This window comes from Bubalus bubalis, chromosome 2 (genome assembly GCF_019923935.1).
Source record: "Bubalus bubalis isolate 160015118507 breed Murrah chromosome 2, NDDB_SH_1, whole genome shotgun sequence".
Taxonomy (NCBI): domain Eukaryota; kingdom Metazoa; phylum Chordata; class Mammalia; order Artiodactyla; family Bovidae; genus Bubalus; species Bubalus bubalis.
The window spans coordinates 144,258,877-144,330,965 of NC_059158.1; the positions used below are offsets into that span (position 1 = coordinate 144,258,877).

At 40.1% G+C, this 72,089-nt stretch overlaps 1 protein-coding gene across 3 annotated transcripts; it reads left to right on the plus strand.

Moving 5' to 3' along the window:
* Window positions 1-18,146: 18,146 nt before the first annotated feature.
* Window positions 18,147-60,333, plus strand: ICOS (inducible T cell costimulator). 3 transcript variants are annotated; one of them, XM_006055039.4, is made up of 7 exons: window positions 18,149-18,524; window positions 27,252-27,391; window positions 34,969-35,107; window positions 55,387-55,725; window positions 56,310-56,416; window positions 57,757-57,841; window positions 58,271-60,333. In XM_006055039.4, exons 3-7 carry the CDS (start codon window positions 35,050-35,052, stop codon window positions 58,309-58,311), a joined length of 630 nt encoding a protein of 209 aa, XP_006055101.1. In that variant the 5' UTR covers window positions 18,149-18,524; window positions 27,252-27,391; window positions 34,969-35,049; the 3' UTR covers window positions 58,312-60,333. The 3 variants fall into 3 exon arrangements, with proteins under 3 accessions (XP_044793423.1, XP_044793422.1, XP_006055101.1); XM_044937487.2 differs by lacking the exon at window positions 34,969-35,107 and having other exon boundaries at window positions 18,148-18,524; XM_044937488.2 differs by lacking the exons at window positions 27,252-27,391; window positions 34,969-35,107 and having other exon boundaries at window positions 18,147-18,524.
* The last annotated feature ends 11,756 nt before the right edge of the window (window positions 60,334-72,089 follow it).

Consider the following 72,089-nt stretch of genomic DNA (forward strand, 5'->3'; position numbering starts at 1 on the left):
TGTATGACTTAGGATACTAATTTGGCTTCTGTAACAAAGGCCAAAATAGCAGTGGGTCAAATAAGATGGAAATTCATTTCTCTCTTACTTAATAGTCTGAATGGAACAATTCAAGAATACCAAGGGATGGTGGGGATTCTCTGTTGTGCTCAACTCATGACTTCCATATTGTGATCTGTAAAGGATTCTCTAACTTCCACCATGACTTTTACATTCCAGTGAACAGGAATAAGGAAGGGGGAAGAAGACGTCCCTGTATTTTTAAGGATATGACCTATAAATTGCACATCACTTTCTCTCGTTTCCTATTGGTCAAAACCTGGTCACATGATACATCTAGGTGAAAAGGTTGTTGAAAGATGTCAGCTTTGGTGGTGGAGTTACGTATCCAGCTAAAATTTTCTATTATGAAAAAAGAAAAAAGGACAAGATGCTGGGGGACAATTAGCAATGTCTGCCACAAAGATTAATTGAAAACAACTAAACTGTGGTTAGGAGAAGGCAATGGCACCGCACTCCAGTACTCTTGCCTGGAAAATCCCATGGATGGAGGAGCCTGGTAGGCTGCAGTCCATGGGGTCTCTAGGAGTCGGACACAACTGAGCGACTTCTTTCACTTTTCACTTTCATGCACTAGAGAAGGAAATGGCAACTCACTCCAGTATTCTTGCCTGGAGAATCCCAGGGACTGGGGAGCCTGGTGGGCTGCCGTCTATGGGGTCGCACAGAATTGGACACAATTGAAGTGACTTAGCAGCAGCAGCAAACTGTGGTTATGGACTGAAACTTTATAAATGCTATTTTCCTGTACAGTTAGCTCAATCATAATTATGATCAGTGAATAAATTAATATTAAACTTAAGTTTTGCCCCTTAAGAATTAGCTATCAGGTCATGCTGGCCATTTTTGGTGCTACAATGTATCTTGTCTAGCTTGTATCTTGCATCTATCAATTGTGTAAGAATCTTATTTTCTGAAAATAAGCTTGTATCTGGCATCTACCACCATCATGTTGTATAATCATCATTTCTTTTTTTGTGGTAAGAGTGTTTAAGATCTGTTCTCTTAGCATCTTTCAAGTATTATAATACAGTATTATTAACTATAAACACCCTACTGTACATTAGAAACTCAGAATTTATTTATCTTATAACTAGAAGTTTGTCCTTTTTTGACTAGCATCTCTCTGTGTGAGTGTCTGATTTTTTGCAACGCTATGGACTGTAGCCTGTCAGGCTCCTCTGTCCATGGAATTCTCCAGGCAAGAATACTGGAGTAGGTTGCCATTCCTTCCTCCAGGGGTCTTCCTGACCCAGGGATTGAACTCACTTTCCTGTGTCTCCTGAAGGCAGATTCTTTACCTCTGAGCCACCAGGGAAGCCCAGCTAACATCATACTTACTAGTGAAAAACTGAAAGCTTTTCCTCTGAGAAGGGGAATAAGACAGGGCTGTCTCTTTTTACCACTTCTAATCAACACTGTAGTGGAGGTTTTAGCTAGAGTTTTTTTTTAGCACAAAAAAGAAATAGAACCCCCCAGGTTGAAAAACAAGAAATACAACTCTCTCATTTGTGTATGAAATGATCATATACATAGAACAACCTAAATAGTTCACCAAAAAACTTTCAGCACTAATACACAAAGTCAGCAAGGTTGCAGGATACAAGATCAACAGTTGTATCTTAAGCATGATGAAGGTTAGTGGTTTGCTTCTTTTGGATAATACAATCACTTTCTGATGGAGGTTCAAACTAAGAACTCTGTATAGTTTCACATGCCAGATGCTCCCTCGGCAGCACTGTGAAACCATCCCCTGCCTGCTGCATCTTGGGCTCTGCTTTTTAATTTCATTCTCATGATGGAGAAGTTGGGAGGTTTTCAGATGCCAGACCTAGTAGGAGGAGTATTTTTCTTTGATAAACTTTCACTTGTCTGTAGTAAAATGAGAAAAATGTGATTGATATAGTACACTTTTGATTTCGTTCAAAGAATTGTCATTATCTGAAGACTGTTTACTTCCCAGTTTTTTGGTTTCAGGTATGTCCTTTCAATGAATTTGTCATGTTAGTTTATACTAGGAACTTTATTGTTTTTCAGATTTTATTTACTAAATGCCATGACTTGGAAAGGTGAAAAGCAAACAAGGTCCTCCCCTTTTTATTTTGAAAATTTACTTTGTGAAATTTGAGAATCTGGGAAAATCAGGTGGAAGTACATTGGCAGTTTTATTTTTTGTACTAGGTTTTTAGGGTTCTGACTTCACACCAGGCTTCCCAGGTAGCTCAGTGGTAAAGAATCTGCCTGCCAATGCAAGAGTCACAGGGGACGCAGGTTTGATCCCTGGGTTGGGAAGATGCCCTGGAGGAGGAAATGGCAACCCACTCCAGTATTCTTCCTGGAGAATCCCATGGACAGAGGAGCCTGGCGGGCTACAGTCCATGGAGTTGCCAAGAGTTGGGCACGAATGAGCACGAGCACAAGCAAGCAAGCTGGCTTCGTGTTAACTACATGTCTGCTCTTTTCGAATCCCATCTCTTTCTCTCCCTATTTTTAATTGATCTAATAAGCTTATCCCCTCAACTTTCTTGTCTCTTATGAACTAGAAAAATGCTGAGGTGGGGAAGAACTAGAAAATGCTTGAAGGATTTGAGATTGCTTTGAGTCTTAACATCATCCTTCCTCAGAAACAGAGAAGTTGTGATGTGAAGGGCATGAGCCTTAAATATTTTTAGTAGTTAAAATGGGAAAGACTGAGTTAAATTAGCTGAGCATTTGGTTGAGCAGCAAGAAGGAATTCTTGAAATGGAGCTGTTATTAGCTTTGGAACAGCTACTAAGATCCAGCTTGGAGTTTTTGTCCAGCTCATTTCACATCTGCCCAAGTTTCAGAGGCATGCTGAGCCTAGTAACCTCCAGAGAAGCATGCAGACTATCTGACTGCAAAACATTTTGAAGACCTGCCCAAATTATTCGTACATGATTCTTACCGCACTGTGTGTACGCTTGAACTTTTGAAGTTCTTTAAGTAAGTTCTATAAATAGTCAATGACCCATGGGCTTTAAAAAATGTACTTTGACCAAAAAAGAAATGAAAAAGAACAGAACCATAGTCTGAATGACATCATTTTTAATGTTCTATTGATTTCAATTATTTTATGATTATCTTATTCATGATGATAAAAGCTGGTCAGTCTTCTGCAGGAAAGCCTACAAAAGTTTTGGAGAGTCTATGTTTTTTTTTCCTTGTCTTCAGTTTAGTAAAATAAGTTATCACTTTTTAAAAAGTTATGTATTTTTACAATATTGTGGTATTGGACTTTAAATCATAGCAATGGTTCTTTTGTTCTGAATGACACTCTCTTTTGTTCTTGTTGAACTAAAAACTGTTTCCAACTCTCTATTTATGTGATGATAGGAGTAAAGATCCACAAAAGTTAACCATCTTGCTCAAGGTAATGTAATTAGGACTAGAAGACAGATTTCCTGATTCCTGCCTGTTGTTCTTTGAATAACATCAGACTGTCTTCCTCAGGATCTCTGCTCTGAGAAACTAAACTGCGAGCAGAAATGTTCAAACATGGTGAGAGAAATATCGGAAAGACTTAAAAAGAAAATTGGCTGTGCTGGGCCTTCATTGAGTTTTACTTCCAGAAGTTCTACCAGGTCTCACAGTTAAACCTAGAGAAAAATCTTCTTGTGCTTCCAGAACAAGAGGAAAAGGAATCATTTTGAAATATACAAGAGCATCCTATTCTTCTGTTCTCAGAAGAAAGTATTTTACTAGAGAAATTTATCACAACATAACCTACCTGAGGGAAAAGAAATACCCAACCTCAGTCTGCTCTGGCCTTCCATGTAGTCCCAAACCTCCCCCTCTCCACCATCCTGTCCCACCTAAGGGGAGAAAATAATGAGAAGTACTGGAAAAATTCATATTGCAGAGGAACACATTAATACTTAAGTTAGTACCTCCAGAAATTAAATATGTAATACAGAACTAATAAAATATGTGTGAGATCTATATGAAGAAAACTAAAAAACTATATGATGAAAACACCAAAGAAGAACAAAATAAATGAAGAGGTATTTCATATTCATATATAGAAAGACTCAATATTATCAAGATATGAGTTCTTCAATATAGCCAATATTTTGTAACAGCTATGAATGGAGTATAATCTTTAAAAATTGTGAATCATTATGTTGTATACCTGTAACTTACATAATATAGTACAGCAACTATACTTCAATTTAAAAAAAGATACCAGTTCTTCCCAATTTGATATATAGATTCAATGCAATTCCAATCAGCATCTGAGAAAGTTATTTTGTGGATGAAACAAACTGATTTTAAAATCTATGTGGGGAGTCTAAAGACCTATAATAGCTAACTGAACATTGAAGAACAGAGTTGGAAGATCAAGATGACCTGATTTAAAGACATTATAAGGCTACTGTAATCAAAACACTGTGGTGTCAGTGAAATAATACACAAATAGATCAGCGGAACAGAATAGAAAGCCCAGAAATAGGCCCACATAAATATAGTTAACTGGTCTTTGACAAAGGAGCAAAGGCAACACAATGGAATTTTAGTGGTCATTCTCATTTAAGTATGAATTAGTTTGTGTGTGTGTGTGTGTGTGTGTGTGTGTAGGGAGGCTTTCTTCTACTAAGGAGGAGAGGAAGAAGTGGGTAATTTTAAGACTTAGAGAAACATAATGGCACCAAGATTTGGAGGAGTAGAAACTAGTAAGTGATAAGTAGTAAAGGAGATAAAATGTCACCAATGTTAATTTTTGTCACTTGAAAAGTGGCATCTAGGATTGGCCTTATGTTGTGTGAAGGCAGTATTGTGTTGATGTATATATATTGTTTTCTTTTATAACAGAATCATTTGCACATATCATTTTGTGTCTTCCATTATAATGCTTTCGTCTTCTTAATTATTTTTCTTATTGCATGAACTAGAACTTCTAAAACAATGTTGAATAATAGAGAATAATAATTGGATTTCTAGCCTTTTTCCTGACTCGATACATCCAGAATTTTAAACCTAAATATGTTTACTTGGACTTCTGTTAACATTTCCAGTGTTAGAAAGATACATCCTTAACAATAAAGTGTTCTAAGACCTTTAATTAAAAATGGATATTGAGTTTCATCAAATATGTGTTGTTATTTAACTTTATTTATATTTATTATAACTTTTATATAAATTGTATAATTATATGTACATAAACACACATGCACAATTTTCACATATAGGAAAAATGTATGATGTATATACTTTTTACATCCTTATCACACCTTCTCCTATAACCCAGATTAACAGCTTAAGATGCTTCCTCCTATATTTTCTCCATGTTGATATTAATAATTCTTTACATATGTACATTGTGCATACTTTTTTGGATTTGGCTTTTCTTATTCAACAATACTTCATGGAAATCCCTCGAAGTTACAATTTTAGTCTTGCCAACTGCTATTTATTGGAAGAAAAGCTATGACCAACCTAGACAGCATATTAAAAGCAGAGACATTACTTTGCCGACAAAGGTCCATCTAGTCAAAGCTATGGTTTTTCCAGTAGTCATGTATGGATGTGAGAGTTGGACTATAAAGAAAGATGAGCGCTGAAAAATTGACACTTTTGAACTGTGGTGTTGGAGAAGACTCTTGAAAGTCCCTTGGAGTGCAATAAGATCCAACCCACTCCAGTACTCTTGCCTGGAAAATCCTATGGATGGAGGAGCCTGGAAGGCTGCAGTCCATGCGGTCGCTGAGGGTCGGATGCGACTGAGCATCTTCACTTTCACTTTTCACTTGCATGCATTGGAGAAGGAAATGGCAGCCCACTCCGGTGTTCTTGCCTGGAGAATCCCAGGGACGGGGGAGCCTGGTGGGCTGCTGTCTGTGGGGTCGCACAGAGTCGGAAACGACTGAAGTGACTTAGCAGCAGTAGCAGTAGTAGTCCATCCTAAAGGAAATCAGTCCTGAATATTCATTGGAAGGACTGATGCTGAAGCTGAAACTCCAATACTTTGGCCACCTGATGTGAAAAGACCCTAATGCTGGGAAAGATTGAGGGCAGAAGGAGAACGGGACGACAGAGGAATGAGATGGTTGTATGGCATCACCGACTGGATCGACATGAACATGAACAAGCTCTGGGAGTTGATGATGGACAGGAAATCCTGGTGTGCTGCAGTCCATGGGGTTGCAAAGAGTTGGACACGAGTGAGCGACTGAACTGAACTGCTGATTATTAATTGCATGTCCTTGGGTAAGTTAAGAAACATTTCTTGCCCAAGTATTCCCATCTAAACATGAGAATAATTATCCTTTTCTCCCAGGACTACTATGAGAACCAAATGATATCATAAATATAAAGCACTGAACATGGAGCCTGGCAAATAATAAACTCTAAACAAGTGTTACCTTACCCAGTATGGGGAGAGAATCCAGTGTGGGGAGAGAACCCCCTTTCTTTCCCTTTTGGCAATCATGGCCTCTGGCCCATGGATTTGTAACTCAGCCAGTGCCTGAGTACTTCCTGAGGGTCCCTAGGTGGTGGTATATTTCACAGCAGGAGTTCTGGAGCCCCATGGCCTGGCTTGGAATCCAGGCCCTGTTACCTTGTAGCTACTTTACCTCTTCTTAGCCTCTCTGTACTTCAGTTGCCTCACCTTTAAAATGAAAATAACAGCAACAGTACCTGTTACACCCATTGTGGGTTTAAATGACATGATGTGTGACGCACTTGGAAGACAGCCTGGTACACGGAAAGCATGTGATAGGTACAGGGGTGTTAAGTGAAAGGGCACAGGCTTTGAAGTCAATTGGTTTATCTCTGACTTTACTGACTGTGGGATTTTGATGGGGGTTATTATAAACTGTCTAATCCCAATCATCTACAAAACAGTATCTTAATACCCACCTCAAAGTTACTTTGAGAGTAAAAGGAAGTAAGGTATGGTTGTTGGTGGTGGTATACAGTAAGAGCTCAGTGCAGGTAGCTTCTCTCTGCTCCTGATACAGCCTAGCCTAGGGACTGCATGTGCTCTGATTGGCAGCCTAAGGACTCTAACTCTCCATACTTTTCTCAGTTCCAAACATGGCCTGACAATGAACTTCCAGAATGTATGCTCTCAGGGAGTTGAGGCATGCCTGTGTTGTGATTGTCCATTCTCTTCAAGTGTGTGCTAAGTCGCTTCAGTCATGTCTGACTCTTTATGACTCTATGGACTGTAGCCTGCCAGGCTCCTCTGTCCATGGGATTCCTCAGGCAAGAATACTGGAGTGGGTTGCCATTTGCTCCTCCAGGGGATCTTCCTGACGTGTCCCCTGCATTGGCAGGCAGGTTCTTTAGGACAAGTTCTACCTGAGAAACCCTTTCTCTCCAAGTATATGTGTGTGTGTTAGTCACTCAGTCGTGTCCGACTCTTTGCGACCCCACGAATTGTAGCCCACCAGGCTCTCTGTCCGTGGAATTCTCCAGGCAAGAATACTGGAGTGGATTGCCATTCCCTTCTCCAGGGGATCTTCAGTGGTTAAAGGGAACAATCAAGAACAACCATTTATGGAGGGAGGGAAAGGCAGTATTGCTGTGTTAGCGTAGGTCAGAAGTAGGGTTCTCTAAAAACTCTGCAGCCATTTATTTATAGACATTCTAAACAGTTATATTTAAATTTTTTTAAACTGTTAATACACTAAAAATATAAACTGAACTGCTTAGGATACTAAAAACTGTTTATGACACAAGATATTTTAAAAAGCAAAACCGGAAATTCAATTCCCTTTGACTCCAGCGATCAATTGCTTGAGACCACGATGTCTGGGAAAGCGGTCAATCTTTCACAAGGAACTGGCTTCTGCTCAGCTTTCTCCTCTCCCTGAGGTACGTGAACAGGCGTTGTCACCTCCTCCACCTGACCTTTATCCAGTACTTCTCCTCGGGGGTGTCTTTAACCAGATGACATACCCCCGTGGGTGGTGGGGTCATGTTCTGTTCTCAGCCTTTGCCCTCTCCTTTTGTCTCTTCCCTGCATGTGAGAATATGAATTTTGTTTCAAGTTACCTTGCTTTGTGGGTTACACATCTAATGCTGCTCAGGCAAGTACTATGAAGTGCATTTACAGTTAGAGAGGGTGGAAACAGGACTAAGACGAGTCTGATGGGATGCATGGCAATTTCAGCTGGTTTTCTTGCCTTCACTGGGATGTCACATTCCTTCAAGAACAAATCTCAAATCTCTGTATGGAAGCACCCCCGCTATCTTCCTCTCTACCCCCTCTCCAAGGCAGATCATGACAAAAAATGCACAGGTTTTCAAGCAATCATCTCCTTGAATGAAAATAAAAAATTCTTTTAAGAAAACAATTCCAATGAAGGTATCACTGCATCAAGATAATCCATCATTTCCTGCTGGGATTTACCTGCATTGTGTTTGCTCTATGGGCTTGTACTGCAGACTGTTAAAAACAAAACAAAACAACCCTTGCCCTTACTCTGAATTGCACTGTATATCTATGGAAATTGTGCTTTTTCTTTTCTTTGATTGCAGCGGAAGAACGAAAGCATTTATGATGTGGGTTTTGTGTGTCAAGTATGATCCATCAGCACCTCCTAGTGGCTGTATTTTGGAATTGAAAACGCCTCTGAGATGGGACGTCAAATTAGAACACCCTTAGAAATATTTTCTTTTTAATATCTAATAATACCAGCCACCCCTACAACTTACCCAAGGATGTTTAATTATTCAGGAATTTAAAAATCACCTAACTAAACTTTTTAAAAGACAACCCAGTTGAACAAATAGAAAGAATTACGTCTCTCTGCTCTGGTCTCAGGAATCTGTGGACTATTCCATCTGGACCCATATTCTGCCTGTCTCCACTTAAGCAGCACAAGCCCAGGAAGTGGTGATCAGTTCTACTCTTTTATTAAAGAATATTCTGCCATTCAGCCCCTGGAGTGGGTATTGATGAACACAATGGATTCTGTATTAAACTATAGGCAGATTCATTGTGAACATTCGGGTCATTATCGATTATTGTAAAACCTGAGGATGGATAGAATCCTTATAGTAGAGGACCAATTTTTCAAAATTATTAAAACATTAAAAAAGGTGATAAAATGAAACCCCTATTCAGTTGAGCCAGTTGAAGCATACATGAATATAATGGGTAAATAGTAGTCAAACATGTGACTCCAGTCTCTGCCAGTTGCTATTTTCTTGCGCCTCAGTTTTCTTATTTGTAAAATAGAACTGCTCTGAGCATTTAATGAGATAATATGTGTTAAATTCGTAGCAAAATGTATGAAAGCTTAAATAAATGTCAATTCTCCCATTCTATGTTGTGCAGAAAAAAAGTTAAAACAGAGGGTTTACAATTGGTAAATCTTGAGTTGTGGAGTATGAATTAACTGATGTCATGGCTCCAGGTGGTGGTAGTGATAAAGAAACTGCCTGCCAATGCAGGAGATAAAGGAGACTTGAGTTTGGTCCCTGGATAGTATTCATGTGTGGAAAATCCCATGGACAGAGGAGCCTGGCAGGCTAGAGTCCATACGGTCACAAAGAGTCGGACATGACTGAAGCGACTTTAGCATGCACACACGTGGCTTTAATAAGTGTGGCCGTTTTAAGTCCAGGTGCTGGAATTCAATCCCTGTGTTCAAATTCTGGATCTGGACAAGAAGAACCAGGGAACTGTCCTAGACTGGAGGACCTAAGGGAACTAAACTTGATGCTGTATCTTGGGTTGGATTCTGGGACAACAACAAAAAAAAGGGTATCAGTGGAAAAAAGTGAAATTTGAACACAGTTTTCAGTTTAGTTTATGGTATTATGGCAACACTAATTTATTGCTTTTGATAATTGTAGTTACAGAAGATACTGAGTTGAAAGGAAGCTAGGTGAAGAATATTTGGGAACACTGTACAATTGTGCAACTTTTCTATAAGTCTGAAAGTGGTTCAAAATATAATAATATAAAAATTAAAAAGAAACAAGTCAGTTTAGTATTGTAACATATTTTATTTAACCTAATACATCCAAAAAGTTATTATTTCAACATGTATTCGTTTTAGAATTATTTTAATGAGATTTTAACTTTTTTGGTTACTGTCTTAAAATAATTTGGTGTGTATTTTACACTGATAGTGCATGTCTATTTGGACTAGCAATTTTCAAGTACTCAGTAACCACGTGGTCTGGAGGCTGCCATATTGGACAGTGCAAGAGTGGATGCAGGGATGGGATGTCATCCAGAGCCCAGTGGCTACTTCGCAGTGGTTCTCTGGGGTGGTACATCTCCCAGCTCTCATCCTGGATTTCCTCCTATCATATATTCTTAGAACTCCCAGAGGTGATTAACTCCTAGAAGAGGGGCTAAAGTTAACTAAAGTCTGGTGATACTGATGGCTCTTCGAGGAGAAAATGTATCAATTTATAAAGAGCAAGGTCCCTTCTAGAAAACAAAATACAGCATTTTGTAAGCTTTTCAAGGTGTGTGATGGATACCACTAGTTTTGGAGAGTATGAGAAAAAATTAGTTCAGATAGAACTTGAACAATGACATAAAATCACATTGACTCACAAAGTGAGAATATAATTTTTTCCCCATTTCAATTCTCTTTCATTCTTTTTGATTACATCAAAGGACAAGTCTCATTCAGTAGCCTTATATCTTCACCACTTCCCTAACATTCGCTAATCTCAAACTCTCTCACTCTCTAGTTAGAATTTAATGCATTGTGTTTCTATTTTATTTATCTCATCACCTTTTACTTACGGCAAATAATACTATCTTTCCATTTAATTACTGGTACGAAATTTCTTTAACTTTTAAACAAAAATATAAACAAAAGGGCAAATTTTGTAAAAATATAAATGTCAAGGTAATTACAGTCCAAGTGGCACTGGGAAATAATGAAAGCAGAAACAAAAACCCAAAGCAAAAACAAAACCAAAAAATAAAATGATGACTACAAGAAGGTTTGAAATTTGGGGATCAATGCTTCATTTCAGAGGTGCTACCGTATCCAAGCCTTTAAGAAGCCAGTTAAGCCTGCAGAGGTGGAATGGGTTGTTCTCAATAAATGTTTCCTTGTTAAAATCTTTCCCTAGAAACATCGCTTTCCATCTCACAGTTCTCTCTTCCTCTAACTGTTGTGTCTCCCTTCCCCTTCCTTTTTATTTCTTATCCCTCAAGTCCTTTCTCTGCTCCCTCTCATACTTTCCTGTCTTATCTCCCTTCAAACTTCTGGCTGTCCTTATCCTCCAGTCACTGCCCACCTCTGATCGGGCGTGTACGGCCAGCTGACCAATCAGGGTGCAACATCAGGCATCTTGTGCTTTCACCATCCTCTGATATCTCCAAAAGAGGACTTTCCCCGGTGGCTTCCTTCATGGCTCAGACGGTAAAGAATTCGCCCGCAATACGGGCGATCGGGTTGATCCCTGGGTTGGGAAGATCCCCTAGAGAAGGCAATGGCAACCTACTCTGGTATGCTTGCCTGGAGAATCCCCATGGACAGAGAAGCCTGGTGGACTACAGTCCATGGGGTCACACAGAGTTGGATAGGACTGAGCAACTAAAGCACATACATGCAAGAACTTCCCTGGATGTTTTCAATCCCTTTAAGGTTACTTTAACCATTTCTGGGTTCCAGTTCTGGCCAACTGGAAGGGACTATCCTTCATAGAGAGAAGCATTGCTCATGATGCTCTTAAACATTCTGGGGAAGACAGGTGGGTTTTCCAGGTTGTCGTGCACACTGCTTTATCTATTTTAGGCACAAATTGAACATCAAAATGAATCTGGCTTGGATAATTGATGTCCTTAAAGAATTGGTATTATTTCATTAAATTCTGGGGATATTTAGGGAAAACTCTGTCAACGTGAAGTTAAATATATCAAACTGAACAGCCAACTTGGAAACTATTTGGGGGAAAAGTGATTTTTGTTTCGTTCTCTTCTATCATTATGGATGAAGTTTGGGAGGGAAGCTTCAAGGGACTTTTTCCCACTAGATAATATAAGAAAACATAAGACTTTTTCCCACGAGATGATATAAGAAAACTTTCCACCTCGGACTTGAAAATAACATCAAATTCTGCACTTAGCTTTCTTCACACCCCTCCTCCTTTCTCACATTTCACCTTAGTTGTCTTCTTTCTGTATTCAGCTTGGAGCACACATAATATGGGAATTGCTTTAGTTTTGGCTGAATTTTACAGGTCAAGCAAGATAAAGTTTCAAGTGGTTCTTTTTAGAGGTAATTAGGCACCCCACTCCAGTACTCTTGCCTGGAAAATCCCATGGGCGGAGGAGCCTGGTAGGCTGCAGTCCATGGGGTCGCTAAGAGTCGGACACGACTGAGCGACTTCACTTTCACTTTTTACTTTCATGCATTGGAGAAGGAACTGGCAACCCACTCCAGTGTTCTTGCCTGGAGAATCCCAGGGACGGGGAAGCCTGGTGGGCTGCCGTCTATGGGGTCGCACAGAGTCGGACATGACTGAAGTTATTTAGCAGCAGCAAGCAACCTCTGCATCTTCAAAACAAAACCCACCAAGAAAGCTGGAGTCACAAAGCCTCACCACTGTGACCACAGACAGCTTGATGTGTTTACCAGCTAACCACGGGGTCACCGTGCAAGTCATACAGATACCCTTGGTCCTTCCATTGGCCATTTGACTGAAATAGGAGGCTGAGCAGAGCAGTGTGGCGAATAGGTGAGAAATCATGAGCTGTTTCTGTGACTTTAAACCCCAGCGGCAGCTAAAATTGAACAAATAAAACATTATAGGTGAAAATAGATTATTTGGGTTAATTTATTTAATTACAGAACAAACTAACGAGGCAGATATTATTATTATTTTCATTTTACAGATGAGAAAGTTGAACTCAGAAGTTTAGGCACTTGCCTGCTGAGCCTACAGCTATTAAGGTGGGAACATGTGTGTTAGTTACTCAGTTGTGTCCGACTCTTTGTGACCCCATGGACTGTAGCCCACCAGGATCCTCTGTCCCTGGGATTCATTCTCCAGGCAAGAATACGGGAGTGGGTTCAGTTCAGTTCAGCGCAGTCGCTCAGTCATGTCCGACTCTTTGCAACCCCATGAATCGCAGCACGACAGCCCTCCCTGACTATCACATACTCCCAGAGTTGACCCAAACTCATGTCTGTCAAGTTGGTGATGCCATATAGCCATCTCATCCTTTGTTGTCCCCTTCGCCTCCTGCCTCCAGTCCCTTCAGGATCAGAGTCTTTTCCAATGAGTCAACTCTTCACATGAGGTGGCCAAAATATTGGAGTTTCAGCTTTAGCATCATTCCTTCCAAAGAACACCCAGGACTGATCTCCTGTAGAATGGACTGGTTGGATCTCCGTGCAGTCCAAGGGACTCTCAAGAGTCTTCTCAACACCACAGTTCAAAAGCATCAATTCTTTGGCTCTCAGCTTTCTTCACAGTCCAACTCTCACATCCATACATGATCACTGGAAAAAACCATAGCCTTGACTAGACAGACCTTCGTTGGCAAAGTAATGTCTCTGCTTTTGAATATGCTATCTAGGTTGGTCATAACTTTCTTTCCAAGGAGTAAGTGCCTTTTAATTTCATGGCTTCAATCATCATCTGCATTGATTTTAGAGCCCCAAAAAATAAAGTCTGACACTGTTTCCCCTGTTTCCCCATCTATTTCCCATGAAGTGATGGGACCAGATGCCATGAATGTTAGTTTTCTGAATGTTGAGCTTTAAGCCAACTTTTTCACTCTCCTCTTTCACTTTCATCAAGAGGCTTTTTAGTTCCTCTTCACTTTCTGCCATGAGGGTGGTGTCATCTGCATAGCTGAGGTTATTGATATTTCTCCCAGCAATCTTGATTCCAGCTTGTGCTTCTTCCAGCCCAGCGTTTCTCATGATGTACTCTGCATATAAGTTAAATAAGCAGGGTGACAATATACAGCCTTGACGTACTCCTTTTCCTATTTGGAACCAGTCTGGTGTTCCATGTCCAGTTTTAACTGTTGCTTCCTGACCTGCATACAGGTTTCTCAAGAGGCAGGTCAGGTGGTCTGGTATGCCCATCTCTTTCAGAATTTTCCACGGTTTATTGTGATCCACACAGTCAAAGGCTTTGGCATAGTCAATAAAGCAGAAATAGATGTTTTTCTGGAACTCTCTTGCCTTTTCCATGATCCACCGGATGTTGGCAATTTGATCTCTGCCTTTTTTAAAACTAGCTTGAACATCTGGAAGTTCACAGTTCACGTATTGCTGAAGCCTGGCTTGGAGAATTTTGAGCATTACTTTACTAGCGTGTGAGATGAGTGCAATTGTGTGGTATTGTGAGCATTCTTTGGCAGTGCCTTTCTTTGGGATTAGAATGAAAACTGACCTTTTCCAGTCCTGTGGCCACTGCTGAGTTTTCCAAATTTGCTGGCATATTGAGTGCAGCACTTTCACAGCATCATCTTCCAGGATTTGAAACAGCTCAACTGGAATTCCATCACCTCCACTAGCTTTGTTCATAGTGATGCTTCCTAAGGCCCACTTGACTTCACATTCCAGGATGTCTGGCTCTAGGTGAGTGATCACACCATTGTGATTATCTGGGTCGTGAAGCTCTTTTTTGTACAGTTCTTCTGTGTATTCTTGCCACCTCTTCTTAATATCTTCTGCTTCTGTTAGGTCCATACCATTTCTGTCCTTTATCGAGCCCATCTTTGCATGAAATGTTCCCTTTGTATCTCTAATTTTCTTGAAGAGATCTCTAGTCTTTCCCATTCTGTTGTTTTCTTCTATTTCTTTGCACTGATCACTGAGGAAGCCTTTCTTATCTCTCCTTGCTAATCTTTGGAACCCTGCATTCAGATGCTTATATTGTTCCTTTTCTCCATTGCTTTTCGCTTCTCTTCTTTCACAGCTATTTATAAGGCCTCCTCAGACAACCATTTTGCTTTTTTGCATTTCTTTTCCATGGGGATGGTCTTGATCCCTGTCTCCTCTACAGTGTCACGAACCTCCATCCATAGTTTATCAGGCACTCTATCTATCAGATCTAGTCCCTTAAATCTATTTCTCACTTCCACTGTATAATCATAAGGAATTTGATTTAGGTCATACCTGACTGGTCTAGTGGTTTTCCCTACTTTCTTCAATGTAAGTCTGAATTTGGCAATAAGGAGTTCACGATCTGAGCCACAGTCAGCCCCTGGTCTTGTTTTTGCTGACTGTATAGAACTTCTCCATCTTTTACTGCAAAGAATCTAATCAATTTGATTTTGGTGTTGACCATTTGGTGATGTCCATGTGTAGAGTCTTCTCTTGTGTTGTTGGAAGAGGGTGTTTGCTATGACCAGTGTGTTCTCTTGGCAAAGCTCTATTAGCCTTTGCCCTGCTTCATTCCATATTCCAAGGCCAAATTTGCCTGTTACTCCAGGCGTTTCTTGACTTCCTACTTTTGCATTCCAGTCCCCTATAATGAAAAGGACATCTTTTTTTGGGTGTTAGTTCTAAAAGACCTTGTAGGTCTTCATAGAACCGTTCAACTTCAGCTTCTTCAGCGTTACTGGTTGGGGTGTAGACTTGGATTACTGTGATATTGAATGGTTTGCCTTGGAAATGAACAGAGATCATTCTGTCATTTTTGAGATTGCATCCAAGTACTGCATTTCGGACTCTTTTGTTGACCATGATGGCTATTCCATTTCTTCTGAGGGATTCCTTCTCTTTCAGAATCCACCCATTCCAGTCCATTTTAGTTCACTGATTCCTAGAATGTCGACGTTCACTTTTGCCATCTCTTGTTTGACCACTTCCAATTTGCCTTGATTCGTGGACCTGACATTCCAGGTTCCTATGCAATATTGCTCTTTAAAGCATCAGACCTTGCTTCTATCACCAGTCACATCCACAGCTGGGTATTGTTTTTGCTTTGGCTCCATCCCTTCATTCTTTCTGGAGTTATTTCTTCACTGATCTCTAGTAGCATATTGGGCACCTACTGACCTGGGGAGTTCCTCTTTCAATATCCTATCATTTTGCCTTTTCATACTGTTCCTGAGGTTTTCAAGGCAAGAATATTGAAGTGGTTTGCCATTCCCTTTCCCAGTGAAGCACATTCTGATTGTCCATTCAATGTGGTCCACTGGAGAAGGGAATGGAAAACCTGGAGTGGGTAGCCATTCTCTTTTCCAGGGATCTTCCTGACCCAGGGATCAAACTGAGGTCTCCTGTACTGCAAGAAGATTTTTTACCATCTGAGCCATCAGGGAAGCCCACCTAAGGTGGGAAGCTTGAGTTCAAAGGCAGAAGACCTGGCTTCAGAAGCTCAGCTCTTCATCCCTGTACCAGGCCCTAGGCACTCTGGATTAAACACTGTTTCTCTAGAGTTTGGAGCCAATAAGAATCTGTGAAGGAAATCCAGTTTTTCTGTTTTGAAATCAAGTTGTATTCCACTGGAAAAATTCCTGGGCACCAGGGTATATTAAACATCACATTTAAGAATTCAACAGAAATTCGAATGTTATATATTTGGAAGGAATAAAAAAACTCACTCATATAAACTATTGTTAAGAAGAGGAAGCCTTACTAAATTAAATAAAAATGAACAGCTCTGGAGCTTGAAACTAAATAGACGGTATAGGACAAATGACTCCATTATTAAGGCTTCCGTCACAAATGACATTCCATTTTTGACGCTGAGATCTCTAACATTTCAGCAATTTGGTTTTGATTTTCTTTGAGTTTGTTTTTCCTTGCCCCAAACCTACTTAATGTTTTTACATTCATTTCTAATGAGATGGGTTTCTGAGCACACATTTGAACAGAGAATTCTATTACTTCTTAATAATTGCAATAGAAGCAGGGGGCATCCTGGCAGTATTTATTCCTATGGAGAGAGAGAAAAAAAAAATGTGATTGCCTGGGGCTCTTTCTCAGCTTTGCTCTCCATTGCTGTTTAGACTTTTTGTTGTTTATGTAGGGCAGTGGCCCAAACCCAACTAAGTAAATAAGTGAAAGTCGCTCAGTCATGTCCAGCTCTTTGCGACCCCATGGACTATACAGTCCATGGAATTCTCCAGTCCAGAATACCGAAGTGGGTAGCCGTTCTCTTCTCCAGGATATCTTCCCAGCCCAGGGGTTGAACCCAGGTCTCCAGCATTGCAGGTAAATTCTTTAACAGCTGAGCCACCAGGGACACCCTGATAAATAGATTACTAATCCTTAGCAAGCATATCCTGTAAAGTAATGGGGTAGGGATAGGTCAAGATATGGCCTCAAGGAGACCCAGCAGTCTTAGAAAAAGCATTATAAATATACTTTGTTGGGGGAGCAACACCTAGTGGGTTGGGTAGGGAACTGATCTCTGCAATACAGTGCTCTTACCTTATTTTAATCTTTTATTTCTTACTCTTCATATCAATCGAATTTCCACACATCTTTATCCGAAATATTTTTGTCTAATATCATTGTGGGAGAAGAGATAACACATTAAGTCCTAGCATGCCAAGTCCTCGCTTAGAAGTGGAGGTTTATCCCAACATTTGGTAGGATGGGCGGTAGTCCAACCATCGTCTAATTCCCCAAAACATCTGACAAATAAATGCACTGACAATTCTGTTGCCCCAAATGATGGATCTGGTGGCATATATTAATGGTTAGATAGGCAAGAAAATGGCTAAGTCACCTGAGGATTTATATATATATAAATTTCAGCTTCATTATACTAACATAATGGATTGATTTGGTTTTCTTGGTCTGATGGAGGAGACTTTTTTCCCTAGAAATCTTTACTTTAGGAGTCTTGGAGGTGAGTGTGTTAGTTTGCTAGGGCTGCTATAACAAAGTGCCATAGATTGAGTGGCTTAAGCAATAGAAATTTCTCACAATCCTGGAGGCTAGAAGTATAAGATTAAGGTGTTGGCAGAATTGGATTGATCTGAAGGCTATGAAGGAGGAATCTGCTCCAGGTTTCTCTCCTTGGCTTATAGATGGCTGTTTTTTCCTCTGTGTCTTCACAGGTTCTTTACTCTGTGCTCTAATCTCCTCTTCTTATAAGGATGCTGGTTATACTGGATTAGGGCCCACCCATTTGACCTCAGTTTACCTTAACTACCTCTTTAAAAGCCCTGTCTCCAAATACAGTCTTGTTCTGAAGTGTTGGGAGGTAGTAGAGAAGAGACGCTTAGCTTTAGAGCTAGCTTTCTAAATTACAAGTTGGAAAAGTCTGTCTTTGGTATACCCACAGTCTTTTTATTCCTGAGTCCTTTCTCCACTATGTTGTCATCATCTTGTTTATACTAATCAGACTTTCTGCCTCACTGTTCTATCTCCCTTCATTTAATGCTATACTATCTCTGAAGAAAGAATCTGATATAATGAAGCAATTTTAACTCAGAGCAATTTGCATGGTATGTCATCTCCAGATAGTGTAATGAAAGGCTTTGTCTCCACTTAAAGAAAATTCACCCGTCAATGAGTACATCAACAGCTGTGTGTGTGGTGAGTGTGTGAGATTTTTTTTTCCTTGTCTCACCCCTGAAATAACAATAGGTAGTGAGGCACCTACTAAATTCATCTCTTTACAAGATTGGTTTTCAGATCAATGGGGGCATCACCCCACCCCCCCAAATCCCCCAACAGACACACAAGGGAAATAGGCAATGAACTCAAGCAAGAGTAATTGAGGAAAGTTTAATAAAGAGACTATTTGCAAAGGTGTAAGCAGGGTTAAAGAAAACCATTAGAGATGGAGAAATATCCCAGGGCAAGCAACAGCAGGAAGCCATTACCACCTCTAGATCTGAAGGTCAAGGGGAAGGAGTGCTCACCAGAACCCAGGAGAGCTAGGGTAGCCAGGAGTAGCTGTGGGAGGGCTCCCAGACAGAAGCTATGGGTTTGAAGGGAGGTAGTCTAGGGAATAAGTACTAAGCTTCACTTTCCTCCCACCCTCCTGTTTCCCCCAGCTGCAAGCAATTGCAAGCCAGAAGTTGAGGAAGTTGATGTGGTCTGTAGGGTCAGCCTCCCAAAGTTCAGAGCAGGGTGAAAAAGGTCATTCTCACTCCACATGTTTCCTTTCTTATTGCATATGAAGTAACTGGGACTTTCCTGGTGGTTCAGTGGTAAAGAATCCACCTGAAATTCAGGAGACATGGGTTCAATCCCTAGGTCGGGAAGATCCCCGGAGGAGGGCACGGCAACCCACTCCAGTGTTCTTGCCTGGGGAATCCCATGGACAAACAGCCTGATGGGCTATAGTCCATAGAGTTGCAAAGAGTCGGACACAACTGAAACGGTTGAGCACACACACACACGAGGCAAACTATTCAAGGCCTCGGAACAGTCAAAGGATGAGTGCTAATCCTACACCCCCATTTTTCTCCTTCTCTATTTTGACTGATGAAATGACTTAAGAAAAAGCTTCTCTTAATCACTGTCAATTATTTAGTCTAAAAGTTTTGTCATATATCCCACCACAGTGAGTTTTCATACTGTGTCTTGGGCATTTACTTTATTCCCAACATCAAGATGTAGGAAGAATGTTTCTGTTTGTGTCTGTGCAGACTTCAGCTGTTTTTGTCTGACCTACATTCCTTTTCCTCTTTCCTGCTAACAGTACCTTGATTTGCCTTTGAAAATGAAAGTGAAAGTCACTCAGTCGTGTCCAACTCTGCAACCCCATGGACTATACAGTCCATGGAATTCTCCAGGCCAGAATACTGGAGCGTGTAGCTTATCCCTTCTCCAGGGCATCTTCCCAATCCAGGGATCGAACCCAGGTCTCCCGCATTGCAGGCGGATTCTTTACCAGCTGAGCCACAAGGGAAGCCCTTGTGATGAGCCTTTAGGGGCTGCTGCTGCTGCTAAGTCGCTTCAGTCATGTCCGACTCTGTGCGACCCCATAGACAGAAGCCCACTAGGCTTCTCTGTCCCTGGGATTCTCCAGGCAAGAACACTGGAGTGGGTTGCCATTTCCTTCTCCAATGCATGGAAGTGAAGAGTGAAAGTGAAGTCGCTCAGTCGTGCCCGACTCTTAGCGACCCCATGGACTGCAGCCTACCAGGCTCCTCCGTCCATGAATTTTCCAGGCAAGAGTACTGGAGTGGGGTGCCATTGCCTTCTCCAGGGGCTATTTTTCCCTAACTCTCGGTTTAAGTGGTGGGGATGGGGCTGACCTTGTCCCTGGGCTCCAGGAATAGGCACATGACTAAGCTTAGCCAAACAGAGCTCTGCATCTCCTTTGCTAAAGGGATTATGTCAAAAACATTCTTGTGTTCCATAACAGCCTCATGCATAAGATGTAGGGCTTCTGCTAGTACAATACAGCCTTTATAAGCTGTCAGGTTTGCAAGGTTTACAAACACAGGTTTGTAAGCTCAGTGTTCCTTGGAATAACTCCCTCATAGTGAAGCCAACACAGGAAACAGCAGAAAGGGGATACAAATAAAGATAGATTTTTGGATCTAGCTGTACCTAAAGTTCCCTTGAACTTAGTTTTAGTTTCATTATGGCTTATAATTTTCATATAAGCCACAATTCCTTTTGTTAAGTCAGTTTGAGTTTCTGTCACTTATAATGGAAATTCCTGGCAAACATATTTGTTTACGTTGAGTTCTACACGTCTTGTTTATCATCAAGTGGCATGGATTCAATTCCACGTTGCACTGCAGGCGTGGGTAGATTAGCATCGTTGAAAATACGTTTGTTAGCAGAAAAATAAGATATTTTACAGGCTGTAAGCTGGCACTTTTTTCTTGAGAATAGATGTCACCTATCAGTTATAAAGAATATCACTTATTTGCTAAAATAATGCAAAATTCAGTTATGGGCCATCCAGAGAAATATGTAACAAATAATTTTTAGTTTTTTTTTTTTTTTTTTTTAATAGAATAGCAACAAGGCTACTGGAGTGATGAATGATACAGTGTGCTTAGAAATTGCTCTTGTTTCCTATAAATCTTTAAGCTACATTAACTGTATTCCAGAGCCTCATTCACTCAGTCTGGGAAGGATACACAGAATAGTTCCTGTTACATTTTCTATTTGTTTTGCTATTATCTTCTTTCAGGCCATAAATGTGTTTCCAAGGCTATTTCCAGAGCAGATTTTCAAAGATGAAGTAGGTATATATTGTGCCACATTATTGTTCAGGATTTTTCCACCCAACACTAAATAATTAAAGAATAAAATTCATCCAATCATTTGGCTGACTATATTGATACATGGCTATGAAGACATAATTTATAATGTAGATGCACATCTGTATATGGATCTGGAGTCCACTGTAGCTTCACTTGAGGGTCCTGACCTGTTGGGAAAGGTCTCATAAAATGGAAGAGGAGGCTTCCTGGAAAGATGCTGGTTGAGCCATGGGATTGTGCGATGCACTTTAAGACCTGATTTTTATGATCAAATTGCCCTTCAGAAGGTTGTGTCAATGCTCACTTCCACCAGCTGTGGAAAAAGTGCCCATTTTCTTACCAAAACTGAACATTAGATTTTATTTAATACCTTCAACATATTACTCATATCTTTTAAAAATTATTTAAATACTTTTTGAAAGTATTTTGTACTACTGGGTAGAACAAAAGAGTATGTCATGGTTTCATGTATCTTGTTTTTCTTTGCTTACTAGTAAAAGAACTGACAAGTTGGAAAAGACCCTGATGCTGGGAAAGATTGAAGGCAGGAGGAGAAGGGGATGACAGAGGATGAGATGGTTGGATGGCATCACCAACTGAGTGGACATGAGTTTGAGCAAACTCTGGGAGATAGCAAAGGACAGGGAAGCCTGGTGTGCTGTAGTCCATGGGGTCACAAAGAACTGGACACAACTTAGTGACTGAACAACAACAATAAATTAATTCGGAGGGAATTCCTATTTTTATCACATTGAGTCTTCCCAGTCAGAAGGATTGTGTGCTGTTCCATTTATTCAAATGTTTTGTTATGTTTTAGTAAGTTTCATAGCTTTCTTGATATAGACTGTATGTACTTATTGTTATTTTTCCCTTGAAGTTTTCAAACATTCGTTTTTTTCTCATAACATATAGAAAGCTATATGTTTTTCTTTGTTCATTTTGTTCTTGGCTGCCTTACTAAACTTTCTTATTAATCATAACACCTTTATAGTTTATTCTCTTGGATTTTCTTAGTAATCAATTATATTGAACATATATCTGATGATTGTTTCTCCTCTTTTAAAAAATATATAGCACTTGTTTCTTTCAAATGTCTTACTGAACATTGAAAACCCATGGGCATATTGCTTTCCTCCAAACTTTAGGAGATTCCTTCAGCTTTTTTGTAATTAAGATGATAATGTCTAGTGATATGAGGTAGAAACTTTTCATCTGGTTAAGAAGCATCCTTCTAGTTTTGCTTTAATAACAGATTTTTCTTTTTAAAAACATGACCATTGAAGTTCTTTTCAGCATCTATTGGGATGATTGTATATGTCCCCCCTTTTAGTTAATGAGATTTAGATTTCTTAATATTAAGAAATTCTTGCATTTAGGGAGTAAATCCCAATTGGTGAGTTATTCCTTTAATAAACCACTGGGTTAGATTTTTTTTAGTATTTAGCTTGGAGCATTTGTATCGATACTCATAAATGAGATTTGGTCTGTGGACCTTGTTTGAGTTGATTTTGTTACCAGCATTATCTCAGTTTCACAAAATAAACTGAAAATCTTCAGTCTGTATCTCTAGTGGTCCAGAGCTTGAGCGTTATCTACTTTTTTAAAGTCATTGAACAACTTGCTTGTACAACAGATGGGGTTCAGCCCTTTTGTACAGGCTAGTCCCCTGGTTTCATTTTCATTTTCTTCCAAGGTTAAAAATCTATTCAGTTTTCTATTTGTTCCAATTTCCTGAATCCCAGAAAATTGGCCATTTGAACCATATTTTAAAAAGGTACATGTCTTAGATGAATTTTCTTTAAAATTAAAAAAAAAAAATCTCATCTCTGCCTTTTCTTCTAACATTGTGTACATATGTTTTCTTTTCCTCATGCTAAGATAGTCTTGCTCAAGTTAATGTTTTTTAAAGAATAAAAATAGAACTTCTATGAATTATTTATAATTTGTTTGTCTCTTAATTCAGCACTTTTTCTGCTTTAAAATATGTATTAAATTTTTATATTCACAAGTGCCTAGTTCTGGATATGTACTCTTTTCCATTGAATTGTCTACCTTTGTACCTGTGCCAGTATAAAATGATCTAATTGTTATAACTTAATAGTATGTTTTAATATATGGCAGGTCTAGTCTAAAAACATTTCTTCTTTTGGATGAACTTGAGTATCACTCTGACAACTTCCTCATAGTCCTCACCCCTGCTTCCTGAAGATTTTGATTCAGTGTGCCATTTGAGGAAACTGCTCATCTTCTGGCTGAGGGAGGGTTCAGGCTAGGTTCACAGTGTCTGGGTAATAAACCTAGTGTAACTGTCATGACACAATTCTAATAATTTAAGTTGGGAGTTTTGATAATAAAATGTAACATTAATTTTTATGGCTTTATAACCACCCATCAAAACTTTGCTTTTATTTTTACATCAAATTGCTTATGAGAAGGTAACATCAAATACGTCTGGACATGCCAGTGAATCTATAATCTGGCAAATAACCAGTGGTTTTGTGGGGGTCTGGTGGCTCAGACAGTAAAGAATCTGCCTGCAATGCAGGAGACCTGGATTTGATCCCTGGGTCAGGAAGATCCTCTGAGAAGGGAATGACTCCCCACTCCAGTATTCTGGCCTGGAGAATTCCATGGACAGAGGAGTCTGGCAGGCTACAGCCCTGGGGTCACAAAGAGTTGGACACGACTGAGTGACTAACTCTTGTGAGATGAGGCTGAGACCAAGATTATTTATAACTGCATTCCTTAGGCATCAGAAAACATAAAGTCTGAGAGACTGAAATAGAATGAAGATTCCAGAATAATCTTCTGTAAGGCCTATACTTTTGTTTCTCTCTTTCTTTCTAAACACAAGAACACTAATCTAATTATATGATTAATTATATGACTTGGGTTTTGACTCTGGCTTAGAGAATTTGGACAAAGCATTTAACTTCTCTGAGACTCAGGTTTCCATTCCTACAACACGGGAATGATAACGACTATTCTCAGCAAGTCATTGGTTTTTAACATATAAAGCATGTGTAGGTATCAATATTGGGCTTCCCAGGTGGCACTAGTGGTAAAGAACTCGCCTGCCAATGCAGTAGACATAAGAGACACAGGTTCAATCCCTGGGTTGGTAAGATCCCCTGGATGAGGTCATGGCAACCCACTCTAGTATTCTTGCCTGGAGAATCTCATGGACAGAGGAGGCTGGCGGGCTGCAGTCCATAGGGTCGCAGAGAGTCAGATACAAGTGAAGTGACTTACCTTGCATGCAAACTGTACCATACAAATGTGAATTAACATATTTTCTGTCTCTTATCATCTCCTTTACCTACTTTAATCATCAAGGTATTCACTTTATCTTATCCATCAAACGTTTTTTGCCATCTCTGATTTTTCTTGATTTATCCTGAGTCCAAAACAGCTACTCATTTGCCTATCTTAGTTATTGTTGCTCTTTTAATTTTCTGTTGACCCAACTAGCCTTTGCAATATCTTTGCCCCTCTTCTCAAGTAGTTCAACTCTTAAGAATGGGGAAAACTCTTGTCACAAATTAATTTCTTATAGTCACCGAGGTCTACTCAAAACATGAAACAGTAAATTAAGAAATAAAGATGAATATTGATAAGAAATTTGGGATTAGTTTTATATCTGTCAAACTTTCTTTTGACTTTTAAAATAAAATGGTTTATGAAAGCTTTGAGTTGCTAGGCTATAGGATGCTCCCAAGCTCAGAATGAGGAACACGGAAGTCTGAATACCCAATCCTGTATGAAGTCAAAATTCCAAAGGAATTTGAGAGGTGGGAAGGTTAGACAGGGAGAACTTGTAAAAATTTGACAATGACCCTCAGCTTCACTTGGAAAATCACTTGGGATATTTTAAAAAAAGAAACAAATCAGAGGCCTTGCCTGGCCAACATTTACAGCTTTTTATTAAGCTTTTTAATCACTTTAATCCTTTTTGTCTTAGGCATTCTGTTTTCTCATACATGAAGTAATTTCATAAAACTTTTAGGAAAGAAACAATTATACACATACACACGCACACATATATACACACACACTGTGCTTGTTTATTCCTGTTATGTGAATGATATATGGTCATAGGAGAAATTTGCAAAAGTGCAGAAAAACACAAAGGAAAACTAATCATTTGTAATACAAGCAAATTAACATTCTAGTGCCTATCCTTTCAACTTTTAATGTATAGTTTTTATTTATTTCTTTGTAAATTTTTATATAAAAATGTAAACATTAACTTTGTACTCCTGTAATACATATATCTTGCTTTTTTCACTTACTCTAAAAACATTTTCTCATGATTCTATGGAATCCTTGACTTGTACTTCTGGTAATTACATTTTGAAAGTGTTGAACTCTAATGGATGTAGTTTTCTTTTCATTTCTTTTCTTCATTTTGGCTTATGGTGAACATTTATTTTAGTTCTTAAAAAGAAAAAGCAAATTTTCAGTTTATACCAGTAGGTGTCATCCATTCACACAAAGCCCAACCAAGGAAAACTAATGTAATTTGACTTCTTTGTAGTGTCCGTTAATATCAAGCTCCAATGTTGTATTCTGGCTTAGCTGAGCCCCTTGTGTGAAGGGTATTTAGGTTTTAAATAGAAACTGGAGAAGAGGTGACCTTTGCCCTTAAGTGAAAGTGAAAGTCACTCAGTTGAGTCGGACTCCTTGTGACCCCATGGATTATACAGTCCATGGAATTCTCCAGGCCAGAATACTGGAGTGATAACCTTTCCCTTCTCCAGGTTATTTTCCCAACCCAGGGATCGGAGCCAGGTCTCCTGCATTGCAGGTGGATTCTTTACCAGGTGAGCCTCCAGGGAAGACCTGGTGCTTACAAAGAAAGCTCTCAAGGTGCTTACAAGGAAAAAAAAAAAAGAACCGTTTTGAAATGGAATGAATTTTGTAAGCTTATACTTTAATATTCTAAAAATATATAAATTACTGGGAAGAGGTTATTAAAATCTTACTCTGAATTAGCCATTCAAAGAAGGTCAATCATGCTATTTATTTTTTTGAAAGAGGGTCAACAATCCAGATCCTATGTATAAGAATTCAAGAAGAGTCGAAATATGATATATTTTAAAAATATCAAACACTTAGGAAAAAGTTATGCAATTTAAAAATTATAATAACTAGATTTTTTGGTATCATGTAACAGTAGCAGCAGCAACAGTTCTTAAGAGCATTTATATCCATTATCTTTTTCTCACAAGAATCCTCTGAGGTTATAAATTAGTAAACTTGTGTTAAAAAAGATTAGGCCTGTTGCTCAGGGCCACACAGTTATTGAGTGACACATCCAGGTCTAGAACAAGTCTTCTGACTTGGTATGCCTGGGTTTGTAGTGTGAACTGAGTGTTATCCTTTAGAGGAGGAGTTAAACCAAACTGGATCTTCAGATACGTATTGTTTGTCCCCTCACCCTGCCCCCAGAGTGCTCACTGATAATGGATTTTAAATTTTTTGAATAAGTTGCAAAATTTTAAAATTGGGACGTTTCCTACAAAGACTGGAGTTTCATACATGTATTTGGAAAAAAGCAGAAGATATGGCTACTGGAGTTGTATTTCCTTGTAGCAATGGATCTGATTGGCTGCTTCTCCCATGTCCTCTCCTGTGTCCCCCAGTTTCCATCACTCCCCATTGCCTTCTACCAGGCCCACTTCATTCATTTCTTTTATCTGCTGGCCTCTTTGTATACACATGAGCTTGCAAATCTTTTGAATTTCAGTCTTTCAGGAAAGATGATGTACTCCTTTCAACAATGCTAGCCATGTGAGGACAAGGGGCAGAGACAGGGGTGATGGAACTGTGAGTCAAGAACACCAAGGATACATGCAACTGCCAGAAGCCAGGAAGAGGCAAAGAAAGGTTCTACTCAGAGCCTCAGAGGGAGCATGGCCTTGCTGACACCATGATTTTAGACTCTTAGCCTCTGTAACTGGAAGCCAATAAGTTTCTATTGTGTCAAGCCACTCAAAGAAAAAAAGTCACACAAGAAAAATGGTGCTGGTATGTTAGCCCATTTAATTTTTAAATTAACAGTGACATTATCTGCTTGGTCACTTAGGTGGAGTATTTAGAATGAAGACAGCAGAGGATGAAGCTCAAATTCTGGGGACTGTCAACATCAACATCAACATTGAGGAGGAAAGAGGAATTAGAAGGACTGGCACTGGAAAAAAGGGTCTGAGAGATGGAAGTTAAAAAGTAAGGAGCAATGATCTGACCAATCACTTTGAGGCAGACCACAGATAGGCTGTGATGACCTGTTTGAAATTAGGAAGGTAAAAGTTTCCTTCTGAGAGTTAGACCTGATTCAACACAGAATATATCAGAATATTTTTAGTTCTGATAATTCCATCAGGACCAGGTGGTACCATTTTCAACATAAAGTAAGTGTAACATCAACACAAAGTAAGCATAGCATCAAATGATTCAGAGAGGTCAAGGAAAGGAAGGAGGGAGAGTGCTGTTTGGAGCTGGCAATGTGGAGGTCATGGGTAGGCTTAGGGAGAGCAGTTCCAATGACATGATAGAGACAGAAACCAACAAACAGTGGATTGAGGAAAATCTAGGAATTAGTGAAGGACAGGGACTGAGTGAGTCTGAGTGAGGTCTTTTTACTAAGAAAGAAGAGAGAGAAGTCAATGGCTGGGGCTGTATGGTCAGAAGAAATATGCACATATATGTTAATGGTTGAAGCGATTCTAGCACACTTATAAACAGAAGGGAAGCAGCTATAGAAGGCCACCCAAGAGTGAAAGGTGGGACTGAGAGAAATATAAGCTGGAGATTCTGGAGGAAATGGGATCTAGAGAAGTGCTTTGTGATGTTTGGGACAATGGCACCATTATCAGAATGGAGGCCAAAGTGACTAAGTGGGGTTTTTTTTTTGTTGTCAAAAATATTAATTATTTCACATTATAGTCACATCTTGGGCTTGCCTTGTGGCTCAGCTGGTAAAGAATCCGCTTGCAATGGGGGAGACCTGGGTCAATCCCTGGGTTGGGAAAATACCCTGGAGAAGGGAAAGGCTACCCAATCCAGTATTCTGGCCTGGAGAATTCCATGGACTGTATAATCCATAGGGTGCAAAGAGTTGGACATGGCTGAGTGACTTTCACTTTCACTAGAGTTGGATATGGCTGAGTGACTTTCACTTTCATAGTCACATCTTACACTGATTTTTTTCACCACTAACTGAAATATACTTTTAGTTTTCAGGGCTTTAGGGATGAATTAGTAACTTTTAAATGAGAAACTATTATTTTGCTATTAAAATGGAATGTTTATTTGTTTAATGATTAGGGATGGACAAATGATCAGTTAAAAGAGATAAATCAAGATGATTATTATATGACTGAGTTAATTTCAATGTGAAATACAAACACATCTTGCTAACTTCCTGCTCTCAGATAATCATTCTAAGAGCAGTATTGCTGATGGTTCCTGAGGTAATATAGTTTCTTCAAAAGTCGAGGATTCTTCAAACTCTCACCCATTCAATAAATAGTTATGGAGCATCTAGTCAGCTCCAGGCACTGTGTGAGACCATGAGGATATGGCTGAAGACAGTGTATCTTCCGTCCTTGCTCTGATGCTGCTCACAGTCCAGCAGGGAAGCAAACAGGCCACCACACTTGTGTAATGAGTCTTGGGATGAGGGATACAGAGGGAATTTAGGCAGATGCAGAAAAGCCACCCAGTGGCCTCTAACTATGGAGTAAATGGGTCAGGAAAGGCTTCTTTGATAAATTGATGGACATGTAAGCAAAGACTTGAAGTTTGGTAGGATTTTGGCAGAAGAAGGGAGGCTGGGGTGGGAACGAAGGAAGTGAGGACAAGAAGAGGCTCCTGGTGGTTGGAGAAAGAGTTTGCTGGGGAACTTGGAGAATGATATGCCATTCAATGTGGCTGAAGCACTGAGTGCAGGAGGAAGAAAGAAGACATGTGGCAAGAGATGGCGCTGCACTGGAACCCTGTTGTAAAGGGTCTTGTAAGGAGTCTGGGCCTTATCTAAGGCTGGCAGGAGGCTGGGGGGAGTGAGAATCAGGGAAGCAGCTGTATCAGATTTACATTTTACAAAGATGGCTTACTCTGGGTATAGTGTGGAGACAGATTGAAACCAGGCAAGAGTGGGACAGAAAGATCCAGAGAGAGATGCTGGAGACAAGAGAGGAGGAAGAACAATGTGGAAGAGAGCAAGAAAGTAGAATAACAGGGCTCGTTGGTGAAATAGTGGAGCAGAGAGGGCTGACATGCAGGTTCCCAGCTGACTGTACGATGGCGTTGCCCAACAAATGGAGACACAGGAGGAGAAATAATTTCGATTAGGAAGAATGCTTCTGTTCCAGTGCTTTTCTGTTTCAGATGAGCAAGCCAAGCTCAAATGAAGCAGAGATAGTTTGGGGGTCCTTTTCAGCCCCACTGTTCGGATTCACTGGCCTTGGTGTGTGGGCTGTCTTACACCTGTGATTGTTGCTTTCAATAAGTTTCAAGCAAAGCAAAAGAAAGGTATTCACCTGCAGAACTTCAAACAAGCAAGCACATAGTCTCCCCAACCCCAGTGCTCGCAAGGCAAGTAATAATAAACACGGCACCTTTAATGTAACAGACTTTCCATTCCCACCCGCATGCTAGGCATCTGCACACACAAATCAAAACCCTCTTAAGTCATGGAATGAAAAAGTGAAAAAAGTAAAAGCAAACAAAGAGTGCTTCCTGTGGGGTGAATGGAAATTTCTGCCCAGTTTGTTTTCCAGGCACTTGAAAAGTAGTTCTGAATAATTAAAACCACAAGTAATTATTTTCTGAACTGAGATTTTTTGAGATGAGGAGGTGAGGGAAAGAGCCCTTGGAGGGGTCTTTGATATGAGTACCGTCTACATTGTTGATGCAGCGCCTGCTTTGCTTCAAGCTCAGTTTCAACCAAGAATCTTAAAACAGAGAAGTCTTTTGGTTGGGAAAAAGCAAACAGATTCCTATCAAATGAAAACATGTATATTCAGTTGAACTAAAGCAGAACCCAACCATAGTTTGGGTAACTTTTCTCCCCTTGAGATAGAAACATTGCATCTCAATTTTTATAGGAAATCTCTTTTGCATTCAGATATTTGGGAACTTCATCAAGGACCTAAGTGTCTTTCTTCCACCAAAATCTGAGGCCAAAAATTCATGTTACCAGTAATTTCTGGCCAGATAAATGAAGACCAGCATGTGAGCCTATTGTGGTAATTAAGAGTATAGAATTCAGAATTTTGTTGTCTGTGTTTGACCTGACTCTATTACTTATCAGCTGTGTGATCCTGGACTACTTATTTAATCTTTCTAAATCTCAGTTTCCTCATCTGGGAAATGGGAATAATAATGAGATATACTTTAGAGAATGGTTGTGAGATAATTCATGCGGCACACAGTGTCTGGTACATAGCATTGGATTGGCTAAAAGATTCATTTGGGGGTTTCCCATAAGATTTTACGCAAAAACCCAATGAACCTTTTGAACCCAATGAACTGAATACTTGCTATTTGTGCACATGTTCAATCATGTCCGACTCTTTGTGACCCCATGGACTGTAGCCTGCCAGCCTCCTCTGTCCAGGAGATTCTCCAGGCAAGAATACTGGAGTGGGTTGCCATTTGCTTCTCCAGGGGATCTTCCCAACCTAGGGATCGAACTCATGTCTCCTACATCTCCTGTATTGGCAGACAGATTCTTTACCACTGAGCCACCTGGGAATCCCCAGCTACTCAATAAATGTTCGTTATCAGATCCCCCACCCCCATTTTCCTCTGTGCAACTGCAGCTGAGCTCTCGAATTTGTAGCAGCTTTTATCAAATGAAGTAAAGTCTCTCCATTCTTAGTTCCAGAGCAAGGCCACAACTAGGTTGGAAAAGAAAGTGAAAGTGTTAGTTGCTCAGTCCTATCCAACTGTCGGAGAAGGCAATGGCACCCCACTCCAGTACTCTTGCCTGGAAAATCCCATGGACAGAGGAGCCTGGTGGGCTGCAGTCCATGGGGTCGCTAAGAGTCGGACACAACTGAGCGACTTCACTTTCACTTTCATGCATTGGAGAAGGAAATGGCAGCCCACTCCGGTGTTCTTGCCTGGAGAATCCCAGGGATGGCGGAGCCTGGTGGGCTGCCGTCTATGGGGTCGCACAGAGTCAGACACGACTGAAGCGACTTAGCAGCAGTAGCAGCAGCATCCAACTCTGTGCGACCCCATGGACTATATATAGCCCACCAAGCTTCTCCGTCCATGGAATCCTCCAGGGAAGATTACTGGAGTGGGTTGCCATTCCGTTTCCCAGGGGATCGTCCCAACCCAGGAATCAAACCTGTGTCTTTTGTGTTCTCTGCATTGACAGGAGGATTCTTTACCACTGTGCTACCTGCGAAGCCCCAGTAAACCGTATCTCCTTCCTTTCCTTTCTGTCTGTCCCTGACAGCATCAAGAGTCCCACTGACATTGTACTGGAGTCCTTGCCCTCAGAGACAGCAGGGAAGAATAACTGACTTTTTCTAACTTAGTTGTGGTCTTGCTCTGTGGCTCAGACAGTGAAGAATCTGCCCGCAATGCTGTCTGGGATAGAGAGAAGGGAAAGGAAGGAAACAGGGGTAGCAGATTCCCAAGATACCTGTGGCCCCGTTGGTGCTAATCAGCTTCAAATAGCATCTTTCATACCCACTATGGAGGCTCAGGGGCCCTGAAAAAGGTATCTGGGAAGCCTCAGCAGCTTGGAAATCACTATAGGAACAGCCTCCTACCTTACCTTTAGAACCCCTTGACTCTGGTCCAGTATCCTTAATTGCTTTCTTATAGTCTATCCTGGATTCTGCTTCAGAGCCTGGACATTTGGATTGACCCCTTTGTTGCCCTGCCCAGCGGATTCCAGCACCTCACTTGGGTGTCAACTCTGTAGACTGAGGGTTGATCCTGCCCTGTTACTCCCTAGAAACCCAGCCTGAATCCAGCATTCTGGAAGCTGGTTCAGACCTCTGACTGATAAGCTTGGTAGGCCTTGGCATGACTGGGTTCACCTGCTTGGTTAAGAGTGAGAATTCTGGAGCCACAAGCTCCAAATCCTAGCACTGCCACTTACTAACTAAATGACTTGGGCCAGGTATTTTACCACTCTGTGTCTCAGTTTTCTTCATCTGTACAATGGGAGGATTAGTGTGAATGTGAATGTGAATGTGAAGTTGTGTCCAACTGTTTGCGACCCCACAGACTGTAGCCTACCAGGGTCCTCTGTCCATGGGATTTTCCAGGCAATAGTACTGGAGTGGATTGCCATTTCCTTCTCCAAATAGTAGTCCCCATCTAATCGGATGGTTAAGAGGATTAAATGAATTAATACATGTGTAAAACATTATATAAATATATAGCAAATAATCCACATAAATAAATGTGAAAAAACATAATATTAGCTGTATTTACATATTTTATGCATATTAAATACATATCATTTTACATTTAATTTTATATGTTTTGCATTAACATGCATTGTTTCAGACAAAGGGGTTTCCTGGATGACTCGGCAGGTAAAGAGTCTACCTACAATGCAGGAGACTAGAGAGATGCAGGTTTGATCCCTGGGTCGGAGAGGCCCCTGGAGGAGGTAAAGGCAATCCATTACAGAATTCTTGCCTGGAAAATCCCATGGACAGAGGAGCCTGGCAGGCTACAGTCCTTGGGTCACAAAGAGCTGGACGTGACAGAGCACATGGCACATTTCATATAAATATTTATATACATATAAACATAATTCTTTATATTATTATTACTGTTGTCTACTCTATCTCCTTGCACAGAGAGACACTATGGGAAGGCTCTTCAGCTTTCTTGCCTTCATCTGAAGCCATAGATTCAGAATCCCTTTTCTCTACAGACTCTGCTGGGGCTTCCCAGGTGGCACTAGTGATAAAGAACCCACCTGCCAATGCAGGAGACATAAAAGATGCGAGTTTGATCCCTGGGTTGAGAAGATCCCCTGGAGAAGAGCATGGCAACCCACTCCAGTAATCTTGCCTGGAGAATCCCATGGACCGGGGATCCTGACAGGCTACGGTCCAAAGGAACACAAAGAGTCAGACACAACTGAAGTGGCTTAGCACAGACTCTGCTATATTCTGCAAAACAAGGTTTCAGTTCAGTTCAGTTCAGTCGCTCAGCCGTGTCCGACTCTTTGCGACCCCATGAATCGCGGCACGCCAGGCCTCCCTGTCCATCACCAGCTCCCGGAGTTCATCCAAACTCACGCCCATCGAGTCGGTGATGCCATCCAGCCATCTCATCCTCTGTCGTCCCCTTCTCCTCCTGCTCCCAATCCCTCCCAGCATCAGAGTCTTTTCCAATGAGTCAACTCTTCACATGAGGTGGCCAAAGTACTGGAGTTTCGGCTTTAGCATCAGTCCTTCCAGTGAACACCCAGGACTGAGCTCCTTTAGGATGGACTGGTTGGATCTCCTTGCAGTCCAAGGGACTCTCAAGAGTCTTCTCCAACACCACAGTTCAAAAGCATCAATTCTTTGGCGCTCAGCTTTCTTCACAGTCCAACTCTCACATCCATACATGACCACTGGAAAAACCATAGCCTTGACTAGATGGACTTTTGTTGGCAAAGTAATGTCTCTGCTTTTGAATATGCTATCTAGGTTGGTCATAACTTTCCTTCCAAGGAGTAAGCGTCTTTTAATTTCATGGCTGCAGTCACCATCTGCAGTGATTTTGGAGCCCCCAAAAATAAAGTCTGACACTGTTTCCACTGTTTCCCCATCTATTTCCCATGAAGTGATGGGACCAGATGCCATGATCTTCGTTTTCTGAATGTTGAGCTTTAAGCCAACTTTTTCACTCTCCTCTTTCACTTTCATCAAGAGGCAAGGTTTAAGTTAGATTAAAACTGACTCTATCACTTGGAAAATTACCATCTACAATGAATGCCATAAAAAATATTCTTTCTTAGACTTCTGTGTTGCTGCTCCTTCAGATATCATTATTTAAAGTTCTGTAGTGCATGCATGTGTGCTTAGTCGCTCAGTCATGTCTGACTCCTTGTGACCCTGTGGACTGTAGCCCACCAGGCTCCTCTGTCCATGGGATTCTCCAGGCAAGAATACTGGAATGGGTTGCCATGCCCTCCTCCAGGGAATCTTCTTGACCCAGAGACTGAACCCATGTCTCCTGCATTGCAGGAGGATTCTTTGCCATTGAGCAACCAAGGAAGCCCAAAGTTCTGTAGTAATTTTATGTATTTCTTGTCCTATTTCAAAGGCTTTCTATCTCTGGAGCAAATAGCATAAGATAGAAATGCATCAAAATACATGCTATTTATCATATGGTTAATTTTAGGTCATGCTATACCCAACAACTATTCATTCAGAGGGAATAGGTTGGTTCTAAAAAGAGCAGGTGTTGTCTCTTTCATTTGTTTTCTTGCAATTGAAATGAGGGCGAAGTTTTCCTTTGTCTTCCAAATCATCAGTAATCCATGGAGTAAGGGGCTTCTCAGGTGGTCCAGTGGCTAAGAAGCCATGCTGCTAATATAGGAGGTACCCAGGTTCAATCCCTGGTCAGGGAACTAGATCTTATATGCTGAAACTAAGATCCTGTGCAGCCAAATAAATAAATATAACAGATTATAATAATCCATGAATTAAACTTAACCTCCATGAGCAATAATGCCACTGACATTGACATCACTTCAGAGACACCTCCTTGCCTTGATGGTAAGTGTGACACGACATCAACCCCCACCAAACCCACTTCCTTTCCAGCAAATAGAAAACAGTTAAGGACGTGAATTCACTGTCAGGCTTAAACACTGAAGGAGAAAACTGCATTTGCTTCTGGCAAACATGAAGTCAGACCTCTGGTATTTCTTTCTCTTCTGCATCCAAGTTGAAATTCTAGCAGGTAAGTGACTTATTGAATATGCATTATTAAGTTATAATTCAAGTGAACATTAAGAAAAATCAAAGGTGGAAAAGTTAGGCACCAAATAGAAAGTTTTTGTTTGTTTTTTAGAAAGTAAGAACAATTACAGAAGAGCCCAAGGTCATGGCTAACAGCATTTATGTCACTGTTTTAAGATGAAAAATGTCTCATCAGATCATTAAAATTTTACATTACCTGCTTGAAGTTAACTTATAGTGGATAAAATAGAAGAGTGGCTTACTGTTCTCAGAGGAAGATGAAAGGCAAAATGACTTGTGTCAACAGAATGAAAATTAAGTAGGCCTGGCATTTGGCTGGGAGAAAATAAAATGGAAGGGCTTTGAAAAGAAGGAGTTTTATTTTAATCTTATCTGGGTGGTCTTTTGTCAGAAATGCCCTGGCTGCCACAGGGATTTTTTAGCACTAATGTCAAGGTCCTTGTGAAAGGCCAAGGATCAGTGGACAATGTAAAACAGTCCTTAGCCTCTGAAGACACTAAAAAAAAAAATCATTCTGAAGTCCTCAATTCTTTCTCTTATATGGTGTATATCAGACTCTATTTGAATATTTTAAATAATGCTACCAACGATGAAATTAATATGTGTTTCTTCTACTTCTTACTGGGTATGTTTTCAATTATTTTCGTTTTATCTTTAAGTCTGGGCCATGTTCCCAAGGTTGGGAAAAAACAAAGTGAAATTATATTACTTTGGGAAGTTTTACTAACACTAAAAGTGCAGGCAGAACTTTGGTTGGTATACTCTTATTTAGAAATAAGTTTTGCAGTGGTACCAAAAGCAGACTTTATTTTTATCTTCAAAGAAAAAAAAAAGTGTATTAATCAAATATTTGAGCTTGTGGTGGCTCAAGGTGGCTCCAAAGCTCTTAAGAGGAATGAGGAATTATTTATAGGTCCCAAGGGTAGTTTGGGGCCACTATACCTTTTCTACAGCCAGTGAAATCCTTTAGCTGCACAAGCAACAGGGAATAGCACGGGGATCGATATTCATTCATTCATTCACTCATGCATTCATTCATTCAGCACCAAGAACTTGCCATGTAGGCAGTCCTGTGCTGGCCTCTGTGTGTATAATGGTGAGCAAAACCAGGTTAGTCCCTGCTCTCATGAAACTAACTGAAAGGCTGGAGAGAGGCAAATCAGATAATTTTGTGAATGAAATGACAATTACAGACAGAACTCAGTTCTATCAGGGGATGTAACAAAAAAACTTGTGTAGACTGGGTGGATATGGAGGTGCAGGTAGTGGGTGGGGTTCATTCAAGTCTTTTAAGTGGTCCTTGAGCTGAGATTTGCAGGATAAATAAGAATAAATGGGGAGAATGGTGGGACATTCATATCATGGACATTTCATATCATGAGAAGAGTAAGTGCAAAGGTCCTGTGTCAGGAAGGAATGAAGTAAGTCAGAAAGCAGGAAGAAGATGGATGTGCCTGAGGACAGAGAGGGAAAGAGTTGGTGATGGTGCAAGATGAGGCTGGAAGGGAAAGCAGAAGCTAGACTATTCAGACCTTATGTGCCACATGAGGGATTGTGGATTTTCTCCCAAGAACTTTGGTTCAAGTCATTGAAGGGGTTGTTTGTACTGCTAGAAAGTGTCCCAGTACGCCAAACCCGACTGGGCACTTGTGGTGATATTATGCTCAGGAGATTCAAATTAACAGTGGTGTTACCACCGTGGAAGGATCGATCCAGCCTAGGTGGAATTATTTCCAGTTGTCAGACTAAGCTGATTAATACATTGTACTTCTGGAATGATATATATTTTAAATTTTGATGGAATCAAATCAACATTCCCTCTCATCACGCAGAAAACCACGCCACACGACAAGCTGTTTTCCTATTTGGTGGCAAAATTGGAGCATGAATGGCTAGATGGAGATAGTAAACTGCTTAACAATTTTTTTTTCTAGCTGTATTTTGCTCCTTTAATTTATATAATTGATTCAGCTGGTTCAGGGATTTATCATTGGTAAGGCATTCCTTATTAAATGAACTTGAGCATCTATGCTCCTAATTTAAGGCAATCTCTATGCTTTTCTTACAGTTAATTCTTGTTGGAGTATAGTGGCTTTACAATGTTGTGTTCATTTCGGCTGCACAGCAAAGTGAATCAGCTACATGTATGCATATATCCTCTCCCTCTGTTTTTGGATTTCCTTCCCATTTAGGTCATCATATTCAAAGTATCATCACAATCCATTTATTCAGCAACTACTGTTTTAAAGACTCTAAATGCAAAGTAAAGACCAAAACTGAAGTCAACTAAGTTCTTGCAGCTCCCTTCCTTTGGCATATTTTTAATCCTCCCAACTAGGTAGGCTTTCTCATCCCTCGAAGAGGTAGGCATTCTTAGATAATGTTTGAAGAATCTCAGGAAAGGCTAAGTGTTTGGTTACCTAGTATTTAGTGGCAGAACCAAGATTAGAATTCAAATACATCTGATTCCAATATCCACTACCTTTCTGTACCATGTTGAAGTAGTGGAGAAATAACATGAATCTCAAATAAGAGAAATTACCAGTTTTGTTATTTGGTGAATTAAGAGGGAAAGAAATCTTGGTGATTCTCAGTCTTCTATAGATCTCAATGTAAAATTTAACAAAATCATCTTTTAATGATTCTGGAACAATAGGAGGTTCTTTGTTGTAGAAGCATTTGGGAAAAGTGGGACCTTCTTTCTACATTTAGAAGACGTTCTTTCCAGAACTTATGGGCAATGGAGACCATGTGGGTGATCTGATGAATTCTGGTTTTGGAAAGACCACTTTGAAAGCAGTGAAGTGTGAATGGGCAAGATCAGGTTGTGTTTAATAAATGTGCATGTCTCATGGTGTGTTCTGGGTGGAAGCTGGAAGGGGAACCCTCAGGCTCATTTTGAGCCTTGATTTTGTCACCTAGGCATTGAAGCAGTGGTTCCTGAACTCCATCATCTGAGAGAAAAAACATCTCTTGGGTGTCTCCAGCATCTGCTCCTCCCCAGAGTTCAGGGGAGGAGTTGAGGCAACCTTTGAGCCTCCTCCTTCCAGTGTTTGTGCTACATTTAAAAAATCCAAAATGTCCATTTTTCTTTCAGTAGTTGAATTCAGGCCATTTTCTCACTCAGTACAATAACTGTATGTTGATTTAGTGTGTTTGTGCTCAGTTGTTCAGTCGTGTCCAACTCTCTCCGATCCCATGGACTGTAGCCAGCCAGGCTCCTTGGTCCATGGGATTTGCCAGGCAAGATACTGGAGTGGGTTACCATTTCCTTCTCCAGGGGATCATTCCAACCCAGGGATCAAACCTGAGTCTACTGTGTCTCCTGCATTGCAGGCAGATTCTTTACTGCTGAGCCACCAAGGAAGCCCTATATTGATTTTACTCCTTCAACATTATGTTTATTTTGATTTTCCTTGGTTGTGGTATTTTCTTTTATTTTTGTTGAAATGAGGAAGTTTCTTTTACAGACTACAGAGGAAGTCTTCCCTCTGTAATTTGAAAGATCTGCTACACTTCGTGGTTGACTAAGTCACTGTCATATTCAGAGCATCTTAATTGAATATCTATTTATTATTGTAAATAATAAATCATAATTTAATAATGAAATGATAAAACCATAATAAAATCAATAATGACAATAGGCTTGCTTGACATGTTTATCCCCCACCCCCTGCAGTGACATGGGAACTTTACGATGTTCTCTTTTCACTCTTATATTTTCTGTTTAGCGTACCCTTGCCCCTTACATGGGGCTTCCCAGGTGGCATTAGTGGTAAAGAATCCGCCTGAAAGTGTAGGAGACACAGGAGACTTGAGTTCAATCCCTGGACCAGGAAGGTTCCCCTGGAGGAGGACATGGCAACCCACTCCAATATTCTTGCCTGGAGAATCCCATGGACAGAGAAGCCTGGCAGGCTGCAGTCCATAGGCTCACAAAGAGTCAGACATAACTGAAGTGATTTAGCATGCACACCCCATATGTGGGTTTTGTCGAAATAAATGAAAGCTTGTAGTTGCAGATCATTGCTAAGTTTCCTCTAACAGTATTTCTCCTCTGATTGAAGGATTCTCTCCTTATACTCACATCACCTCTTTTCAATGGCAGCATCAGTCTTGCCATCTGCTCCTATCTTGTCATCCCTGTTCTTACCCAATGTTCAGAAGACTTCTATTATTTTCTTCAGATACCTTGAAGTCTCTGAATTCGAGCATGGGTAAAGATGTTTTCCTTTTACTCTGATGAATAACTAATATCTTTCCTGGAAATAAGATTCCTGATCTGTCCTCTTTTCTCTTAATTGTCTGCGGCTATTCATTCACTGTCTGCTGGCTTCTAGGGTTGTGGGTAAATAGTTCCATGCTAGTCTGACTCTCATTACTTTGCAAGTAGCTTAAAAAAATTTCTCTAGAGTCTTGTTGCTTCCCTGGTGGCTCAGACGGTAAAGTGTCTGCCTGCAATGCGGGAGACCCAGGTTCAATTCCTGGGTTGGGAAGGTCCCCTGGAGAAGGAAATGGCAATCCACTCCAGCACTCTTGCCTGGAAAATCCCATGGACAGAGGAGCCTGATAGGCTACAGTCCATGGGGTCGCAAAGAGTCAGACACGACTGAGCGACTTATTGGAATCAGGAATTCCACTAGGATATGCCTAAAATTCTGTGAGTGTTTTCATTAACATTGTTTGAGATTGAGTGAGTCTTTTCAAACTGAAGATTTCAGTTCTTTATTTTAAACTTTTGGGATATTTTTTTCTCCCCGTGGTTGTTTAGTCATATCTTTGTCTTTTTTTTCCTTCTTTCTAGAAATGCTTATTATTTTCATGAAGGTCTTGAGATCCTTGTTGTTTCATAATTAGTGAACAAAATGACTTTCATAACTTGCAATTGGTATTAACAACTTCCTCAGATGAAATGGAATATTTTGGTTTTTGAATTGCTAGCAGCATATTCCAATTTCTTAGTAGAAACAAAATGCGAGTGTGTAGGGAGGATTTCAGTTCTCATCTAAGCTTTGCTCACTGTAGTATCCATAGACTTGCTTGACAAAAAACATTGGCCTCAGTATTCACAGTTGTAAACTGAGCAAAACCTATAGCTTGTGCTGATTCCCTATCCTAACAGTGTGACTCTTATACATAAAAGATGCAAAAGATAAAATTTCAAAGCCCAGTATATATATAAACATATGTATACACATACATATACATATACACACATGTATATATACATACACTTACACATCATTTTGGAGAAGGCAATGGCACCCCACTCCAGTACTCTTGCCTGGAAAATCCCATGGACGGAGGAACCTGATAGGCTGCAGTCCATGGGGTCGCTAAAAGTCGGACACAACTGAGCAACTTCACTTTCACTTTTCATTTTCATGCATTGGAGAAGGAAATGGCAACCCACTCCAGTGTTCTTGCCTGGAGAATCCCAGCGACGGGGGACCCTGGTGGGCTGCCATCTATGGGGTCGCACAGATTTGGACACGACTGAAGCAACTTAGCAGCAGCAGCAGCACACATCATTTGCTGTTTTCAATGCCTGAATAAAAAGTCACATTTACTCCATAAATGGCATCTCTGTGCTACTTCTATTCTAATAAGTTGAGCTTATTAAATGACACATTTTGGTCATTCTAAGTAAAATAAGAATATGGCATTCAACACATTTTAAGGAAAATTCAAAATTACACTTTGGAGTTTGTAACTTAAGTATGCAAAAAATATGTAACACAAATGAGAGCTGTTAGTCAACAAGTGATTTTTTCCCATTAGTCCAGCCTGTATGGTTGATTAAAACAGGCAAGTTTAGAGAGAGGCAGAAATCGGGATATGAACCTCCTCTGACTCTGGCAGACATACTGGTGTCTGGATCTACTTTGCATGAAGAAAAGCCAAGAAGAATCAGATTGTCTTTAAGGAAAGTAATGGACTCAAGAATTTTGAGTCAGTCAACCACTAGTTCTGATAGTGTCTTTTGTTTGTCTGAGTGTATTGCCATAGATGTGGCATTTCCAACAAGCAACAGAGGATCACTTAGAAGGAACTTCTTCAAATGTAAGACATCAAAGTTTTTACAGCCAGCAATTATACTCTCCTATGGCTTAGAGACAAAAAAATTCATTCATAAAAAACAAGAAACAGAAATAAACCTCTGCTGCTGCTGCTGCTAAGTCGCTTCAGTTGTGTCCAAATCTGTGCGACCCCATAGATGGCAGCCCACCAGGCTCCCCTGTCCCTGGGATTCTCCAGGCAAGAACACTGGAGTGCGTTGCCATTTCCTTCTCCAACGCATGAAAGTGAAAATTGAAAGTGAAGTTGCTCAGTCGTGTCCGACTCTTCGACTCTTCGTGACCCCATGGATTGCAGCCTACCATTCTAAATTCAAGCTTTGTTCATTTTGTACTATTTAGGACTGAAGCAAAATCTTCTTGGAGTTCCTGTTTGCACTTATTTAACTATGAGAGTTCTTATAGATGTGAATATATCTGTTTACTTTTCTACAGGCAAGTAAGTTACAATACTTAACAAGAATTTAGACCTCATCAGAGCAAGGACCCAGACTTTGTTGCAGGTTCAAGTACACAAGGCTGCTCAACACGCAATGGTTTGAGGCTGTCTAGGGAAATGAGTGTATTAAACACAATGTAATTTCATATAAAATAAATAATTTTATGTATTTTTTGGTCTATAATAACCTTTTCAATCATATGAAACATATGTGGCACCAACATCAGTTCAGTTCAGTTCAGTCGCTCGGTCGTGTCCGACTCTTTGCGACCCCATGAATCACATCACGACAGGCCTCCCTGTCCATCACCAACTCCCAGAGTTCACCCAAACTCATGTGCATCGAGTCAGTGATGCCATCCAGCCATCTCATCCTCTGTCGTCCCCTTCTCCTCCCGCCCCCAATCCCTCCCAGCATCAGAGTCTTTTCCAATGAGTCAACTCTTCCCATGAGGTGGCTAAAGTATTGGAGTTTCAGCCTCAGCATCAGTCCATCCAATGAACACCCAGGACTGAGCTCCTTTAGGATGGACTGGTTGGATCTCCTTGCAGTCCAAGGGACTCTCAAGAGTATTCTCCAACACCACAGTTCAAAAGCATCAATTCTTCGGCACTCAGCCTTCTTCACAGTCCAACTCTCACATCCATACATGACCACTGGAAAAACCATAGCCTTGACTAGATGGACTTTTGTTGGCAAAGTAATGTGTCTGCTTTTGAATATGCTATCTAGGTTGGTCATAACTTTCCTTCCAAGGAGTAAGTGCCTTTTAATTTCATGGCTGCAGTCACCATCTGCAGTGATTTTGGAGCCCAAAAAAATAAAGTCTGACACTGTTTCCACTGTTTCCCCATATATTTCCCATGAAGTGATGGGACCAGATGCCATGAATGTTAGTTTTCTGAATGTTGAGCTTTAAGCCAACTTTTTCACTCTCCTCTTTCACTTTCATCAAGAGGCTTTTTAGTTCCTCTTCACTTTCTGCCATAAGGGTGGTGTCATCTGCATAGCTGAGGTTATTGATATTTCTCCCGGCAATCCTGATTCCAGCTTGTGCTTCTTCCAGCCCAGCGTTTCTCATGATGTACTCTGCATATAAGTTAAATAAGCACAGTGACAATATACAGCCTTGACGTACTCCTTTTTCTATTTGGAACCAGTCTGGTGTTCCATGTCCAGTTTTAACTGTTGCTTCCTGACCTGCATACAGGTTTCTCAAGAGGCAGGTCAGGTGGTCTGGTATGCCCATCTCTTTCAGAATTTTCCACAGTTTACTGTGATCCACACAGTCAAAGGCTTTGGCATAGTCAATAAAGCAGAAATAGATGTTTTTCTGGAACTCTCTTGCTTTTTCAAAGATCCAGCAGATGTTGGCAATTTGATCTTTGGTTCCTCTGCCTTTCCTAAAACCAGCTCGAACATCTGGAAGTTCATGGTTCACATATTGCTGAATCCTGGCTTGGAGAATTTTGAGCATTATTTCACTAGCGTGTGAGATGAGTGCAATTGTGTGGTATTGTGAGCATTCTTTGGCATTGCCTTTCTTTGGGATTGGAATGAAAACTGACCTTTTCCAGTCCTGTGACCACTGCTGAGTTTTCCAAATTTGCTGGCGTATTGAGTGCAGCACTTTCACAGCATCATCTTCCAGGATTTGAAATAGCTCAACTGGAATTTCATCACCTCCACTAGCTTTGTTCATAGTCATGCTTCCTAAGGCCCACTTGACTTCACATTCTAGGATGTGCGGCTCTAGATCAGTGATCACACCATCGTGATTATCTTGGTCATGAGGATCTTTTTTGTACAGTTCTTCTGTGTATTCTTGCTATCTCTTCTTAATATCTTCTGCTCCTGTTAGATCCATACCATTTCTGTCCTTTATCGAGCCCATCTTTGCATGAAATGTCCCCTTGGCGCCAACATAAACACCACTTTAAGTATTTGGGACAATTATATACCTGATACATCTTGAAGGAAAAGAAATAATTGAAAATAACTTCTAAATCTAGGTTAATGTTAAGAACTTCTTTTTCTCAGCAAGTCTCTTTAGCTTCTGTGCTTCAGTTTCTATAAAATTAGGGAGTTGGGCTAGATTATTGGACTAAGGGGCTCTTTAGGAAGGGTGACTCTGGTTTCAGATTGTCTAGGTTCAAATCATGGCTCTATCTCATTTTGGGCCCATTTTTCACACCTCAGTTTCCTTATCTGTAAAATAGGAATAAATATAGAAAATCTGATGTCAAATACTGTTATAAACATCAAATGATATATTGATGTCATGTATCTAAAACCTTAATACATGAGAAACATGCAATGCTTATAAGTTGCAATTATTATTATTATTATTATTTGGAAGCTTTGGAAGGCTTAGATATTTGTATAACTCCAGAACCACTGGGCTTCAGAGAATTGGTTGGGTGTCATTCAGTCTGAGCCTTTGCCTTTGGACTTGGAAATAAGTGTTCTCCATTATCTAGTAAATAGGATCTTTTGCTCTGTTTTCCTTGTTCACCTCCTCACCCCAATGAAGGACATTTACCAATCATGCTCATTTTTCATATTCATCTGCTCATTCATTCATTATTATTGAGTATCTAATATACTCCAGGTCCTGGGATTATTTAAGTGACCATGATACAATCTTTATACTTGTAAAGCTATTGGTTAAATGAGAAAGATAGACAAAAATAATTATGATCTAAGCTTATACATATTATAAACATATCAATGTAAACAAAGATTAATTGAGAGCATAGAGATGGGGATCTTTGTCTAGGGGTCTCTGAGACCAGTTTAAACTTGTTCTTAAAGGATGAACAAGGATTCCTAAGCAAATAAAGTGGTAATAGGCTATTCTAGTCTCTGGGGATAGAGGTAACCAAGTTAAAGGAATGGCCAAAATGTATAGTGCAGCTTGAAGCTATATGGTCCTTAATATCATGAAAGGGTTTTGTATTATGCCAAAAAAATTGTTTTTTTTAACCTCATAAGCAAAAAGGTAATGGATATTTTTAACCTGGGGAGTGGCATGCTTTTTAGGAACACAATTTTGGAAGCAGGCATAGAGGCTAGATTTGGAGGGAGTGATGGCTGTTGAGAATGCCAGTCAAGAAGATGCTTCTACAGATGAGGGAAGTTGTGAAATAGTCCTGGATTGGTGATAGGAATACAGAAGAGCAACTGAATTTGAGAGCAACTGGACTTGGTGACTAATAGAATCAGGACAGTCAGAGAGACAGATCAGAGAGAGGGAGACCTGAGGAAGACTGAGGTCCTAACTCCTTAAAGGACAGGATTTGTTTGGGTTTGGTAAGTGAATGCTGAGTTCAGTCTGGAAATGCTACTCTTGATGTGTCAGGCACGTCCTGAGAAAGATGTTGAAAGGAAGCCGGAAAGAAGGAACTAAGCCAAGGGAACGGTGGGCTGGAGATAAAGGTTACTGGAGTAGAGAGTAGAGTTAATTTTAATTACTTGTAAATATCACGACAAAGTTTATAACATCTCTGGGATTTTTCCATCAGTTTTTACTAGAAGAAAACCAATCTTTCATTTAAAAGCATTACACATTTGGGAACACCAAAGGTTGTTTTACCTCCTCTACAGAGTTCCTTGGAGAAAAAAGCAATTCACACAATCTATGCTTGTGTCAGTATGCACGTGCACACACACACACACACACTTTTGGCTTTTTAACTTTCTCCTTATTTTTTTTTCTTAATTTTTTTTTACTTCCTTGTCTGCAAATGTTAAGACTTTGGATTGGGCTTATTTTGCCTACCCTTGCTACTGATTTAAATCTCTACTTTAGATTATGGATGCCTTTGAATAATAAGGTAAATATCGGAGAAGGCAATGGCACCCCACTCCAGTACTCTTGCCTGGAGAATCCCATGGACGGAGGAGCCTGGAAGGCTGCAGTCCACGGGGTTGCTGAGGGTCGGACACGACTGAGCAACTTTACTTTCACTTTTCACTTTAATGCATTGGAGAAGCAAATGGCGACCCACTCCAGTGTTCTTGCCTGGAGAATCCCAGGGACGGGAGAGCCTCGTAGGCTGCTGTCTATGGGGTCACACAGAGTCGGACATGACTGAAGCGACATAGCAGCAGCAGCAGCAGCTGTTTTTCTGGAGAAGGCAATGGCAACCCACTCCAGTACTCTTGTCTGGAAAATCCCAGGGACGGAGGAGTCTATTGGGCTGCCTTCTATGGGGTGGCACAGAGTCGGACACAACTGAAGTGACTTAGCAGCAGCAGCAGCAGCAGAAATAATGTATATATAATGTAAAATATCATGTATGAAACGAGTTGCCAGTCCAGGTTCAATGCATGATACTGGATGCTTGGGGCTAGTGCACTGGGACGACCCAGAGGGATGGTATGGGGAGGGAGGAGGGAGGAGGGTTCAGGATGGGGAACACATGTATACCTGTGGCGGTTTCATTTTGATATTTGGCAAAACTAATACAATTTTGTAAAGTTTAAAAATAAAATAAAATTAAAAAAAAATCTGCTAATCAGAAATTCTAAAAGTTTTAGCTGGTAGGTGTATAAGAAATGACAGTGTTTTTAAGAGTGGTTTAAAAAAAGTGGTAGTTTAAAAAAAGTGGTAGAAAGCATATATTTTAAATGCCAGAATTTCTTAGTAAAAGCCCAAATGTAACAAAACCCTAACAAACATTGCCACTTTTAGCACTTTTCATCTTTTGTCACATTCGTGTGCTATGCTAAGCTAAAGATTATCATTATTGGATTACAGAAAATATTTTTAATAAGCCTATCAATAATTGCATACTCAGGAGTTCTTATCTTTCTATCACTCAGACCTTTGTGGAGGTTTGTGGTTAAAAGTCTGAGTTAAGGAGAGTTAAGTCAAATTGCTGATCTGTCTCGCACCCTCTGCACTGTGTGGGTTTTTAAAGTGTTTTTGCCAAAAGACTTTCAAACAAGCATAATATGACTGCTTATAAAGAGTCCTGGCAGAACGGGTTCTAACAAGACAATCTGACACTGAAGAAATGAAATAGTTCAGATATTAAAAGAATCAGTTTGCAAATAAACTTCTGAACCATAGTGCAATTCTCAGGTGAACTTTTTTTCAGAGCTTTTTCTTAATAGCTGCCCCTAAAAGAAGATGCAAATGCTTTTATCTTTTGAAATGTTTGAAGATCTAAAGAAATCATCTAATATAAAGATTTTGATTTTACTCTTAAAATCTTAGTCTACTAATATTAATGATAATGTTATAAAAATCATAGTTAGCAGCAGTGAACAGGTTTGAACCTCTGTTGGAAAGACTGAACCCTTTAGACATGGTGGTCAATGTGATTAAGTATAATATCTGTATTTTAGGGTACTGATAATCTAGGAGTAGCAACAAGAAATGAACAGATACGGTAGCAAAACAAAAACGAAGTCTTATTATCCAGATTTTAAAACTCATCACCAGAGTTCAAGAGAGCATTATCCTATTTGTGTTTTTAACAATGCATTAAGTGCTAAATGTGATAGCATTGTGTTTCTATTACAAATATCTTCCCTGGTTGTTCAAATGGTAAAGCATCTGCCTATGATACGGGAGACCCAGGTTCGATCCCTGGGTTGGGAAGATCCTCTGGAGAAGGAAATGGAAACCCACTCTAGTACTCTCACCTGGAAAATCTCACGGACAGAGGAGCGTGGTAGGCTACAATCCATGGGGTAGCAAAGAGTCAGACAGGACTAAGTGACTTCACTTTCTATTACAAATCACTAACAGGCTCTGGTTATGAAACATCTGGGTGTATTAGAACAGTTATTGGTTCAGAAGCACCTATTATAGACATCCATTGGGCAAATTTAATGATTCTGCCCTCTGGAGGATACAAAAATAACCAGGTTTAAATCTGTCTTCCTCTCTGTAGATACAAAAGAACCAAGAGAATAGTCAACCATCTAAACAAATCTTTGGGCTTCCCAAGTGGCGCTAGTGGTAAAGAATCCACCTGCCAATGCAGGAGTCTTAAGAGACTTGGGTTTGATCACTGGGTTGGGAAGATCTGCTAGAGGAGAGCATTGCAACCCATTCCAGAATTCTTGCCTGGAGAATCCAATGGACAGAGAAGCCTTGCAGGCTCAGTCCATAGGGTTGCACTGAGTTGGACATGACTGAAGCAACTTAGCATGCACACCTACAAACAAGTCTTTATGAACCTGGTAGATATTTATAGTAGTTAAAGAACATGCTTCTTTAATACTCAGGTAATATTCATTAGAATCTGACATCCCATTTGAGGAGGTATCTTCTGTACTTGATTGTGTATTTGCATGTACTTGTCTGCAGAGGAAAGGCAACCCTAGGATCATGTCCTACCTATGAGGTGTGTAATCCTGGGTAATATACTCACTTATCTGACCCCAGTTTGGCTTGATAAATTTAAATTTAAAATGAAAGGGTTAACTGGATCATTTCTAAGAGCCTTTTTGGTTCTTATATTTTATATTCTATGCTTTATCTCCCTAGATTTATTATATCACTGAGCTCTACATATTCATCCATCCATCCATCCATCCAATAAATATTTATTGTGACTTACTACATACCAGGTACTATTGTAGATACTTGAGATGGATCACTGGATAAAATCAACAAGGTCTCTGATGTTAAAGCTTACCTTATTGGGTAATAAACAAGTAAACAAACAAATCATATAATGATACTTTATCTCAGGTAATATGCTAGAACATGACTTGGAATGGGGCTTCCCTGGTAGCTCAGATGGCAAAGAATTTGCCTGCAATGTGGGAGACCTGGGTTCAGTCCCTGGGTTGAGAAGATCCCCTGGAGAAGGGAATGACCATCTACTTCAGTATTCTTGCCTGGAAAATTCCATGGACAGTGGAACCTGTAGGGCTACAGTTCATGGGGTCAAAAAGAGTCAGATATGATTGAGCAACTAACACTTTCACTTTCACTTGGATTGAGTGGTCAGTGGTTGCTGGAGAAGTAAGAAGCAGCCATATGAAAATAAGAGATAACATTCCAGACAAAGAAACAAGAAATTCAAAGCCCTGGAGTCCAACTTCTCATGTTTGAGGAATAGAAAGAAGATCAGTGTGATTGCTGTGTAGTGAGTGACTGGTATTAAATGGTGTTAGCAAGACAGGGTAGATCATGCAAGTCATGGAAACCAGTGTAAGGAGTTAGATTTTCTTCTAACTGAGATGGGAGGCCCTGAATGCTTTGTAAGCAGGGCAAGTGCTCTATCAGATTATGTACGTAAGAAGATTATTCTGGTTTCCCTGAGGAGCATGGATGGTGAATGTGCACGAGTGAGAACAGAAAGTTTGGAAGCTCTTGTCACGCCAGAGAGAGATGTTGCTAATTTGGACCAATAGCAGTTTAGATGGAGAAATGGGTAAATTCTACTGGATTTAAAACAGAAGTGCAGGAAATTAGACTTTCTTCCTGTAGACAGATTTCATCAGTGATCCTCTAAAACTCAATCTGAAGTGATCACTGTAAAGCTCCTTGTGGTTGCCTGCTTCCATTATACTTTCTCTGGTTGTTGCTAGTGGCACTTCAACCTCAGATTGTACCCCAAGTCTTTCATGTGCCCAAGAGGTTGTGTGACCTTAGACAGACAATCTAATCTGTCTGGGTCATCAGTTGACTGTAAACGGAAAAATTGGACTTGCTGTATGATTTGTATGTTTGCTAGGTTTGACTGTGTCTGATACTGGGCAGACGTTGAATCATGTTACAGGAAACACAAGTGTGAAGGTGGAGCTGTTTACAGGATGCCTGAAACATGTGCAGACAGTGAATATGAGAACTTACGCATACTGGGGAATGGAGATGGTGATTTAACGAGAGTGAGGAACATGTCAAAGATAGTGTAAGAGACTATTTTAGAGGATGATTTTATATTAAAATGTGGTATATGAGAAGAAAGACATTGATGAGGAAGACAGTCACAATTTTCCACCACTGGCATGGCAGGAGAACTGACCAAAGAGATGTAATGCCCAATCAAAGCAGACACTGACTATAAAAGTTGGTGCTATTGTGCCAGTGCTCTTGGTTGAATATCAGACTTGAAGATAACATCTGGGAAAGGTGGAGAAAAGATTCTAGCTGCTTCTATAGTTATAAGGAACTAAAATATTCAGATTTTCCTTAAACTGTCTGTATATCCATTAAATGCTTTAGTCATGATTATAGGGATGACCTCCTTTTGATATTGTTTTTCAAATGCCATCAAAGAATGAGGAGATTTTGTGATGAGAGATTTGAGGTTCTACAGGATCCAGAGTAATTGTGAAGCAATTGATTACATGCCCTATCTGATTCCTGTAGTTGAAAAAGTTCAAATAGCAGATTAAGAGTTACTAAATGGTTTTCCAGATGGAAAGTTTAAGCGTTGGGTGTGTCGGCACACTTAGTCACTCAATCATGTCCGACTCTTTGAGATCCCATGGACTGTAGCCCACCACGCTCCCCCATTTATGGAATTTCCCAGGCAAGAATACTGGAGTAGGTTGCAATTTCCTCCTCCAAGCATTGGGTATGTGGACACTTAAGTCAGGCTTCTTACCACCACATTTAATAATAAAAAGGTGACAGGCAATTTATATATTAAAATTGATAAAATGAATAATTAAGAGTGTCTAGAAGAAGATTCCCTTGTCTTTACGCTGTATCCATTTATTGTCTGTAGATTTTTTTGGTGATGGTATTTTCCCCTCTGTGATAACCTAGATGGGTGAGATGGTGGGTGCCGAGTGGGGCGGGTGAGTGGGCAAGAGGTTCAAGAAGGAAGGGATATATAGATACATATACATATATACATACATATAGCTGATTCACTTTGTTGCACAGCAGAAACTAACACAACATTGTAAAGCAATTATACTCCAATAAAAAAAAGTGTCTCTAGATATGAGAATTTGGGATCTCCAGTTACTCCTTGCAGAGAAGGCAATGGCACCCCACTCCAGTACTCTTGCCTGGAAAATTCCATGGAGGAGCCTGGTAGGCTGCAGTCCATGGGGATGCTAGGAGTCGGACATGACTGAGTGACTTCACTTTCACTTTTCACTTGAATGCATTGGAGAAGGAAATGGCAACCCACTCCAGTGTTCTTGCCTGGAGAATCCCAGGTACAGGGGAGCCGGGTGGGCTGCCATCTCTGGGGTCGCACAGAGTTGGACACGACTGAAGCAACTTAGCAGCAGCAGCAGCAGCAGCAGTTACTCCCTGAGCTCACACCCTCAGCACTGTCACTCAAGAAAAACTTGAGTAGTCTTCCTCAGTTCAGTTCAGTTCAGTTCAGTCGCTCAGTCGTGTCCAACTCTTTGCGACCCCATGAATCGCAGCACGCCAGGCCTCCCTATCAGCAACTCCCTGAGTTCACTCAAACTCACGTCCATCGAGTCGGTGATGCCATCCAGCCATCTCATCTTCTGTCGTCCCCTTCTCCTCCTGCCCCCAATCCCTCCTAGCATTAGAGTCTTTTCCAATAAGTCAACTCTTCACATGAGGTGGCCAAAGTACTGGAGTTTCAGCTTTAGCATCATTCCTTCCAAAGGAAACCCAGGACTGATCTCCTTTAGAATGGACTGGTTGGATCTCCTTGCAGTCCAAGGGACTCTCAAGAGTCTTCCTAGCCATACCTAAATGCTTTTATAGGTCAGGAAGATAGTCTCATTAATTTTCATTTCTCCTGACTTCCTGGAATAGCCCAGTAAGATGCTGGGACAGACAGAGGATTATGGAAACATGGTTTCTCCTCTGAAGAATCCAATAGCAAAGTAATCTCTCTTGGTTGTTCATGGTCTCATCTGGTTATGTTCTCATCCTGAATCCACAGACAGTAAGTATTGGAAAGGACTTTAAGATGTCTTGGTCCCACTTCCTTATTTCACAGATGAAGAAACTACAGTCTAGAGAGGGATCCTTGTTACAGAGACTTGCTAATGGCAAAGCCAGAATTTTCCTCTGGTTTCCTTGGGAACCACTGCATTGTACTTCTCTCACTCTGCACCACCAACCATTATATTTCATGTCGTGTTGGGTTATAGGTCATAGTGTGGGTATAAAAGGAGGAAAAGATGCGGACAGAATCATCTTCAGAAATAAAAGTACATCTGTGTCTGGATGAGCACAAGGGTGGCTGCAGACACTTTTGTTCCAAGATTTTTTTGTGGTTTACACACTGCCATTCTAAAGTCCTTGGGAAATTTGCTGTGAACATTTCTAAAGAAACTGTGAACCAGCTCACTGATTTTATCTTCTGCATCAAAGCAAGAGTAGTGCAACATAATTTACTTTCAGACAAATAATTCCCCATGCAAATCATCTTTTATTTTAATCTAATGTAGATTGCACCTATTCTCATGTGATCAATTTTCCCCCTTTGCCTTTTGCTTATATTTACCCTCAATTTTTTAAATGAAACAAGCATTAGTTTTCTTTTTTGTACTTTAAAACCATTTTTTTCCCATAGAACAAAGCATCTATTCAGAAAAGTGAAAAAATAAAATGTGCAATTTAATGAATAACTACTAAGCATACTACCTTACTCCCACAATTACCACAGGTCCAGAAGTTAAACATTGTCAGCACACAGACACCTTTCCGCTCTGTATTTCTTTCCTGATTCCAACTCTTCTTCCCCTTTATACAGAAGCATCAGACTAAATTTTCTGACATTCATTTGGGTTTTATAGTCTGTTTCTATTCTTTTGGTCATTATCAAGAAATCACAACATGTGTACTTCATTTATCAAAGTCTCAAGTTACATATACCTTTTCTGTCTGCCTAGACAATCTATTTTAGGTTGACAGTTTCATTCAGTACTCTAAAGATATAAGATGTAATTCCACTGTATCATAACTTTTATTGTTGATCTTGAGATACCACCTGTCAGTCTAACAGTTGCTTTTTAGAAAAAAAGTCAGTCTCTTTCCCCTGGTTGTTTTCAAGATTTTTATTATAATATGTCAACTAAAGAGCCTCTTGATGAAAGTGAAAGAGGAGAGTGAAAAAGTTGGCTTAAAGCTCAACATTCAGAAAATGAAGATCATGGCATCTGGTCCCATCACCTCATGGCAAATAGATGGGGAAACAGTGGAAACAGTGGCTGACTTTATTTTTTTGGGCTTCAAAATCACTGCAGTTGATGACTGCAGCCATGAAATTAAAAGATGCTTTCTCCTTGGAAGAGAAGTTATGACCAACCTAGACAGCATATTTAAAAAAGAGACATTACTTTGCCAACAAAGGTCCATCTAGTTAAAGCTATGGTTTTTCCAGTAGTCATGTACAGATGTGAGAGTTGGCCTATAAAGAAAGCTGAGCACTGAAGAATTGATGCTTTGAACTGTGGGGTTGGAAAAGACTCTTGAGAGTCCCTTGGACTGCAAGGAGATCCAACCAGTCCATCCTAAAGGAGATCAGTCCTGGGTGTTCATTGGAGGGACTGCTGAAACTCCAATACTTTGGCCACCTGATGCGAAGAGCTGACTCATTTGAAAAGACGGTGATGCTGGGAAAGATGGAGGGCAGGAGAGGGGGATGACAGAGGATGAGATGGTCGGATGGCATCACCAACTCGATGGACATGGGTTTAGGTGGACTCCAGGAGTTGGTGATGGATAGGGAGGCCTGGCATGCTGCGGTTCATGGGGTTGCAAAGAGTTGGACACGCCTGAGCGACTGAACTGAACTGAACTGAATAGTAATCCCAATCACCTTAAACAAAGTTCAGTTATTGAGGTTTTTCTGGACCATTGGAGTGATTTGAAGGTGGTGCATAATCTGGGTGAAAGCTGGTTTACTTCTGCTTTACCTGTATTCCAAGAACGCAAACCTTGGGGATTTCACCTTATTAAGGAGAAATCTGATAAAATGTCTTTTACCAGATATCTCACTTTCAGACTCTGGAAGTTGAGACATGAAAACAAAAATATAAATCTGAGAGAACAGCATACACTCTCAAAGTAAAAGCAAGTTCTAACCTTTGCTTTTCTCCTTGGATTCTGGTTCTTTAAGTTTAATCTAGTAATTTCTTCTTTATTTTCACCATTTAATCTTTTAAACTAATAATTTTAGGCATTTCATTAAGCATTTTTGGTTATTTCAGTGTGGGAGTTAGTTTGAAAAATCTGGACTGCCATAACTGAAAAATAGAACACTTGTGTATATTTTCACAATCAAATCCTCAAGTTGAAAATCTATCCCCTGACAATATGAGAGATAGAAAGCCTAGAGATATTTTAAAAAATAAGTAACTATTGTAAATCTTAAATAAAATTGACACACTAGTGTAAGCAGAGTTGTAGCAAGTGAATTCTCCTGCATAATGCTAGTCCTGTTAAAAAGTGGAACAGTTCCCAAAAGCAACATGGCCATGCAAAGTGTCGTTAGAGTCTTTAAAGATTTTTACCACATGTTGAAATATTTACATGAAATCAAGATGCTGGAAATAACCCCAACCAGTCAACATGAGTGGAATGCTTTAACAAGTTATTCTAGATTGACATTCAGCCTTTTGTATAGGCATTAAAAAGGATAACTATTATGACTATGTAAAAAATAGAACATTTATAATATAATATTAAATGCCAATAGAAGAACATTAAGTAATATGTTTGCTATATAAAATAAGTATATGTCTGGAAGGTAAAGAGCAAAAAATGCACAAATAATATCTATTTCACTGGAATAGGAGCAAAAGGTAATTTTTTTCCTTAAAAATTCTCTGTACTTGTTACATAGTTTTCTCAAGAGTAAAACCAGGGATTTCAAAATTTAAACTAGCAATTGTCATGCTAATAATTTTTTCCAAACAATTTCAGTTTGAAATTTCATCATATTAAAAAGAAAGAAGAAAAAAGGAAAAAGGAAGGCAGAGAGCTGTTTGAACTTATAACTCAGAATCTGCAACCGGCCCAAAACCATTTCAGCTTCTTTCTTCTGTGATCTCCTATGTAGCTCACAAAAACAACTTTAGCTTCCTATAAGCTTCAAATTTGTTTTTAAAAATGAGAAAGTAAATAGAAAATCTGGATCTTTATCTTTATCATCAGACTTTGATTCAGTTCTCAATGGATGAGGTTCAGAGAAGACATGTTTCTATCATTTGAAAGTAATTTTCATTTGTTCTTTCACTCTCTTAGAGCATATAGTGTAAATATATAGTTATACATAATCATTTATTTTAAGTTTAAGCTGTTTTGTGCTTTAAAAAGTTTTTTTTCCTAAACTATGTTTTTCCCCCGATTTCTTATTGTTTGACTAAAGTGCTAATCCTCCTTCAATTTTAATTGTCAAAGTCACTTTCTCCAAGTGGCATTATCTGAATTCTTCAATCAAAATTAGGACCCATGTACCTATATTTGAATAGTACTCCATTTCTAGCATAAGTTATGGTGCATGACTACATATTTATTTGTCATCTGTCTCCAATATCAAATCTGCCAAAAGGCAGGAACCACTTCTGCTTGATTTATACTATGTAAATGTATTATTTAATATATTAAATATTATGTACTCATGTATGATGAACAAGTCTCTGGTCAGGTTTTTTCCTAATTCACAGTTCTACCTTCATATTCTATATTTTGGTTGTGAAGTTCTTTCATTTTGTTGCAATGATGGTGACTTTATGAAGAGAAGAGATGACTTTTGTGTTCAAATACAATGATTAGCGGAACAAAATCATAAAATTTTGCTTTCTTTTTTTTTTTTGCCCAGGAGAATTCAATGATTCTGCTGCATCTGAGATGTTCATATTTCACAATGGAGGTGTACAAATTTTATGCAAATACCCTGATACTGTTCGACAATTTAAAATGCAGTTGCTGAAAGGGGATAATGTACTCTGTGATCTCACTAAGACTAAGGGAAATGAAGACACGGTATCCATCAGGAATCTGAATGTCTGTAAATTTCAGTTATCCAATAATAGTGTCTCTTTTTTTCTATATAATTTGGACAGTTCTTATGCCAGCTATTACATCTGCAAATTGTCAATTTTTGATCCTCCTCCTTTTCAAGTAGATATTCTAAGCAGAGAATATTTGAATATTTATGGTAAGATATTGTTTTCATCTTCTAGACTTAAGAGTATATATGCATTTTAACATTTTTCTCACTAATGAAAACAGTTAAACAAACAAGTATCATATAAACTGCTGAGTTAGAAATAGGTCATATTGTCTTTAAAACAGACATGCTGTTGAAAATCAGGAAAAAAATTAGAACAAATATCAAAACCCATGGCTTAAGAGCTATTACCTCTATCCACCTAAAGTTCAAGTTTGGGTTTTTTGTTGGGGTGTGTGGAATTAAGTGAGATGATTGAAAACAATAGTTTTCTACATTACTTTTCTTATTGTTTTGCAAGAACATAGACAGCAAATTCTTTTCCATTAACCACATTTGTAGATATATATGTACATAGGTCTTTTTGGTTTTATTTTTGGATCCTTGCTATCATACTGAGATGATGTTATTTATTTACTATTTACTGCATTTCATGGTTGTACTAAATAAAAACTTTATTCGATTAAATAGCTCTTTTAAATTTAGTAGATGAACTTATAATTCAGCAGTGAAAGGGGAGATTTGATTCTGAGACTTTTTCCTTATCTAACTAATCTTTTTTTTCAACCCAGAATCGGAGCTTTGCTGCCAGCTGAAGTTCTGGTTACCCATAGGATGTGCAGCTTTTGTTATAGTTTGCGTTTTTGGATGTGTCCTTATGTATTGGCTTACAAAAAAGGTGAGCAATATCGATCTTTTCTTGCACTAGCTTTACTGGGGGCTATCAGTAGTTCTTTACTCATCAGAGTATGTTTTGCTTTTGCCAGAATAATTTGATTAACAGACAGATAATGTCTTTTCTTTAAGATGTGCCTATTAATTAAACTACTAACTTGGAACAGAAGCTTATTTACTTTATAGCCACTTCCTTCCAAGAAGAGTTCAGTGGCTTCCAGAGAGATATGTCATTATTATTATTCCAAAATGCTAAGGGAAAGGGGCCATGGAAAGACCAAAAGGGAAAAGGAAGTTTAAAAGATTTTTAAAAAAGATGCTTCCGACTTTAAAAAATATTATTCCATGTGGACTGCAAATTTGATTCTAAGTTTCCAAAGTCAGGGCAGATGAAACACTTATAAGCTTTCCTCAACTTGTCAATTAAGAAACAATCAGTGAGAAAGTCTTGGAAGATGCCATCAGTAGTTGAGAAAGAAAGAAACTGCCAGTTTTTTTTACATGGTAAGTTATTAGGACTCTTTGCTTTTAAAGAAAATCACTGAAAAGCTATGCAGAAAGATAAAAGAACAATAACAACGAAAATCTCTCTGTGCTGGAGAATATTCTTTTTAATCTATCACAAAATGGGTTCTCAAAGAAATTATACCATTCTGAGTATTATGCAAGGATGTTAGCACCTTCAAGTACATCCACAGTGTGATCATTGGCCATACAGTATGTGTATTTGTTTCCAGAAGGGAATTTGAAAAGAGAGACAAACAAGGAAGAGAGTAAGATAAGTCCTGTGGTCTTAAGTCTACGGCGGAAGGAAAAGTAAAGGCATAAATGAGAAAAGATACCGAGCAGAAAGCCTTTTATTTAAAGTCCTTTACACATATGGTTCCCCTTGGAAGTAAAAGTCTCTCAGTTGTGTCCAACTCTTTGCGACCCCATGGACTACACAGTCCATGGAATTCTCCAGGCCAGAATACTGGAGTGGGTAGCCTTTCCCTTCTCCAGGGGATCTTCCCAACCCAGGGATTGAATCCAGGTCTTCCAAATTGCAGGCGGATTCTTTACCAGCTAAGCTACAAAGGAAGCCCAGGAATATTGGAGTGGGTAGCCTATCCCTTCTCCAGTGAATCTTCCTGACTCAGAAATCAAACTGGGGTCTCCTGGATTGCAGGCAGATTTTTTACCAACTGAGCTATCAGGGAATCCCAAAGTCAAGAGCCTAAGTCACATTTAATACTTTGTCACATACTGCTTCAACAAAGAATAGAAATCAGTAACACACACACACACACACAAGAATGGAGATGGGGAAGAGAAGACAAACCATGTTTCTGACTTTTCTTGCAGAAGTATCCCACCAGCGTGCATGACCCTAACAGTGAATATATGTTCATGGCAGCGGTGAACACTGCTAAAAAGCCTGCACCCACAGGTACAGTGACACACGGGGATTTGGGAAAGGAAGAGTGTTCTTTACATGAAGCCTATAATTTCAATTTTTTATTTTAAAAGAAGGGAAGATGTCTCTAAGACAGAATTTTAGTATTTTCTGTAAAATGCCAAAGTTTCATTTTCACTGAATTGATGCTTTGTCTCATTCACTGAAAATAAACAATATGGTAGAGCTCAAAGTTTGCAATAGGAGCCAAGTTTACAATACAGGTTGGGTCAAACTCCATGGAAAATGTAGAATTGGTGCTCAATCTTGAAACATAAAGAAGAGTTTGGAAGGGGTATGTGTTTCCCTGTGTGCGTGTATATGTGTGTGTGTTTATAAGAGGCAGAGGAAAGGAGAAGTTTTGTTGAATGGGCTTGGGACATAAAGAACTTTTAAAGAATTTATGCTATATTTCTGTTACAGATGTGACCCGTAATTTGGAACTCCCTGGCACCCAGGCATGAACCACCTTGGCCAGTTCTCTACAACTTGAAGGGCAAGATTCTCTGTTTCCTGGACCACAGAGAGTCTGACTTGATTTGACTACATACATCTTCTGCTAGAGTTTTATTCAGTCTGGACCACTGACGACGTCAGTCAATAGGGATTTTAACAGACTGCCTTAGTACTGTTGAGTTCTCTTAAAACAAATACCCTCTTGCAACTAGCTTTATAGAAAGCCCAGCTCATGTGTGTTCAACAAACAGACCTCACTGGGATGGAATCCCTGTTTTCACATCTGCTTCTAGCAAAGCACCAGCCAGGAGAACAAACACATCTACAAAAATGTTTTAAAGATGTCAGGGGTACCAAATCTGCAAAGCAAATGGGCAGCTGAGAGCCAGAGTCTATCTGCATTTCACTACAGACTACCGCTTCTTTCTGTAGGGATGACCATTCCTTTCATAATCAGGCAGTAGAGGAAGATGCTTGAAAACTGTAGTTATTTTATTTCTGAGGTGTGGATGTGTAACAATAACATACTTATACGTTTGTACACAGCACTCTTTTCCAACTTTTTAACCCCAGTTGACCACTGCCCCGACAATTTAGATGCTTTCTTCTGCCCTCAATTTTCCTTTTAAAAATGCTTCTACCTAACTACTTGACAGGCATACCGAGTTGGGAGCTACTGTCTACATTTTTTTCCTTCTGCTGCTCAGTTACATATATGTAGTTGCAGTCTAGTGAATATAACTTGCCTGTATTCTCCCTAAATAAGCATAATTTTTGCTCCAGAGAGATATCTTATTTTCCCAAATTTCCCCAAATTTTCCAGATGTCCTTATAATGTATTCTATGAAAAAGATTTACTTTGCCTTCAGTTTACTTTCCAAATGGTTTACTTTGCTGACATGTTGACATCAGTGGTAGGAAGCACTGCTCATAATCAAAAGTGACTTCATTTTTTGACACTTTTTTTCTACTATTTTTATGTTTTCACGGTGCTATTAATTACAAACCAGCCTATTTTTGGAGATCATGCTAAAATTTTGAACAAACTAAGAAAACCATCTTTCTTTGTCAAGCATTGTCCTGGAAGGTAAAGCCCATGATCCATTCAGCAGAAGGCTGCAGTTCTTAGAGGTCGCTGCCAAGCTTCAGCCATGATGCCGCTGTTCTTTACAGGTTGAAGTGGCCTCTACCAGCCTGGAGCAGCTATCCAGACCTGGATGGAATTCCCAGAATTGGGAGACTCTACTGACCAGGACAACCAGGTGGTCTTGCCCCTGGGGCTGAAGCCACCCTGGGAACCAGAGTGGGTCTGCTTGACTTTTCCTCCAGGATCTGTGATGAAACACAGATGTGTCAGGAAAACATCTGTATGATCCCCCCGACCCCTCCTAGTAACCATTCAGCCTGGAAACTGGCCCTGGCTCTTCAAGACAGTCTTCCTTTGCATTCAGTTTGGCTGTAGAGATTCTTAAGTACATGTAACATGTGATTATTCTTAGCTGAAATATTTTCTTCACTTCCTGTCTGCATGCCCAAGGCTTCTGAAGCAGCCAATGTGTATGTGATATTTTCAATTTAGGTAAAAAGGGATTATTTAGTAGTTTTAGAATGTGTAGTTGCCTGCTTATCATTACTTTAAAAATGAGACCTGATATGTCATTATGCATACTTATATTATTTTAAGCATGTGTGATGCTGGATATGTACAGTACAGTACTGAATGTGTAATTTGAATCAAGTACGATATTCTACTGAGTTGGACAACCTGGCTGGCTTTGCAGAGGTGTTCCCAGAATTGTTTGTGGCTTTCTGCGTGGGGTGTCAAGTGGGGAGGACAGCCCTCAGGTGGTCCACTTCTCCTGGTTGTCTGAGTTGTACTCTGAAACACCTGCATCCTTAGCCCTGTATGTTTCAAAGGGAATTATTAAAGGATACAATTTCTGTGAAATAAAAGCTGGTTTTAAGAGGAGCTAATTATGAAATAGATTTTAGTAGTATTAGGAAGCTGAAGAATAAACAATTGATACTCAGCAACTGAAAATATCTGTTTTCTTGGAGGAGGGAAATGATTACTGTAGCCAGCATGTGCAAATCTGACCTCGTTCTTAAAGATTGTCATACAGCTTGGAACAGTTGTTCTTTTGGTTCTCATTTTTTTTTTTTAATTGAGGCCATCACAAACATATAGTTGGAAGGCCACTAAAATGCCCTAATAGGGCATTAGTTCTAAGTTTTTGACCTAATAGCCTATCACCTCCAACTGGTATGTATTTCCTGTAACAAACAAGCCCCTTTTCTCCATAAACACAATACTATCGTCAACATCAGAAAATTTGCATGGTTACATTGCTGCCCCTAATTCTCAGACTACATTCAAGTTTTTCCAGATATCCTTGTAATAGGATAAGGATAGAATTATGCATTTAGTCGTCACACCTTTGTTGCGAACTTTGCTCTGGACAGTTCCTCAGCCTTGATTTCTATGGCCTTGGCTCTTTCGAAGATTATAAGCAGTTATTCTGTAGAAGGTCCTTTGATTTGGCTCAGTCTGCTGTTTTTTCATAATTAAAATCAGCTTTTATTGACCTTTAGCCAAAAGAACATGGAAGCGATGCTGCTGCTGCTGCTGCTAAGTCGCTTCAGTCGTGGCTGACTTTGTGCGACCCCATAGATGGCAGCCCACCAGGCTCCCCTGTCACTGGGATTCTCCAGGCAAGAACACTGGAATGAGTTGCCATTGCCTTCTCTGGGAAGCGATGCTACTTTCTTTTAATTGCATCTTGTCAGGTGGTTCGAAATCTCAACTTGTTATGTTACTGACAACAGGCATTTTGATCCCTTGACTAAGCTGCTATCTGTAAAGCTTCTCCTCTGTAAAGTTAGCTCTTTTCCTGTTTATAGTGACAGTTTATAGGGAGGTACTTTCAAGTTTTGTGAATCATCTGTTCCTCATTGAAGTGTCAATTTAGTCATTTGTCCATCTATTTAATATATATGTATGATTTCCTGTTTTATTCAGTGGCAAACATCTATTACTATCTTTAGTCTGTTTTGATGCTTGAATTGTCCCATCCTTGGCCAGTGGGCGCCTACTCAAACTGGCTCTGGTGTCTTTCAACCAGGTCTCCATCATTCTTTCAGCTCTTCCTTGCTTTCTGGCAGAACAAGATCCTTCAGGCTCAGCTCTTGTTTTCCCCAGTGCTGGAATCAGTTGTTTCCCCACGGATCCCTGATTTCTTTAAGTGGACAATGGTTTTTAGAAGCCAAGATTTAAGCATTAGTGAGTGTTCATTCCTATTGGGATATCCTTGCTCCAGGATCCTTACTGGACAGAAATGGGACACACATACCCACATATACACAAATGTAGATGTAAATATGTGTGTGTATATATGTGTGTGTGTATGTGTGTAGATACAAATTGAACATGCTAAGTCGCTTCAGTCATGTCTGACTCTTTGCAACCCTATGGACTGTAGCCCACCAGGCTCCTCTGACCATGGGATTCTCCAGGTAAGAATACTGGAGTGGGTTGCCATGCCCTCCTCCAGGGGATCATCCTGATCCAGGGATCGAACCCATGTCTCTTATGTCTCCTGCATGGGCAGGCATGTTCTTTACCACTAGCACCACCTAGGAAGCCTGGATGCAAATATACATGCATATATAACATGTATACCTAGGTATGGATAGAAATATGTGTATATATATATATACACACACATTATATGCATACATATACACATTTACAATTGTGTTTATTTCTATACCCACATCTGCTGTTTTGAAATTCATGAGTTCACACCTTTGCCTTTGATTCTAATGCAACACAACAAAGTTCATTCTAGATTTATTCCTTTCTATTATTTGTTCCTCTTATGACATTGAGAAATATGACTCTTATTATCCTTAATATGTCACTTGTTTGATCAGTCCCCCAGAATGAAACCAATCTCCCATCTTGGTTGCACCTCCTTCCCCCACCACATGATAGCTTCCTCTTTCTGTCTAGGTTCTCACTCCCTATGCTGGGTGCTCCCACCCCCATGGATGCCCCTACCCCATGGAACCCCTTTAACTCTGTTTGGGCTCTAACACCCCAGTCTGGGTGGTTTCTCCATCTTCAACTGGGGGCCACAGTGTCTCCCTTGGCCTGGGATGTCTAACCTATGGCTTGTGCTTTATACTGGCTCCTAGAGCTTGCCCTTTGTGTTAAGTTCTGATTGCCTACAATGACTACTGGTTCAATTCGATATGCTTTATTGGCCACCATTCCTTCCCTGTCTACCTGCTTACATCCCTACTGGCATCTCCTTCACTTCTCACATAAACTTCCTGCCCTAGCATCCTTGTCTCAGCTTTGGCTTCTGGGGTAACTCCAGCTTAGATATCCTTTGATCCTCCAGGACTAGGGAAAGCCTATTTTCCCACTGTTGCTTGTAACTGGTGCTTCATCCTCTCCTGTTTGTTCCTTGACTCTGTGTACACCTTTAGAAAAATCTCTTTGTTGCCCTCCTCACTTAACCACTAAGTTGCCATCTGTTGCCCTTCTACTCCCCTCCGCTGTGTCCAGCGCCCTGGGACACAGAGTCCTCCTAGGATCTGACCTCCTTGCTTAGAAGTGTCATCTTGAATTCTGGTGAATACACTTCTCCACCTTGTAACATTCACATTCTTTATGTGAGGGGACCACTTGTTCTTTGGGTGCTCTAAATCCTCTTCCCATTTCCCACTCTGTTTTATAATTTTTCTCTTGTATTGGGTACATAAGATTTCTCTTCATGCCATGGAAGACAGGCTATGCTCATTCTACCTGCTTGTCAACCTTTGTTCTGTGACAATGAGAAACAGGGAATTTTGAATTTTCTAGGAGGGTGACTGCATCAATATCAACATTTAATTCCCCTCCCACAGTCTATATTTTCAGTGAGAAGACGCTGGTGAATTTAAAGGGAAGCTACCCTTGGATGTCGTTCACTCTATGCCACCTTTTATTTTTCTCTTGCTGATTAGTGTTTGTGGTTCAATGTGAGTCTAAGCTATTCTCCACTTTGCCATATAATCCATCTAAAGGCAATAAGAGTGTCTATCAACAAACCTGAAAATTATCCCTAAAACCAACACTTGTGGATTCTTACTTTTTTGTCTTCCAAGTCTATCCATTCTTTTCTCATTTCAGGGACTGCTCTAACCATGACTAAAAATCTTCCTTTCTTTCCAAGTCTCCTTAGCATAGAGCTTTTTATGAAAGTTTTCAATTTCAATTTCCTGATCTCTGCTGGATAAAAGCCTTCACCAAACCATGGATGTCTGTTACTGACCTCTGTCCTTAAGAAAGGGTGTCCACTGAGGCTGGGTTCAACAGAAGTGGAAAAATGACAGATACCGATATTACTGTGTTGGATAATTGTTTTTTATAATATAGAAAAGAATCTCTTCTCTACAATAATTTTAAAGTCTCAAAAAGGCTTGTGGAAAAGGGAGCTGCCTGGCTTAATATTTTTTTTAATGAAACAAAACTAAATACAATTGTAAACTAACAGAAACTGAATTCACAGCCCTGCAAGAGGAGAAGGGAGTGACGGAGGATGAGATGGTTGGAGGGCATCAGTGACTCCATGGGCATGAGTTTGAGCAAACTCTGGGAGATAGTGAAAGACAGGGAAGCCTTGCCTCCTTGGGGCCACTTCAGGGGACTGAAGAATCAGACATTACTTAGCCACTGACTAACATTTCAACAGCTTCTCCTTCTGCCATGACACATCTAGATACCTTTGTACTTCTCCATGCCAAGCACTCCTGGGCCAGCTAGTCTCTTTTCTCTCCTGTATATAATATCACTATCTACTCCCATTCCCTTTCTAGCAAGTCCTTTCAAAAGGACTCTGTAAACTTTAACATACAAAAATTATATTTAGCCATTTTGGAAAAAAAAACAAATCTCATTTTGTATGGGGGAGTTTTTAGTTTTCATGTACATGAAGATTATAATGGCATCTATGTATGGTTCTTTGCCAGAAACACTAAACCCTATTTGTGACTTCTCCTCAATACAGTCTCTCTCTACTCTGTCCTTTTGGCTTTAATTATGGGTCATGGTCCAAAATGACTACAGCTTGTCTAATGGACATGACACTATCTTGCATTATTATTCCCTTACTTTGGAAGTCATAATGAAATGCTCTCTTGAGCTACGCTAGGAAGACATAGTTGAATACTCCCCCCCGCCCCTCGGCCATTTTAGGTCCAAAACATCAGAAACATTCTCTAAAACCCCCAGGATAAAACCCAGATATCTCCGAGCTTACTCAGAATTACATTGAAAACCGTAACATTGCATCAGAAATAAACGTTAACTGAAAATATATCTTTCCAGTCTTTTGAGAACATGCCCAAATGGGGATGGGTTTCATTCACAAAGGACAGAAAAAAATGTCATTAAAAAAAACCCTGTCCTCCTCATCAGTGCCTCTTGCACGCCTGGGGGCAGCTCTGGAAGCAGTAGCCCCCTCCTTTCTTCTCCTAGAGCCTTCTCCAAGCAGCCTGCCCATCACTTCCTTTTCCTCTCTGCACTTTCCCATTCACAACACATGAAAAAATTGCTCTTTCTTCCTAGTTCACATTGTCCTTGTATTGGTTTCCTGAGGCTGCTGTAACAAATTATCATGAACTTGGGGGCTTACAACAACAGAAATTTATTCTCTTAGAGTTTTGGAGATCAGAAGTCCAAAATCAGCTTTGTTGGCCTACAGTCAATGGATGGCCCAAGGCTGGTCCTTCTGGAGGCTCCAGGGAAGAATCCATTTTATTGCTTTTCCAGTGCTTCCAGTGGCTGTCAGTGGTCTTTGGTTTGTCATCACTCCAATCTCCGCTTCTGTAGTCCCATCGTTGTGGAGTCTCCCTCTGCCTTTCTCTTATAAGGATTGCATTGAGGGTCCACCTGGATGATTTCTCATCTCAAGATCCTTACCAAATGGCATCTGCAAATGTCTGCAAAGTCCCCTTTGCCTTGGAAGGTCATCCACAGATTTCAGGGCTTAAGACTGGGATATCTTTCCTAGCCCATTATTCTGTCTTCCATAGTCCCCTAACCATCAGGGTGTTGGGGGTGGGGAATCCCTTATGAACTTTTCCTTCCACTCTCAACTTGAGTCTCTATACTTTGGATGCCCTACCCCTTTCTCTAATTCTCTCTTTCTGAAATTTCAAACCCTTCTTTGACAAAGCTCCAGTTATTGCCTCTTTAGATTCTTTCCCTGTCCAGTGGACAATATTCCTATTCTTGGCCCTAGTGTTGTGATTAGTTTTAGGCTTCAGCTAACTGGATGGCTGAAGTTCATTACTCTTTGCAGAGCAGGTGCTGAGATGGAAGGCGGATGGGCCAGAATCGGTTTCAGTCCAGTGGGCAACAGTGAATACAGTTTTGTCAAGTCCAATTTCCTTTCCACTACATCCACCAAAAGGAGCTGTAAACCCAATGGTTTGTTTACTAATTGGTCCACTAAAGTAAGCTGCTGCTACTGCTAAGTCACTTCAGTCATGTCCAACTCTGTGCGACCCCATAGACAGTAGCCCACCAGGCTCCCCTGTCCCTGGGATTCTCCAGGCAAGAACACTGGAGTGGGTTGCCATTTCCTTCTCCAATGCATGAAAGTGAAAAGTGAAAGTGAAATCGCTCAGTTGTGTCCGACTCTTAGCGTCTCCATGGACTGCAGCCTACCAGGCTCCTCCGACCATGGGATTTTCCAGGCAAGAGTACTGGAGAGGGGTGCCATTGCCTTCTCCGACTAAAGTAAGCAAATCCCCCCAAAACAAACTATGCTTGGGAATCAGTATAGTTTAAGCTCAGATTAAGAAAAGACTCAATTGCCTCACTTAGCCAGGAGTCATTTGGTCCTCACCACTATGAAATAAGTTTTTATCTTGCATCCTCTGGAAGTGCCTGCCAGCATCCTAAAAGAAGCTGATGTTAATTTTTAATATCTGTTCACTTTATTAATGTGGGAAGTGGGCTAGACTTAATTAAATTATTTTGGGTCAGAGTTTCCACTCTAATGGAAACCAAGGTAGGGATCTTCTATTTTCCTCCATCCTATGATATATATTAAATGCTGTGGGGTTTGAATTTATTTCCTAGCAACAGTCAAGAAAAATGGCAATTTCTGGGAAGCATTCTTCTTTTAACGTAAAGAAATCCAAGTGAATGAACATGAGAAATATGGGAACCACTGACTGCCATCTAGTTGAAGCTTAAATTCAGCCTAACATTTCCCAAACAGTACTTTGAGATTAAACCCTCTTGGTATGTGAGGACCAAAGGAGTGATTTAAAATAACCAAAATGCCTCTCCATCCTTCTCGTCCCTGTCTAATACCACTCTGTCATCCTAAAGGAATTTTATGTTAACTTCTGAATTTTAAGCAAAATGCTATAGAAATCCCACTGTCCAGATTTTAAAACGTCTAGAATATTCAATTTTACATGTGTGAAGGTGAGGCCTGAGATATCAAATCTGATCACAAGAAAAGATATTTATAAAGCTCAACAGAATAACCACAGAAACTCCACAGGCTCTGCAACCACAGAATCTACAAGGATCCACAGTCCAACTTTGTTGATGGTCTAAAGAAGTAAAATAATTTTTCATGGTTAACATTCCTAGTATCATAAAGAGACTAGAAACTGTACCTTTTATTTCCTTTGCTTATCTGTTTTCCCACTTGCTTTATCTTACACAAGTCAATTTCACAGACCCTATATCCTCTCCCTAAACATTAACTCGAGTTACCCCTCTTATCTCCCAACTTCTCCACCGATGAAGGAAGACTGAAGAAGACAAAGAAAGAGGAAGTGTGGGGAGCATGTGGAGAGACTCTATTGGGGCCCTTTTGTCAATTTCACTTTCCTTTTCTTTCTTCTCCTTCATCACCAGGACTTGTCCCCACCTCCAAGCCCCCACCTCCCCTCCAGGGCCAGTGTTCTCTCAACACCCCTCTCTGCTCTTGACCCAGGAGACACTGGTATAACCCTCTTATTCATCCAAGATCTCTCTTCCTTCTAACCACACATGAGAAGTCTGGCCCAAAACTGGTTTTGAGTGAAATGGTCAGTGGAAATGAAGGCTAGATCCCTGACTTCTGGGACTCAGCTCCTATCTTCTACTACCCCAAAACTCAAAAGGGAAATGGAAATAAGACCATGTGACTGGTACTCTAACCACTATAAATTTCTACCCTTTTTAAGATGGCTATTGCATCTTTAGCACCTCTCTCCAAGAAAAAAGAGAGTATGCTTTTGGATTTTTTCTCAGATGTAGTATTAATCTAAGAGAAATTTGTCCCAGGTGGGCTTAAGTTCATAGTCATGAACTACAGATAACTGACATCAGCTGATCGGCATCCTGGCACGACTAGAATTGAGAACTTCTCCACTCTGACTGCCCTTCATTACCACTGACTCATTGCCATGATCTTTGGCCAAATGAACATGCGTCTAGACTAAGTATTGTGTTCAGGGCACAGTTTTGCCTGAGATGAGATTTCTAGGGTCTCAGTTTTGTCCTGTTTTAAATTTCATGTGCAATGCTGCTGTAACAATCAAAGTAAGACTTCTTTAAATGTGAGGGAAAAACAAAATTGATGCCGACATCAGTGATAAAAATCCCAGGCAGTAGTAGTCAAAAGAACCTAGACTCCACTAGACATCTGAGCTTAAACCCTTTCAATTCAGTTCAGTTCAGTTGCTCAGTCGTGTCCAACTCTTTGTGACCCCATGGACTGCATCACGCCAGGCCTCCCTGTCCATCACCAACTCCAAGAGTTGACTCAAACTCATGTCCATTGAGTCGGTGATGCCATCCAACCATCTCATTCTCTGTCGTCCCCTTCTCCTCCTGCCTTCAATCTTTCCCAGCATCAGGGTCTTTTCAAATGAGTCAATTCTTCACATCAGGTGGCCAAAGTATTGGAGTTTCATCTTCAACATCAGTCCTTCCAATGAACACCCAAGACTGATCTCCTTTAGGATGGACTGGTTGGATCTCCTTGAAGTCCAAGGGACTCTCAAGAGTCTTCTCCAACACCACAGTTCAAAAGCATCAATTCTTCAGTGCTCAGTTTTCTTTATAGTTCAACTCTCACATCCGTACATGACTATTGGAAAAAACATAGCCTTGACTACACAGACCTTTGTTAGCAAAGTAATGTCTCTGCTTCTGAATATGGTGTTTAGGTTGGTCATAACTTTCCTTCCAAGGAGTAAGTGTCTTTTAATTTCATGGCTGCAATCACCATCTGCAGTGATTTTGGAGCCCTTCAAAATAAAGTCTGTCACTGTTTCCACTGTTTCCCCATGTATTTACCATGAAGTGATGGGACTAGATGCCATGATCTTAGTTTTCTGAATGTTGACCTTTAAGCCAACTTTTTCACTCTCCTCTTTCACTTTCATCAAGAGGCTCTTTAGTTCTTCTTTGCTTTGTGCCATAAGGGTGGTGTCATCTGCATATCTGAAGTTATTGATATTTCTCCCGGCAATCTTGATTCCAGCTTGTGCTTCATCCAGCCCAGTGTTTCTCATGATGTACTCTGCATATAAGCTAAATAAGCAGGGTGAAAATATACAACCTTGACGTCCTCCTTTTCCTATTTGGAACCAGTCTGTTGTTCCATGTCCAGTTCTAACTGTTGCTTCCTGACCTGCATACAGGTTTCTCAAGAGGCAGGTCAGGTGGTCTGGTATGCCCATCTCTTTCAGAATTTTCCACAGTTTATTGTGATCCACACAGTCAAAGGCTTTGGCATAGTCAATAAAGCAGAAATAGATGTTTTGCTGGAATTCTCTTGCTTTTTCCATGATCCAGAAGATGTTGGCAATTTGATCTCTGGTTCCTCTGCTTTTTCTAAAACCAGCTTGAACATCTGAAAGTTCACTGTTCACGTATTGTTGAAGCATGGCTTGCTTGGAGAATTTTGAGCATTACTTTGCTAGCCTGTGAAATGAGTTCAATTGTGTGGTAGTTTGAGCATTCTTTGGCATTGCCTTTCTTTGGGATTGGAATGAAAACACCTTTTCCAGTCCTGTGGCCACTGCTGGGTTTTCCCAATTTGCTGGCATATTGAGTGCAGCACTTTCACAGCATCATCTTCCAGGATTTGAAATAGCTCAACTGGAATTCCATCACCTCCACTAGCTTTGTTCGTAGTGATGCTCCCTAAGGCCCACTTGACTTCACATTCCAGGATGTCTGGCTCTAGGTGAGTGATCACACCATCATGATTATCTGGGTCATGAAGATCTTTTTTGTACAGTTCTTCTGTGTATTCTTGCCACATCTTCTGCTTCTGTTAGGTCCATACCATTTCTGTCCTGTATGGAGCCCATCTTTGCATGAAATGTTCCCTTTGTATCTATAATTTTCTTTAAGAGGTCTCTAGTCTTTCCCATTCTATTGTTCTCCTTGATTTCTTTGCACTGATCACTGAGGAAGACTTTCTTATCTCTCCTTGCTATTCTTTGGAATTCTGTATTCAAATGGGTATATCTTTTTTGCTTTTCGCTTCTCTTCTTTTCACAGCTATTTGTAAGGCCTCCTCACAGAGCCACTTTGCAATATGGAGAAGAAGAATTAAGGATGTTAATTCTTTTGCATGTTAAATTATTTGAACCTTAACTTGCAAGAGAATTTAATATTTGGACTTCAATTTCTTCTGGGAATTTCACAATGGGAAGGAGTTTCTATGCAAAGTTCTGTCATCTTTATTTTGTTGGAAATTTCTGTGTGGAATATGTTGGTGTAGCATTTTAGTTGTATTGCCTAACCTCTGGTAAGCTACAGTGGGCAGTGTAGTTGGACATCATTTGGGATGGGAAATAGAAGAGGAAGCAAAGTCTCAGCCTTGGATACAGTGTAGATTTGGAGTTAATCTCATTAGTATACTGTCTGGAGCATTTTTATGCTTCCCCAGAAGGTTACCAAAGGATCAATAGGTGATACTAAGGAAGCAACTCATGAAGGTGGAAATAAGACTGCCTTGATCAACAGCTGGTTTCCTCCCTTTCAGAGAATGATCACTGTTTTGGTTGACATAATTCATGATGAATCCCAAAGGAAGAGAGAAAAAATGGGGACTATTTGGGGGAACTAACTCTTCCCCTATTCTTGCTTTAAATTTTATATGGAAGTCCTTAATTAACACCCTCATCATTTACCTGTCTTCTTTCCTACTCCATCCTTTCTGATGGTAGGAGACATCCATTGGTACACACTGATCCATTTAGTGGAGCTGATCTATCACAAAGTTCCAAGCCCTGGGTGCTAATTTCTATCATGTCCTCTCTATCCTACATCAGTGGGAGGCAGAGGTCCTGGATATTGTTTTATTTTGAAGATCAAAGTTTTCTCCTTGAGTTGGCTTTCCTAAAGGTCTAATTCGTATGTGAATGAGAGATAGTAAAGAGTATCAGTAATCCATTTTTCTTGCATACACCACATACTGTACCTTAGCTTTCATTGTAATAAATCTAACATTTTGATCTTTTTCCTGTACTCAGTTGAGAGTTGGTTTTCTCAGTTGGATTTTAACTCAGGTGTGGAGCAGAGGTGTTTTTTATTTTTAATTATGTTAAACCAGAGATGTAAGTGCAAATCACAAAAATAGTTAAGAGTAGAGTTTGTTAGAGACAATTCATTGATCTGAGGGTGCATAAAAGTGGTGGAAAACAAGCCAGGAAATGTAGTTTGAGCCAAACATGAGAATGACTTTAGATTTTTTATTTTTAGCATAAAGGGGAAGCATTGGAGGTATTTGACCAGGGAAGAAACATTTCCAAATGTTTTTTCGTAAAACAAATTTTACGAAGAATAATCTAGTTGTTGTTCACTTGCTCAGTTGTGTCTTACTCTTTGCGACCTCATGAACTGCAGCACGCCAGGCTTCCCTGGCCCTCATCAACTCCCGGAGTTTGCTAAAACTCATGTCCATTGAGTTGGTGATGCCATCAAACCATCTCATCCTCTGTTGTCCCCTTCTCCTCCTGCCTTCAGTCTTTCCCAGCATCAGGGTCTTTTCCAATGAGTCGGCTCTTTGCATCAGGTGGCCAAAGTATTGGAGTTTCAACTTCAGCATCAGTCCCTCCAGTGAATATTCAGGGTTGATTTCCTTTAGGATTTACTGGTTTGATCTCCTTGCAGCTCAAGCAACTCTCAAGAGTCATCTCCAACACCACATTTCAAAAGCATCAGTTCTTCATCACTCAGCCTTCTCTATGGTCAAACTCTCACATTCATATACGACCACAGGAAAAACCATAGCCTTGGCTATACAGACCTTTGTCAGCAAAGTAATGTCTCTGCTTTTCAACATGCAGTCTAGGTTTGTCATAACTTGTCTTCCAAGGAGCAAGTACCTTTTAATTTCATGGCTGCAGTCACCATCTGCAGAGCCCAAGGAAATAATCTTATAGCTGTATGTAAATAGACTGAAGGCAGATGAAAGATGATAACCAAGAAGAGAGATAATGGCTGAGGAAACAGTCAAGAAGGAGAAATAATATCATAGACATGTAGCTTGATAGATCTATTGAGGGTGAAAGAAGTGCAGTTAATTAAAAAAAGAATGCAGTTGTTCAGCTTTGGAAGTTTAGAGCAGAGGTTGGCAAACTTTTTCTATAAAGGACAAAATCATATTTTTGGCTGCTTGGGCCATACAGACTTCATGGCCATTTTCAACTCTCCACGGTTAGCATGAAAGCATCTACACACAATACATATTAATAAATGAACAAT

Coding starts and splice junctions, on each gene's coding strand:
- ICOS (XM_006055039.4), top strand. CDS start 35,050: ATGAAGTCAGACCTCTGGTATTTCTTTCTCTTCTGCATCCAAGTTGAA. Junction 55,726..56,309: donor AGAATATTTGAATATTTATG/GTAAGATATTGT, acceptor TTTTCAACCCAG/AATCGGAGCTTTGCTGCCAG. Junction 56,417..57,756: donor TGTATTGGCTTACAAAAAAG/GTGAGCAATATC, acceptor CTTTTCTTGCAG/AAGTATCCCACCAGCGTGCA.